Here is a 60,948-nt window from a genome sequence, read left to right on the forward strand (position 1 = left end):
TACTTAGCACACATGCATGCAGGCAGGATGGAACTTGGGTAGCCTGGTGCAGGGCTTGGTGAGCAGAATTGCTCTGAAGTACAGTTTCAGGAATTCTGGGCAGAGATTTCTAGGAAACTGTTAAGAATGGAGTCCCTATCCTAATATGCTTCTGGCTGTCTCTGTTCTCCTCTCTTGCAGCTCTGTTCCGAACCAGGCACCACAGCCATCCAACTGGGTCCAGTTCTGAAGAGTGCTGGCACGACGTTCAGGAGAGATGTGAAGAATAACAATGACTTTGAGGGCACCAATCTGAAATGGGGGGCTCAGAGCCACTTCCCTCCCCAGAACCAAAATCCTGGACAATCGTTCTCATAGCTTCTCCATTGCATTCAGGCTGGTGGTGTCACCCCGCTATGCTGTTCTTGGAGTGCAGCCAAGAAAGTATTTCTTGGCTTCTGTTCCCTGTCAAGGCAGGGAAGCAGTTGGTCTTAATGATGCTTGTGGCTGGCTCTACAGGGCTCAAAAGGCCAGGGTCTCTGAGGGGGGAATAGTCCCTACCATCTCTAAAAATTTCCTCTGTCTTTAAATTCTTATTTCAGAATCATCTCAAGACCCTGGCGTGCCTCTTTGTGAAGCCCTTTCTAGCAATTTCAGGGGAGACAAAAACCTTGGAACTTCTTTTCCATTAGCCGAAGACTCTAAAAATGGACAGACTGACCTCAGTGTTTACAGATTCAGAATTTTGATAGGGGGTAGGTTGAGGAAAGACCTGCGTCCTGGGTCTCTGCTGTGTACCCTCCCCCAGGCTTGTCCTGTTGAGTGAACATCCAGTGTGGGTGCAGCCCCCTGACACTCTAGCGTGTTTACACATCCCTTCCTGTGATAAGAGGGTTGTGTTGGTGGTGCTTCCACTCTTGTGTCTGTTGAGCAGTGCAGCATCTTTGATCAGTGGTTGTCTCTCGGATGAAGGAGGCTCAAGGGGCTGTGTTTTCCTAGTTATATTCTAGAGAAGCAGTCACTTTCTTGCAGCTCCATCTTGCTGCTGCCTCTGAAGCCCGGTGTTACTTTGTAACGGCCCCCTTATTTGACCGAAAGTTTAAAGGGTTTGGGGTTTTTAACCTCATTTGTAGAGTAGAGAGGTTGAATGCACTTAACTCTTGATCAGTACCCACATTGCCTTGCTGCCTGGGTATCTGGCCCCTTTTCATAAACACTTTTTGAATCCACCAGCTCTTCAGCAGAAAGCTGCTATATTACATATATTGTCATTGATGAAGGAAGCTGGAGAGCCATGGCTTTAGCTGTGACAGATTTTGCCCGGAAGAGGGCTGTGATCCTTGTCACCAGGGGTATGTGAGAAGCAAGTAGCTCTCCTGCCACTTACCCTCTGTCCGCCCACCATTCCTTTTATTAACGCTGTGAAGGGGTCCCGCTCTTGGGTGAACGGGCTCCAGCTATCTGATTTGTCAAGGGGCAATTTTGAGAGTGAATGTGAGGATCTCACCTCTTCCCTTAGTACTTATTTGGATATGTACTGGCCTAAGGGAGTCCTTACGTTTAGTTTTTAAATAGATTCTCTCTCTTAGATTTCCTTCTTGACTCTTTTTTTAACTTTGGGTCCATTTTGTTTTCATTGCTTCCCGTTCCAGGCAGCTCTATTCTTACAGAGCCATGGCAGGACATTTAAAAATTCCAATAGAAAACACTAGAAGGAAAGTCTATAGAATCACTAGTGACTAATAACTACTGGGAACCTATTTTCTCAATCTTCCTGTATGTTGTGTTCTTTGTATTCTCAAGATGATAATATATTATGTATTTGAATTGCTGAAAAATTGAAAATGATGTTTAAGATATATGTATATAAAGCATACGTATGCTGTATTGGTGCAATAATGGTAATTAAAAGTACGGAAAAGGCCTCTCTTTTGTCTTTTCATTTGCTTGTTTCCTTTTTTTAAATTTAATTGACCCAATATAGGTGGGCCAATAGGTAATAAAAGGAAACTTTATCAACTCTTTTTTGAGAGATGGAGCCTTTAAGAGGTGAAGGGTCGACCTCTGTCCTCCTGACTCTCAATCCACAGAGGCTCATTGTAGAGACCATTTGTTTTTATTATTTGCTGGTACCGTTAATTTCATTTGCTTCAAGTTATCTTCGTGATCTAGGCCACCTTTCATATTCCAGAACTATGATTGGCAAAAATAAAGGGAATCAATGCTTGAGATAGAACTAAAGTGAGAGTCACAGACTTTGGAAGCCAGGATTCTGGAGTTGTCATTTAGTGGTTGTCACAGGAGGTGAATCAGAATGATACCGGTGCTGCTTTTTTCTCTTTTTTTTTCAATTTAACTCATAATGGGACTTCCCTGGTGGTCCAATGGTTTAAGACTCCATGCTTTCAATGAAAGGGGTGCAGGGAGAAGGAAATGGCAACCCACTTCAGTATTCTTGCCTGGAGAATCCCAGGGACAGAGGAGCCTGGCAGGCTACAGTCCATGGGGTCACAAGAGTCGAACATGACATAGCAACTAAACCACCACCACCATGCAAAGATGTTGGTAACTAGAGTAAATATTAATGGACAGATTTTACCAGTAAAACGATACTGATGCACTAGACCAAAAATCCTGTGAGAGGGGAAAATATTTAAAGACATTCTGTGACTTGAGAGCTGAAACAAGACTTAGAAATTTTACTTTCTCATTTATAGATGAGGACATCAGAGCCCAGAGAGGCAAGTTAGATAACCAAGTTCACACAAGTGCCAAATATTCAGCTAGAACCTGACTCCCAATAGGATACTCTGCTAAACTATAGTTGTTTTTTTTTTTTTTTTTTTAAATAGTATTCATAGACCAAATTCTGAGGAGAAAATCTGTGAGTTTGATGTTGTGATTAAAAGATTTAAAATGCTAGTGACATAGTAAATTTAAGAGAACTGCACTGACTTATTTGAGCAAGATAAATTTGAGCTATCTCTGTTACAATGATGGAGATGTCATTCTGGGGAGCAAGAGTGTGGTCAGGGTTTCCAGGGGAGGTAAAGCTATTTATAGGCTGCCTTTGAAACTGTGGAGATAGTATGGCACAGGATGATGAGAGAGAATGATCAGAAGCCTGTGTAAAACCTTCAAGAGGTGGGCAGAAAAAGGAGCTTGCAAAGATAAAAGAAGAAAATTCACAGACTAAAGAAAAAGGAGAAAAACATGCCCTGAAAGAGTGGATTGGGACCAGACACAGCACAATTGCTTGAAGAATGAATGGAGTTTGAAAATATGAAGCTGACAAAGATTGAAAGCACATACATGAAACAAGTGTTAAATAGCCAAGTGATAATATCAAACATAGACCTAGAGTGAAAAAATATAATGTAAATTCTTCAATCTTCAGCCTGATACCCAGAAAGACGACTAAATTTGTGTGAGAAGAGCTGGACTTTCGTGTAACATGTCATTTTCTACTGCTTTGACTTGGAACCAGTGCCTGACCTCTTTTGGCAGGGGAGGAGTTGAAAGAATTTTATGGTAAACACATGTTCATCACTTACATTGTACAATTAACCTAGATTCTACCATTTTACTTTATCACATGTTGATCCATCTCCCTCTATCCATTCATTTATCCATCTTATTTTCATTAATGTGTTTCATAGTTAGGTGCAGACATCATTATACTTCATTCCTAAACAATTCAACATACGACTGAGTTTTATTCAAAAAACTAGCTCTCAAAGTTCAGATAAGTAAAATTGGTATTACTTATTGTAAGTATTGATAATTACTTAATGATAAATAAAATTATGAACCATAATGACCTCCTACATGTTTTATAACTTCTCATAATTATCTGACCAAGATTCTTGAACAAACATTTACAATTTGGTGGGCAATAAAACAATGAAAGCAAAAAGAAAAAAAAAAGGGGGTGCAGGTTCTCCAGGGGATTTCCCAACCCAGGGATGGAACCCAGGTCTCCCGCGTTGCAGGCACATTCTTTACCAGCTGAGCCACAAGGGAAGCCCAAGAATACTGGAGTGGGTAGCATATCCCTTCTCCAGTGGATCTTCCTGACCCAGGAATTGAACCGGGGTTCAATTCTGTGCCTTCAATGCAGGAGATGTAGTTTTGATCCCTGGGTTGGGAAGATCCTCTGGAGGAGGGCATGGCAACTGACTCCAGTATTCTTGCCTGGAGAATTGCTAAGGACAGAGGAGCGTGGCGGGCTACAGTCCACAAGGGCACAAAGAGTTGGACACGACTGAAGTGAGTTAGCATGCACATCATGGATAGATAAAACATTTATCCTGAACTTCAAGGGGGTTTTGGGGCAGAAAATGTGGACAGTCATTTTTCCAGCTCAACCCCCCTCAGACATTGACATCTGCCTTCAAGGTTGTTGGGTGAGCTTTTCTTACCGCTTACTTCATTCTGATAACCGAAATAGTCTGCTTGCCTCTAGCTGCCTCAGCTCCGTTCAGCTTCCAGGGCTGAAACCAAGCCCTGCTCGTGCCCCTTCCTCCCCTACTCATTGATTGCCTTTAACAATTTTCCTTCACTTCCAGATTAATGTCCAAAGTACCGCTTCATCCTCAACCCTCAGGTTTCCCTGTCTACTTCATCACACTGATTCTTCATATGCTCTCAGCATCATGGGCATTGTATGCTTACAGTTCCCTCTGCCTAGAATTCCTTCCCTTCTCTACCTGCTTGGTGAAACACCCTCCCTGTCCTGGAAGGATGGCCAGGTGCTGCTCATGGAATGTTACTTATCCCCTCAGTCTGAAAGATGACCTTCCTTGTTTTGGGGAGTTGGTATTGAAATTCTCTTCTTAACTAATTTATAAGCTCTTGGGCATAAGGAGCATGTCTTCATTTTTATCTACTCAATACTTTGCATATGCCTTTCTAGGTAGTAGATACTCATTAAATACTTGTTAACGGTGATTTTAGAGAAGCGTGACTAGGAATTGGTAAGTTGGGCTTTTCTTTTTATGACTCATTCTCACTTTGGCTGTTGCTAGCTACATGCCCTTAAGTGTCCCTTGTATGCTTTGTCATAGTTGCAGAAAGTCTCATCTGTATGCTCCAGAGTCAGTTAGGGCCCAAGAAAGTAGTGTTGAAGATGAATATTCCTTTAGTACCTAGACTCCATGGCCTGGGAAAAGGAAATCTGGATATCATGTAGCCCAGGGCTGATGAATTTGCTGGCTTACTGTCTCAGTTATCACAACTGGCTAAGATTACATTGCACTTCAGTTATGTTTATCTATTTCTCTAGCCTTTAAGAAAAATTGTTTCTGTTATTGCTTCTTAACCATACGTAAGGAAAACACATATGGTTTGTGACTAAAACTCATGAGCTCCCCATCAATCACATATTCTCTTGAGAAAGAAAGGAAATATAGAAGACTTCTCTGATGATCCAGTGGTTAAGAATCTGCCAGCCAATGTAGGGGATGTGGGTTAAATCCTTGATCAGGGAAGACCTCCACATGTCACTGGGCCACTAAGCCCATGCACCACAACTACTCAGCCCATGCTCTGCAACAAAGAAGCCACCACAATGAGAAGCCCATTCACCCCAACTACAGAGTATCCCCTACTCAACTGCAACCAGAGAAAGCCTGTGTGCGGGAATGAAGACCCAGTGCGGCCAAAAATAAGTAAATAAATATATATATAAAAGAAATAGGAAGAAAGTTACATTTACTTGCAAGTCCCTTAAGCCTGGGAGAGAGAGTTTTCATAGCAACCATGGTTGAAATCCTGTGGAGTGGCACTTATTTCAGAATGAGAATTGTTATTCCAGTCCCTTTTTGAAAATTACCAAGATATGGGGGTGATGCATTCTTTTTTAAAAAGCTCTAGTATACTAAAGACTACATCTGAGCCAGGATTAAGATAATTGTCCATTGAGACAATATTCTTCCCTAGGACCAGTGTCATCCCATCCTCTCTGTTAAATACAATAGTGCATAAAACCCATTGTGAATGCTTTTGTTTACTCTTTACATTAAATTAAAACATTTAAAGTTTTTATTGAAATATAGTTGATTCACCATGTTGTGTTAGTTTCAGGGGTACGACAAAGAGAATCAGTTATACATATACATATATCTACTCTTATAGATTCTTTCCCCGTGTAGGTCATTACAGAGCATTGAGTCAAGTTCCCTGTGCCCTTTGGCTGTTGGTACTTTGGCTGCAGTAGGTCCTTATTATCTATTTCATATTTAGTAGTGTGTATGTGTCAATCCCAATCTCCCAGTTTATCCCTCCCTCCCTCCCCCCCATTATCATAAGTTTTGTTTGCTTTTGAATTTTTTTTTTCTTACCTGTGTTCTGCCATGGCACCTGTTATACGAAAGTCACTGAAGCGATTTCTGTAAATGCTTTATCTGGCTGCATAGCAACATGGGACCACTAGAGGGCGGGGCTCTTCTAGGAACTACGGCTCAGATTTCTTTTTCTTTTCTTTTTTTTTTTAATATCATTTTATTAGTCGGAGGCCAATCACTTCACATACGGCTCAGATTTCTTAGCCGGCTGCTCCTGCTGCTGCTAAGTCACTTCAGTCGTGTCCGACTCTGTGCGACCCCATAGACGGCAGCCCACCCGGCTCCCCCGTCCCTGGGATTCTCCAGGCAAGAACACTGGAGTGGGTTGCCATTTCCTTCTACACCTAGCCAGAGAGGCACTTAAAAGACATAAATGAAGGCAATCAAGGGACATTTTAGTTAAAGATCTAAACATGTGTCCAATACAAAGATTTTTGGGACTGTAGAAAAATAGCTGTTTGGGTAGGCAGAAAATGAACAGGGCAATACCTTCTTCAAATTTTAATACTTAAATAAACCTTATTTGTGCTTAGTTGCTCAGTTGTGTCCGACTCTTTGCGACCCCAGGGACTGTAACCCACCGGGCTCCTCTGTCCATGGGATTCTCCAGGCAAGAATACTGGAGTAGGTTGCCATTCCCTCCTCCAGGGAATCTTTCCAACCCAGAGGTCAAACCCAGGTCTCCTGCATTGCAGGTGGATTCTGTATCATCTGAGACACCAAGGAAGTTCAAATAAATCTTTGAATGGGGGATATACGTATTAATTTTGATGATACCCCTGCCCCCACCTCCCCGAGACAGAGGAGCCTGGTGGGGGCTACAGTCCATGGGGTTACCAAGAGTCAGACACGACTGAGCAGCTAACACTTTTCTTTTCCCCTTCCTCAGTCCCACCAAAATAGGTGAATAAAACAGTACTGGTAACAAATATGAACTTGAGAGGAGACAGATTGCCTTGGCACAAAATTCTGTCTGCCACTTACTGGCTTTTTGACCTTGGACAAGTTTACTCTTGTTTGCCTCTGTTTTCTCACATGCAAAATGAGGATAATAGTTCCTACTTTTTACAGTTGACAGAATTCTGTTCAGTTCAGTCGCTCATTCGTGTCCGACTCTTTGTGACCCTATGGACTGCAGCACGCCAAGGCTTTCCTGTCCATCACCAACTCACGGAGCTTGCTCAAACTCATGTCCATCAAGTCGGTGATGCCATCCAACCATCTCATCTTCTGTTGTCCCCTTCTTCCCCTGCCTTCAATCTTTCCCAGCTTCAGGGTCTCTTCCGATGAGTTGGCTCTTGGCACCAGGTGGCCAAAGCATTGGAGAATCAGCTTCAGCATTGGTCCTTCTTTAATGCATATTCAGGACTGATTTCCTTTAGGACTGACTGGTTTGATTTCCTTGCAGACCAACCGACTCTCAAGTGTCTTCTCCAACACCACAGTTCAAAAGAGTAAGTTAAAAACCTGAAGTGCTTAGAACAAGGCCTGGTGTATGGTAAACTCTGTTACTGCTTTTGCTACTGCTACTTGACTGGCTCTTCTTTTAATTTATTTTTTATTGGAGTAGAGTTGCTTTATACTGTTGTGTCAGTTTCTGCTGCACAGAATCAGCCATACATATACATATATCCCCTCTCTTTGATTGGCTGGCTATTCTAATCCTGGCTATCAACATGTGCAATAAGATAGTAAGCATAAGGACAAAATGATGAGAATTCCTTTCCTTTAAAAAAATTAATTAAAAATAGAACTGCCATACAACCCAGCAATCCCATTCCTGGGCATACGCACCAAGGAAACCAGAATTGAAAGAGACATGTGTACCTCAATGTTCATTGCAGCATTGTTTACAACAGCTAGGACATGGAAGCAACTTAGATGTCCACTGGTAGATGAATGGATAAGAAAGTCATGGTACATATACACAATGGAATATTACTCAGCTATTAAAAAGATTGCATTTGAGTCAGTTCTAATGAGGTAGATGAAACTGGAGCCTGTTATACAGGGTGAAGTAAGTCAGAAAGAAAAACACCAATACAGTCTATTAACATGTATATATGAAATTTAGAAAGATGGTAGTGACCACCCTGTATGCGAGACAGCAAAAGAGACACAGATGTAAAGAACAGACTTTTGGACTCTGTGGGAGAATGCAAGGGTGGGATGATCTGAGAGAATAGCAATGAAACATGTATATTACCATATGTGAAATAGATGACCAGTCCAAGTTCGATGCATGGAACGGGGCATTCAGAGATGGTGCACTGGGACAACCCAAAGTGATGGGATGGGGAGGGAGGTAGAAGGAGGGTTCGGGATGGGGGACACATATACAACCATGGCTGATTCATGTCAATGTATGGCAAAAACTGCCACAATATCGTAAAGTAGTTAGCCACCAATTAAATAAATTAATTTTTAAAATTAATTTTATTGGCATTTATTTCATATTTAATTAACTATAAATGTTTAGATGTACAAAATGTTGATTTGATACATTTTTTGCACTAGCTAGTGTTAGCTAATACTTCTATCATGTCATGTAGTTGTCATTTCTTTTGTTTTGTGGTGAGAACAATTAAGACCTAATCTGTCAGCAACTGTGACATTTATAATATTGTCTATACAGGCTTACCTCCTTTTATCACACTTGCAGATACTACGTTTTTTATGAATTGAAGGTTTGCAGCGTCCATGCATCAAGGAAGTCTATCAGTGCCATTTTTCAACAGCACTGTGATGATTTGCTCACTTGGTGTCTCTGTGTCATGTTTTGGTAATTTTCACAATATTTCAAACTTTTTCGTCATTATTGTATTTGTTATAGCATCTGTGTGATATTACTACTCTTACTCACTGTAGGCTCAGATGATAGTTAATATTTTTTTTAGCAATGAAGTATGCTAAAATTAAGGTGTGTATATTGTTTTTTAAGGTGTTTTTCACTAGACTACAGTATAGTGTAGACATTGGGTTTCCCCAGTGGCTCAGTGGTAAAGAACCTGTCTACCAATGCAGGAAACATAAGAGACACAGTTAGATCCCTGGGTTGGGAAGATCCCTTGGAAGAGGGCATGGCAACCCACTCCAGTATTCTTGCCTGGAGAATCCCATGGACAGAAGAGCCTGGCGGGCTACAATCCATGGAGTTGCAAAGAGTCAGACACGACTGAAGTGACTGAGCATGCACATATAGTGTACATATAACTTCTATATGTATTGGGAAACCAAGAATTCTTGTAACTTTGTTGTAATATTCATTTATTCTGATTATCTGGAACTGAAACTGGCTTCTGAAACTGGAACTGATTTCTCCAAGATATGCTTTTAATGATTGTGCTGGGCATTAGATTTCCAGAACTGAATTTATCTACTGATAGAAAGTTTACACCTTTAAACTGCACCTCCCCAGTTCCTCCACCCCTTAGCTTCTGGTAACCACCAGTCTATTCTCTGTTTCTACAAGTTTGGCTTTTTTTACATGTATAAGTGGTATCATGAAATACAGTATTAATCTTTCTCAAACTTTTCTCACCTAGCGTAACAATCTCGAGGTCTATCCATGTTGTTACAAATGGCAGAATTTCCTTCTTTCTCATGGCCAAATAGTATTTTTTGGCATACGTATACCACATCTTCTTTATCTATTCACTGCAAATGGAGTCTATGGTTGTTTCCATATCTTGCTACTGTGAATAATGCTGCAATAAACAAGGGAGTGCAAATATCTGTTAAATATCCTGTTTTCATTTCCTTTGGGTATATACCCAGAAGTAGAATTCCTGACTCATATGGTAGTTCTATTTTTAATCTTTTAAGGAACTTCCATACTGTTTTCCATAATGACTATACCAATTTGCATTTCCACCAACAGCGTGCCAGGGGTTCCCCTTGATCCACAACCTCCCCAACATTTGTTATCTTTTATCTTTTGGGTTTTGGCTATTCTAACAGATGTGCAGTGATATCTCCTTGTGGTTTTAATTTGCATTTCCCTGTGATTAGTGATGTTGAGCATCATTTTATGTGAGTATGTCTTAAGCATCACCCTTGCAGTTTGGGCCCCAACCCTAGGTCTCAGAACAGCATGAAATGGAAGTGGTTTCTTTGTGGTCTTGAGTCATACAGAGTTAGTCAGTTGCTTGTGACTCTAAAAAAAGAAAAAAAAAGATCTGTTGGCCATCTGTATGTCTTCTTTAGAAAAATGTCTATTTTGTGCTTCTGCCCATTAAAAAAAATCAAATTGTTTTTAGTTTATTTGTGTGTTGTTTTTGTTATTGAGTTGTATGAATTCTTTAAATATTTTGGATATTGACTTCTTATTAGACATATGGTTTGCAAATATTTTCTCCTCATCTGTAGGTTGTCTTTTCTTTTATAGATTGTGTCATTTGCTGTGCAGAAGCATTTTAATTTGATGTAGTCCCACTTACTGATTTTAACTTCTGTTGCTTGTGCTTTAGGTGTGATATCTAAAAAACTGTGGTCAAAACCAATGTTAAGAAACTTCTTCCCTGTAGTTTCTTCTAGGAGTTTCATGATATCACATCTTATGTTTAAGTATTTAATCTATTTCAAGTTAATTTTGGGGAGTGGTGTCAGTGGTCCAATTTCATTTTCTGCAATTTCCAATTTCAATTTCATTTATTGTTTTTGGTGTTATTGTGAATGGGATTGCCATTTTTATTTCTTTTTTGGTTGTTTTATTGTTATATGGAAAGGAAACTGATTTTTATATGTTTATTTTGTAACCTACAACTTTACTGAAATGATTTATTAGTTCTAACAGTTTTTTGGTGGAGTTCTTAGGATTTCCTATATGTAAGATCATATCATCTGCAGAGAAAATTTTGCTTCTTCTTTTCTGATTTGAATGACCTTTATTTTCTTTTCTTGCTCAATTGTTCTGTCTAGGACTTCTAGTACTCTGTTGAGTAGGAATGATGAGAGTGGGCTCCCTTGTCTTGTTCCTGATCTTAGAGGAAAAGCTTTCAGCCTTTAATCATTGAGTATGATGTTAGCTGTGGTCCTGTCATATATGACTTTTATCATGTTTACGTGTGTTCCTTCATACCCAATTTGTTGAGAGTTTTTATCCTGAAAGGATGTTGTAATTATTCAAATGCTTTTCCTGTATCCATTGAGATGATCCTGTGATTTTCACCTTTTATTTGATTAATGCAGTGTGTCACAGATAATAATTTGTATATGGTGAACCATCTTTTACCCTAGGGATGAATCATACTTGATCATGGTGTACAGTCCTTTAAATGTGTTATTGAATTTGGCTTGCTAGTATTTTGTTGAGAATTTTGTATCCACATACATCAGTGACACTGGCATTTTCTTGTAGCATCCTCATCTTTGGTATCAAAGTAATACTGGCCTTATAAAATGGGTTCTAGAGTGTTTCCTCCTCTTGAATTTTTGGGAAGAGTTTGAGAAGGATTGCTGCTAATTTTTAAAAAAATGTTGGGTGGATATTTGGGAAACCATCTGGTTCGAGCCTTTTCTTTTTCGTAAGTTTATGATTACTGATTCAGTCTACTTATTTGTTATTGGTCTCTTCAGATTTTCTATTACTTCCTGTTTCAGTCATGGTAGGCTGCATGTTTCTAGGAATTTTTCTATTTTTCCAGGTTATCCAGTTTGTTGGTGTGCAGTTGCGTATAGTAGTCTCTCACGATCCTTTGCATTTCTGTGTGATCAGTTGTAATGTCCCAAATTTCATTACTGATTTCATTTATTTGAGTCTTCTCTCTTCTTTTCTTAGTCTTTCTAAAGATATATCAGTTTTGTTTATTTTTTTGAAACACCAGCTCTTAGTTTTGTTGATCTTTTCTATGGTTCCTCTTTTTCACTCTGACTTTAGATATTTCATTTGTTCTAGGGCTTACTTTGTTTTTCTTTTTCCAGTTCCTTGAGTTATAAAGTGAGGTTGTTTATTTGAGATATTTCTTTTTCCTTAATGTTGGCTTTTATCTATCACTATAAGCTTCCATTTTAGAACTGCTTTTGCAGGCTTGCATAGGTTTTGGTATGTTGTATTCCATTTTTTTTTGTTTGTTTGTTTCAAGATACTTTAAAAATTTCCTCTTGATTTCCTTGGGCTATTGGTTGTTCAGGATTGTGTTGTTTAATTTCCATATATTTGTAAACTTTCTAGCTTTCCTTCTGGTCTTAATTTCTAGTTTCATACTACTGTGGTTGGAGAAGATACTTGGTACAAGTTTAGTGTTCTTAAGTTTGTTAAGACTGTGTTTTGATCTAACATTTGACCTATTCTGAAGAATATTCTGTGCTTCAGAAGAACGTGTATTCTGCTTTTTTGGAAGGGATGTTCTGTAGATGTCTGTTTTAGGTCCACTTGGTCTAAAGTATGGTTGAAGTCCAACATATTCTTGTTGATTTTCATCTGGATAATCGATCCATTGTTGAAAGTAAGGTATTGATGTATCCTACTGTTATTTATTGTCTATTTCTCCCTTCTGATCTGTCAATATTTGCTTAATATATTTAGGTGCTCTGATATTGAATGCATACATATTTATGATTGTTATCTTTTTGATCATTATATAAAGACCTTCTTTGTTTCTCACTACTATATTTGGCTTAACATCTTATTTTGCTGACTTATGTATAGTTACCCCTCCTTTCTTTTGGTTTCCACTTGTATGGAGTACCTTTTTCCATCCTTTCACTTTTAACCTATGTGTGTTCTTGAAGCTGAGCTGAGTTTCTTGTAGAATATATATAGTGGAGTCTTGCTTTTTTTTCAACCACTCTGTCTTTTCTTTGGGGAATTCAATCCATTTACATTTAAGGTAATTATTGATAGATAAGGACTTACTATGTCATCTTTCTAATTGGTTTTTGTCTTTTGTTGTTCCCTTGTTCCTTTCTTGCTGTTTTCCTTTGTGAATTGATGATTTGCTGTAGTGGTATATTTTGATTCCCTTCTCTTAATCTTCTGTGACTCTACTGTAGGTTTATGCTTCAGGATTTTTACCCTGAAACTCCCATAAAACATCATATCTTTCTTTTTCCTTCCTTCCTTCCTTCCATCATGGTACTGTGGGCTGATAACAATTTAACTTTGATTGGATGCAAAACTTTTGCCCTTTTATTTGCCCTTTTGTATTCTTTCATGTCACTGTTTACCTCTTTTTTGTATGTACTGAACTGCAGGTACCTGTGAAGTGGCTGGGGTCAGTTGCAGACACACATACATGTAGTGATGGGGACAGTGAACCTTGTGGTCTGAAGCCACAAGGGCAGCTGGTGAACTGCCCCTGAATCCAGAAACCAGCTTAGATGGTTAAGGTCCAGTAGTGCTTATTAGGTCCAGAAGTTATTTGCTGGAGAAATTTATAAAAATTAGCTTTTTTTCTTCCCTTACTGTTTTTTGTACCCCCTTTCCTGTCTTTACTAAACAATTCAGTCCTAAATGAAGCATTAGGTGGGTAGAGCAAGGTGGGTGTTTATTGAATGGTGGGATGGGGGAGGAGCAAGTGGTCTGGTGGAGGCAGTCAGAGCTCACTCAGGGTGAGCAGGGTGACTGTGCAGGGGGCTAGCTTGGCAGTGGTGTTAGAGCCCAAGATGAGTGAAGAGACCATCTCTGTAGGGGTGGGAAAGTGTTCTGACCTCAGAGCCTGTGCAGGCTGAGGAGCGTGTCCATAGGTGACTGTGGCCTGGTGTGGGGTGTCATAAGCAGCCTGGTTTGGGTACCAATGCCTGAGAGGTGAACAAGGCATCTGTGTGGCGGAGTGGCGGTTGGTGCAGGGGGCTCACGCAGTGACCAGGGCATCCCTGTGGGGAGGTGTCTGAGCCCAAGCAGAGGGAGGAAGGCGTCCATGCAGGTGTGGGTTTCAGAGGCTCTCCACATGATGGGGGAGCACAGCATGGAGACTCAGAGCCCAGACAGGGTGAGGAGGGCTTTCACACAGGAGGGTGACCTTGGACAGGGTGTCAGAGCCTGAGTGGGGTGAGGGCGGATTCCACGTGGGGGTCAGGGCACTGGTTTCAGGAATCAGAGTCCAGGCAGGGTAAGGAGGGCTTTGCTGTGGAAGGTGGCAGACCTGGGCAGGGTGAGGAAAAATGGCTGTAGGGGTTGGCTGCCTCAGTGCAGGACTCCCGAGCAGAGCAGAGGTGGCACCAACAGCGGTAAGGCCTGGATGGAGAAAGGAGCCCAGTGGAGGAGAGAAGGGCATCTTAGTTAAGGAGGGAGGGGCAGCCAAGGTAGAAAATGGTTAAATCCAGGAAATTAATGCCTTTGAACTGTGGTGTTGGAGAAAAATCTAGAGACTCCCTTGGATGTCAAGGAGGTCAAACCAGTCAATCCTAATGGAAATCAACCCTGAATATTCATTGGAAGACTGATGCTGAAGCCGAAGCTCCAATCCTTTGGCCACATTATACATAGAGCCAACTCATTGGAGAAAACCCTGATGCTGGGAAAAGATTGAAGGCAGGAGGAGAAGGAAGTGACAGAAAATGAGATAGTTGGATGGCATCACCGAATTAATGGACATGAATTTGAGCAAATTCCAGGAGATGGTAAAGGACAGGGAAGCCTGGCGTGTTGCAGTCCATGGGGTCGCAAAGAGTTGGATACAACTTAGTGACTGAACAACAACATTGATCAAATAAGTAAGTAAGAAGAATGGAAGCAGTTTTCTTACTGTCACAGAAGGAGTTAGAGATGCAGAAAGAGAAGAAAATAGAATGAACTCTTTGTGTAGGATTGGGATTAGAGACGTTAGTGTGAACTCATGGTTTTCAATATATTTAGACATAGAAATAAATACAGAGGTAAATGCTTGTGTGTGTTGTGTGTGTGTGTGTTTGTGTGTGTGTGTGTTATGCAGGGGAGAGAGGAATTAGGTGGGGAGACTAAAAGAAGGTGAATCAGTGGAATTCCTTGGCAGTCCAGTGGTTAGGAATCTGTACTTCACTGCTGGGCCCTGATTGGGGAACTAAGTAAGATCCTATAAGCTGGGTGGTTCACCAAAAACTGGAAAAAAAAAAGGAGACTCATGTGGGGAGAGCTAAATCTTGGGTGTGAGCTGGGAGCATGTCTGCAAAAGATTGTACATGAGGGATTTAATTCTTGGGTTGCTTTCCTCTTGGCTTATATGTAGTACTTAGTTCCTCCTCTAAACTGTGAATCCATTAAGTTATCCTAATTTTTTAAAGGCTTGTGTATATCCATAAGACTTTTGTTGTGGTATCCTGGGGATGGAAGAGAGAAGGACACCCTTCTCCTCTAGCATCCAGTAGAGAGCTGCTCTCAGGAGCTGCTAGGGGCACTTGAGCAGAATGAATGTGGAGGCATGATAGACTTAGCCAAGAACAGGGAAGAGCAGAGAACACAAGAGAGCAACTTCTAAAGGCACATAATCTAAACTCGACTTCCCACTGCACTAGAGGACTCTGACTTTTGGAAGTGGGGAGTCTGACAAGTAAGTTGTTTTGTCAGTTGGGATGTAGTCCCCAAAGTTGCCTGATCAACCCCAGAAGATGAGGAGAATGCAAACGTGAATGAGTATATACTCAGGTTGGTGGGTCTGCAAATGATTATGTTTGCAGGTAGATGCTCACAGATGCTTTAATTTCATCCTTTCTGGTAAGTTCACTGTTCTCAGGGAGAATGCCTCTGCTTGTTCCCCTTTTCCTTTCCTTCCTATTTCTCTCCCCTACCCTTTGACTTCCTACTTCTATTGCTATTTGCTGGCGTAATGTTTAAAGGTATGATTAGCACTGCGCCTGTCTTGGGGCTTGGGCCTCTGAGGTTTTTAATTTTCATGAAATTCCTCTCAAAGTTTTTGTTTATTTGTTTGTCTAGGGTCTCTGTTCTCAGCTTGTTGTGTGATAGGATGTATGAGAAGTTACCACCGTGCTTGCATCTCATTTTAAGTGGTTTTAAGGAAGAGACGGACAGGATTCTTTGACAAGAACAGAAGATCTCAGCATGACTTCAGAGATCACTTATGCTGAAGTGAAGTTTAATAAACCCAAGTCCTCAGGCACCAAATCAGAGCCTCCTGCAGGTAAGACTCGCTTTCCGGTGGTCAGAGTGAATGATGGGATGAAGGGTGAAGAGAGAATACTATAAATAAAGCCCAGGGAATGTTGGTTGTTGTTTCTCTGGCCATGGTTGGGAAACACAGGATTCTCAGATCGAGTTGCCTGAAAATAAGGATTAAGGGATGGTACAAGTGTGCCATGACAAAACTGAGGTGTGAGAAATCCACTATGGTCCTGAGTTAAGGAGAGTGCTAATGAAGCTGAGCAGTTCTTGTGTGCTTTCTGAGGTGAACTAAGACTGCAGTGTAGAGAGTGGGTTCAGGTCTTGAAACCATCAGGGGCTAATGATGAATTGGTGGGTCTTGTTTCTTGATCAGTCATGGGAGAAGAGTCTGAGTGCAGAGTGTTTGAGTATATTGGTTAGTATCAGATAAAAGCCTAGAAAGTCTTATACAGAAAATCTCTTATGTTTTGAGGGCGGTTGCTCTGCAATCAGAAAATCCATTGCACACTGTATCTGAGATGGATTCAGTGAAGTTTGGAAGTAAATAAAAGGTAATTTGGGTAGCATGTATGATATTTCAGATGCAGAACAAAAAAGGAAAAAAAACCATGGAGACTATGAGAAGCCGTGAGAGGGAAGTTATGATTGCTTATGTTTTCCAAAATTCTTCTGTAGAAACATGGAAAATGCTCAGGAAACTGTTTTTCCCCTTAGAAAATTTATAAGGACTTCCCTGTTGGCCCAGTGGTTAAAACTCTGCACTCCCAATGCACAAGTTCAATCACTGGTCAGGGAATTAAGATCCTGCATGCCACCAGGCACAGCCAAAATAAATAAATAAATACTTGATAACCTTTAAAAAATAAATAAAAAATTAAAAAATTTATATAACTTTGTTATTATATGCTGCAATGTTCATTATACAAAAAAAAAAATAAAAACCAGAGGTACACACAAATTTATTTATTTTTAAAATTTTTATTAGTTTAGTTGTTTTACAGTGTTCTATTTCTGCTGTATAGCAAAGTGAATCAGTTACACATGTACATTTATCCACTCTTTTAGATTCTTCTCCCATATAGGTCATTACAGAGTATTGAGTAGAGTTCCCTGTGCTGCACAATATGTTCTCATTAGTTATCTATTTTATACATAGTAGAGTGTGTATGTCAATTCCAATCTCTGACTTCATTCCACTTCCCTTTTGCCCTGGCTTGGTGTCTGTACATGTGTTGTCTACATCAGTGTCTCTATTTCTACTTTGCAGTTAGATTCATCTGTACCGTTTTCTAGATTTCACATATATGCATTAATATACAATACTCGTTTTTCTCTTTCTGATTTATTTCACTCTGTTTGACAGTCTCTAGGTGAACACACAAATTTAAATTATTGTATTTATTCTTATTATCTAGAGATAACTATAATTTACATTTTGTGTACATCCTTCCAATTATAAATATACATCAATGTGCATATGTGTTTTTCGAAAAATGAGATCATAGTATACATTATTGAAGGTTTTACCTCCACTTGGCAATATGTTATAACTTTGAGAAAATAATTCTTTTTTTCAATTAGGAGATGACTGACAAGATTGTATTAGTTTCAGATGTATAAGCACGATGGCTTGATTTTTATGTATATTGCAGAATGATCACCACAATGTCTGATTAACATTTGTCATCATACATAGTTTCTCAGTCTTTTTTCTGGTGATGAAGGCTTTTAAGATGTACTCTTAGCAACCTTCAAATATGCAGTATTTTATATATGTGTATTATAACCATAGGATTGTTAATTATAGTCATTATACTGTACCTTATATCCCAGGACTTATTTATTTTGTAGCTGGAAGTTTGTATCTCTTGACCCCCTTCACCCATTTCACTCACCTCATCACCCCTCACCTCTGGCAACCACCATTCTGTTTTCTGTATCTATGAGTTATTATTATCTTTTAAAGATTACACAGATAAGTGAGATCATACGGTATTTGTCTTTCTCTTTCTTACTTATTTCACTTAGCATAATGCCCTCAAGTTTCATCCTGAAGGCAAGATTTCCTTATTTTTTTATAGGTGAATAATACCCATTCCATACAATTGTCACATTTTCTTTATCCATTCACCCATCAATGGACACTTGATAAAATAATTCTCAACCATGAAATGGTGACAAATAATGTCTGATTTTTTAACACAACATTGTAATTCAACTATACTTCCATAAAAAATAAAGTTAAAAAACAGTCTGGCTGAGTAATATTTCATTGTGTATAGGTACCACAACTTTTTTATCCATTCGTCTGTCGGTGGACATCTGGGTTGCTTCCATGTCCTAGCTATTGTAAATAGTGCTGTGATAAACAATGGGGTGTATATATGGCAGAAGCAAACACAGTATTGTAAAGTAATCATTCTCCAATTAAAAATAAATTAATAAATTTAATAAAACAGTCTGATTTTATTTTAAGGATGTCATGAGGGACAATTATAAAGAGTTATCTGCTATGGCATTATGTAAAGTAGTTAAAGTTAGAAATAATCTGGAAGATTATTTAAATATATAATGAAATATTATGCAACCACAATATAGTGGGTTAAAGAAGAAAATATGGTGATACAGTATACAAAAAAATAGTAGGTCAGAACCCAATATATATGGTATGTCAGTCATATGGCAAAAGTGCATGCATGTATATACACTTAAAAAATTGCTGGAAGAATGTATACCAAAATATTAACAGTTATCCCCATTGGGTTTCCCTGGTGGCTCAGACAGTAAAGAATCTGCCTGTAATGCAGGAGACCCAGGTTTCATCCTGGGTCAGGAAGATCCCTTGGAGAAGGGAATGGCTACCCACTCCAGTATTCTTGCCTGGAGAATTCCATGGACAGAGAAGCCTGGCGGGATACAGCTCATGGAGTTGCAAAGAGTTGGACACAATTGAGCGACTAACACTTTCACTTTCATCCTCAATGGTAGAAGTTTGTGCTTTTATGTATTTTCTAGCGTTTCTACAGTGAATATTACTATTTCCTTTTTAGCTTCATATTTGAAATAATGTCATGTAATAGTAATAGTGTATCATACAAGAAAAGGGAGAGGAGGAAGAGAAGGAGCAAGAGGAAGTCAAGGTCAGAATTTATTATTCATGATAATAATTTGATTAATTTGATTCCTTCTTCAGCTCCCAAAGAGAACAACCTTCACCAAAGTGGCCATAGTTTTCCCAAGCTACTTCTTACCTCATTGCTGATACTTCTGCTATTATTGGCAATCTCATTTTTGATCGCTTTTATTTGTAAGTATTCAGATGGATCTATAAGAAATGTCTGCCTGACGTGAAGAGATGGCATCAAATAAACCGATAAACTATGAGCTTATTCAGATATTTGGGAAAGAAGTCTTCTCTGGGGGAAGACATAGATAGTGGGAATTCATTGTGAGCTTGGTCCTTTATTTGCATTTAGTCACTCTTCTATAGAAATAATGGCATTCACTCTCTTTAGAGAAACTGAAAGGAGTATATGTGTGTACATGTTTCTGTTTTGTAGAATGAAATATATAGGGCACCATTTCTACACTAGACAGTTGTTTAAGTGAGACCAAATCTGTATTTTCTTAGTAGTGTTTATAAGGCTATGCCTGTTGAGGGCATAGACACATATTTGGGGACTAGCAGATGGACAAGAAGGAAAAGGGAAGAAATCTCCCAAGAAAAAATTCTACTGAATTTTCATCTTAATTATTTTTGTCTTTCTCAAGACTGCATGAGCCCTTAAAATCCATTTGACAAATAGGTAGATTTCTGCCTATCAAGAATTCATCAAGTTTTTAAAAATCATAAAACTAGTATCATTTTGGGTAGATGCTTTATTCAATTATTTGATCATTCAATAGTGACCATCTAGTCTATGTCAGGCACTATGCCAGATAGAGACAGCAGAGTTGTAGCCCTTGGTTTTGAGAAGTTTGGAGGATGATGGCAACTGGTTGAATGAACCAGTGTTTAGAACAATGTCTGGTAAATGTTCTGTGAGTAAGAAGCACAGCAAGCTGAGATAGGCTTCCTGGAGGAGGTGACATCTATACATGTGTGGACCAAGAATGACAGATGTGAGAGAGCTTGAAAAAATTTGGAAGAACATGTTAAATGACTGTGACATATGGTGCTAAGTTAACTGTGAGGTTGCAGATGGGAGAAACAAGCAGGGTTCAGATCATGAAGAGTGTCCTGTACAAATCTAAAGAGTGTGGATTTCCCACTGCCCCTGCTGCAGATTTCTTTATCAATTATCTTCTGTTGTTTAGTAAACCAGTCTAAAACTTAGTGGATTAAAACAGCAACTGTTTTTAGCTCATGATTCTGTGGTTCGTCAATTTTAACTGGGCTCAGCTAAGATGTTTCATTGGTCCTGGCTAAAGTCATTCATGCATACATAGTTAAGTACCAGCTGCAGGTAACCCAGTTTCTGAGGAAGAGGATGTAAACTGGAATGATGTGGGCAAATTGGTTCCACTTCTTTATAATTCAGGCGAGCTTGAGCTTGTTCATATGGCAACATGTAGGCTGGCAGAGTGAGAGCAGCTGTGAGTAAAGCCTCTTGAAGCCTTAGCTTGAAACAATCCTAAAGGAAATCAACCCTGAATATTCACTGGAAGGACTCATGCTGAAGTTGAAGCTCCAATACTTTGGCCATGATGCGAAGACACGACTCATTGGAAACGACTCTGATGCTGGGAAAGATTGAAGGCAAAAGGAGAAGCCAGCAGAGGATGAGATTGCTAGATAGCATCACTGACTCAATGGACATGAATTTGAGCAAACTCCAGGAGATAGTGAAGGACAGGGGACCCTGGCGTGCTGCAGTCCATGGGGTCACAAAGCATCAGAAATGACTTAGCAACTAAACGACAACAGTCAGAGTTGCTTCTGTACATTTTGTTGGTTGAAGGAAATCTTAGAGTCAGTCCAGTTTCAAGTGGTGAATAAATAGACCCCACTTGTTGATTGGAAAAACTAAGAAGTTATATTGCAAAGGGGTGTGGGTACAGGGAGAGTTGAAAATTGTGGTCATTTTTGCAATGTGTCACAGTCATGGAGAACCAATACAGAATTTTAAGCAAGGAAGTGATGTAACTAAATTTGATTTATAGGAATATGCTTTTGGTGGAGATGTGTAAAATGGGCTTATGAGGAGAGAGCTGAAAGCAAAGAGAATAATCAGAAAGACAGCAGAATTTTAAGCAAGGAAGTGATGTAACTAAATTTGATTTATAGGAATATGCTTTTGGTGGAGATGTGTAAAATGGGCTTATGAGGAGAGAGCTGAAAGCAAAGAGAATAATCAGAAAGACAGTTCATTGTCCAACCGAGAAATAGTGAGAATCTGATTTAAGGTAGTGAAGAAGGAGAAGGGGAATACCTTTGAATGATAATGAGGAGGTAGAATCAAGGAGGTGAGGGCTTGATGAATATTTAGATCTGTGTGTTGGCCTGCTGAGGAATAAGAACCAATTGGGATGTTACTCTATATTTAAAACGGATAACCAACAGGGACAGTACTGTAGAGGACAGGGACCTCTGCTCAATATTCTGTAATAACCTAAATGAGAAAAGAATTTGAGAAAGAATAGATACGTGTCTGTATAACTGAGTCACTTTGCTGTACATCTGAAACTAACATAGCATTGTTAATCAGCTCTACACCAATATAAAATAAAAATCTAAAAAATTACATCATTATATCATATAATTAATATATTATTGATTATATTATTATATTATTTTATATATTAAAATAAATAGATGATATTAATGTAATAATATAATATAAAATTTTAGTATTATATTATTACATTAATATATAATATTATAGTATTATATTAAAATATAAATGTTTTATCTAGACATCTGCTTTATCTGACATTAATATAGACACTAGCCTTCTTTACTTTTATTCGGTGTTTAAGTTTGAATAATTTCTTATAAGCATAGAATTGAGCACATATTTGAATCTTGTTTCTCTATTCAGACAACTTCTTTCTTTTAATTACAATGTTTATACTATTAGAAAAAAGAGTGAAGCTATAATGCTACCAGGAAAATGAATGATCTTATTCTCTTTTTCAGTTTTTTTTCAAAAATGTTCTTATGTTCATAAAGAAGAAAAGGCTACAAGAGAACTCACTCACACAGAATTGGAATGTGTGAAAGAAAATTCGACCCTAGAAGGTAAAAATTAATGTGCCTATGATTCAGTTATTGACAATACTGTGTCCTAGGTCAATATTTCCAATAAGTGAACTATACTAAGAAGTTGAGTCTTATGAACATTTTAAGTTTTTTTATTTTATTTTCATTTTAAGTTTTAAGTATACAAATATTTAGGGCCTAAAATTTTTATAATATGCATATCTTTAATTCATTTGTGCAAGGAAATAGTCTTAATTATGAAAAAGATTACATTGCTTTTTGGTTTCTTCAGTCTTTGCTTCTTTCTGAACTTGCTGTGCATACTTGCTCTTTTACTCACATACCAGTTAAAACTTATTTGGTCAAGAGAGATTTAATTCATATATGTTTTAAGAAATCATATTGTATGTACATAAAACATTTTTGGGAGAATAGATAAAATACTCTGCTTTAAAATTCTCCATTTTTTTTTTTACCCCAAACCTAAACTCTGTTAGCAGTTCTATGGTTTTGCTTCACTTTTTAATGGTCTATTGTTAGATGCATACAGTTTAAGGATCGTTATGGTTTCTTGGGGGTTTCCCTGTTAGCTCAGTGGTATAGAATTCGCCTGCCAATACAAGAGATTTGGGTTTGATCCCTGGTTCAGAAAGATCCCCTGGAGAAGGAAATGGCAACCCACTCCAGTATTCTCACCTGGAGAACCCCATGGATGGAGGAGCCTGGAGTGCTACAGTCTATGCCGCTGTAAAGAGCCACGACTCAGTGACTGAACAACAACCACAGCAATAACATGGCTTCTTGGAGAACTGAACAAGAAAAAATTCCCTTTATCCTTATTCTATGTCCATCTTAACTCTGAAATCTTTCCTTGCTCTGAAGTATATATACTAATATATACTGATATATGCTGTGTATATATATACTGATATATACTGTATATACACACATATATACTATATATATACATAGTATATATGTATAATGCATATATAGTATATATATATATCTGCTGATATATATATAGCTACTTCCTGCTTCGTGTGGTCTAGTGTTAGTGTGGTACACTTTTGTCTATATTTATAAAGATGAAAAACTAGTATGTTTCATGGTCTTTTTTTTTTTTTTTGAGATATCTTTCCACTTATCAAATTATTTCTAATTGAAAAACTGGTTCTGCTTAGTTGATGGGGAGGGGGTGGATCTGGCTACTTTCCTGATACAACCCAGAGATACAGCCCATCTCAAGTTTGTGTTCATAACAAGCTCCTGGCAGATGGCACTGCTCTCTGAAAATTATGAATGGAAGCAACAAATCATGATAGCATGTGTCTCAACAACAGAAATCACAGTCATTTACAGAGTACGTTGCAGTTGCAGGCATCTTGAAATATTTTTTTCTTTTTTAAACTAATTTTTATTGCATTATAGTTGCTTCAAAATGTGTTAACTTCTACTGCTTAGCAAAATGAATCAGCCATACATGCATAAATACTCCACCCTCTTGGGTTTCTCTCATTTACAACACCAGAGTGCATTAAGTAGAGTTCCCTGTGCTGTACAGTAGGTTCTTATTGGTTATCTATTTTATACATAGTATCAATAGTGTTGGGGCTTCCCTGGTGGCTCAGTGGTAAAGAATCCATCTGCCAGTGCAGGAGACTGTACAACAGTAGTTCAATCAATGACAACAACAACCTTGTGGAACTCCAGCATGTAAAACTCAAGGAAGTGTTGGTGCCTCTACATTGCCTGGGCCACCCTGGACTTTTGATCTCTTAGAGTTGTCCACACTGTACTTCCAGCACTTCCACAATTACAGTTCTGATTTCTCTACCCTGGGACTGGCTCCCAAAGAGGTTTCTGCTCTAATATATTGTGATTCTCCATATTTGCCTTTGTGTCTCTTCAGATCTGAGGGTGGTGGTTTGCTATATGTATGAAGAGTTGCTGGTTTTCAGTTCATTCAGCTTTTCACTTGTTATTATTACTTGCTCAGTTGAGTAATTTCTATTATTCTATCTGTTAATTCATTGATTTCTCTGTCTTTATTCTGCTGTTGAGCCCATCCACTGTGCTTTTAATTTGGTTATTATGTTTTCCAACTATTCCACTTGATTCCCTTTTATATCTTTAATTTGTTTGCTGAATTATCAATTTCTTTGCTGAGGCTTCCTATTTTTTCACATGGTTCAAACATTTGTACTTACTTGTTGAAGCATTTTTCCATGGCTTTTTAAAAATTTTTGCCAGATAACTTCAGTATTTCTCTTATCTTGGTGTTGGCATATATATGTATGTATTTTTTTAAGCTAATTTTTGAGAACTTTGTGGTTCTTGGTATGATAAGTAATTTTCCACTGAAACTTGGGTATTTCTGTATTATGTTCTGAGGATCTTCTTTAAACTTCTGTTTAATCTGATTTTTCCTGATACCACTCAGGCAAAGGAAAGGGGGTCCTACCTTGTCACTGTCTGATGTAGGCAGACTTGATCTCCTTGACACCTGACAAGAGTCCTGTTTTTCATGTATTCTCCTCTGATCCTTAATTTTTTTTTTTTTTTTATAATTTATGCACTTTAAAAATTACTTTTCTTATATTGCACTGATATAGCCTTCTTCTCAATACAGGGAAAGACTGGAGCTGCTGCCCAAAGAATTGGGAGGCATTTAGTTCTAACTGCTACTTTATTTCTAATGGATTTAATATTTGGAATGATAGTGAGAAGAAATGTTTGAGAATGAATGCTCACCTGCTGGTGATCAACACCAAAGCTGAGCAGGTATTATTACTTTCTAATTGATAATGGAGTCAAGAGTGTTGCCTGGTTTTTAAACATCTTAGTTAAGAAGGAGATTTTTATTGTCTTAGAATATTGGTGCTGTGGCAGAAGGCTTAAGAAAATAAATAGAAAAGGTTACCTAAGATTTTACATTCCATGCCTTTTTTCTTCTTCTATAAAACTAACCTCTGTCCCAAATAAATTGTGGAATTGAAAATATACTACATAGGAGTTAAGTGGAAGGCTGAAAATATTTCAGCCTGAAATATGATTTCATTTATTTCAAATAATAAATATTAGTTATTATCATTGTTGAAATATAAAACACATAAATGTTTCATAAATTATTAACTATATAGCAGGGAACAGGAATTAACTCCAACTGGGAAATGAAGTTCAATCATGAAGAGTCACAATCAGTGATCAGAAATGACCACTAACAATCTGACGTTGTTAAAAGGAAAATTGTTTAATTTGCAAAATTTTTCTTATGTACAACTGTGAAGAATACCCTCTCTTAAGGAAGAAACGAAGGGAAGTGAGTTTGAGATGAGAATTCATTATGATCGTGAATAGAAATTCCCTCCATATGTATTGAACATGGCTATGTTCTGAATGTTTGTGTCCTGTTGCCCCAATCCATATGTTGAAATTCTAACCTCCAAAGATGATTGTATTAGGAAGTACGGGTTTGGGGAGCTGCATAGGTCATGAGGGTGAAGCCTCTGTGGATGGGATTAATGTTTTTAATAAAAAGATTCTGCAGAGCAACTTCTCCTCCTACATGTGTGAATGCACACAATGAGAAAACACCATCTAGGAACCACCACCTTACCACATGGTACCCTAGCCTGGGATTTCTAGCCTTCAGAACTGTGAGAAACAAATTTCTGTCACTTATAAGCAATCCAGCCTAAACAGACTAAGACCAACTTCAGGCTCACAAGTGGTATCTTTGATTCTATTCTGCTCTGCCAGAAAAAACTGAAGACTCCTCTGCAGGGCCCCATATGGTTCATTCTGAATTTTCTCTTTTTCTTCTCTTCTCTGTAAAGCCATATGTAACTCAATTCTACCTGACTGTTCTAAAGGCTATAACTCCTTCTTTTTATTCCTTTAGGATTTCATCACCCAGAAACTGAGAATTAATTTTGCTTATTATGTGGGCCTGTCAGACCGGACATCGGCAATGGGAAAAAGACACTGGCAATGGGTTGATCAGACACTATACAATGAAAGTGCCACGTGAGTACAGAATTAAATAAAGAAACCCGGGTTCTCCATTCTACAGGGATTTTAGGGTGTTCCATTGATCAGATATTAAAACAAAATAGCTCATGCTGTAAACTTGAAACTAACACAACATTGTAAATCAACTATACTTGAATAAAAGAAAATACTCACATTCTTTTAATTCTTGGGTACTAGGTTAAATAATTTTCCTTATTATCTCAATCATCAAATAATGCTACGAGGCACACATTATTATTATCCTCACTATAGAGATGAAGAAACTGAGTTTAAAGAGTTTAGATAACTCAGTGGTTATCCAGCAGCAGTTACAATGGTCCTCAAACCCAGGTCTGTTTGACATCCAAACTTGTGCTTTTAACCGCTACTATTTGTACCTCTAAATATAACAGAAATGTATGTCAATTAAGATCGTGACCAATTATCAAGAATTTAATATCTCTCATACACAAAATATGTTAAATTCTGATAGTCTTATATTTATATAGTTCTTGAAACTCTTAAGTATTTTATTACATTTTAGTACTTTACCACCTTTGGTCCTATCACTGTGTGAAACATACAGAGATATTAATCTAGTCCCTATGAATCTGTGAAATTAAATTCCTTGTCCAAGGTAACAGGGATGGTAGCAGATTCAGAGATTTTAGCTAGCTCATCAGACTCCAAAAGCAGTGCATAAAAAAATGAAACACAGTACATTGATACCTGAGACCAGTAGGAAGTCTTTTACATCTTTTAAGAGAGTCTGTGGACTAACAATTTCCTGGGAACAGGACTTAAGATAGACAAACAGAAGGCAGCCTCTGGAATGCCTGCTGGGAGAGTGCTTAATGAAATAAGATGACACAGTGCTGAGTGATGTAAGAACAATTTTCAAGGGAAATCTCAGAGATACAGAGGAGGAAAAACTTCATGAGAAGTGGGAAAGAATGATTTGGGCATATCTGACTTTGACTTCCATGCCTAGCCATTTCCCTTACTGTCTTTTTTCAAAGCACTTTTTTTTTTTTCTCAAAGCACTTCTTAAAGAAACGTTCTTATCCTTCTCCCCCCCCCCCCACCCGTTTCTGGCGATCAGATTCTGGCATCAAGGTGAACCCAACAATCCTAATGAGCGTTGTGTTATGCTAAATGCTATTTCAAGAAAATGGGGCTGGAATGATAGTCCTTGTAATGAGGTTCACAAGTTTATTTGCAAGATGATGAAGATCTACTTATAAAATGGAACATTCTCCATGACCATGAGGTTGAATCGGTATCCTACATCATAGAAATAGCTAATATGTTTTTGTTATTCATATGTCTTGTTTTAAGGATCTTAATAGAATTTTCCAGAAGGTTGTGCACATATTCATTCATTTATTCATTCACAAAATTTAAGGGGAGCAAAATTTGCCACTCCCAAATGTCTTTTTGGCATGTGCATTATTTCAAGCTGAAAATATTAGTCAGTGCTAGAACTTTACTTTCCATCTTTTTGTAAATGTCATTCATAGCCTATTTTCTCTCATCTTCCTTTGAGCACCAGTAATTATTTGTGTGTTATAGATTTTATGTAAGATTTGTGTCTAAAGAGTGAGATTATGAAGAAGTATTCAGCTGTGTACCAATTAACAGACAGAATTGTGAAAATAATAAGACAGCTGTTTTAAACCACTAAGTTTTGGAGTGGCTTATTCTTCAGCAATATGTAACTTAAACACTTTCAAAACAGTTTTGAGCTAAGATTTGCAAAATAATGTAACATATCATATCACACTGTTTTCTCTAAAAATAATAGTAATAATTGAAAAGTGAGAGTAGATTAATTTTACCATTAGTGAGTAAAATGCAAAATTAAAATGTCTATTTTTTATATAATTTTAAATTCTTATTCTTATATAGTAGGCATATTGTATGATATTATAGGTATGTAACTCATATAAAAAACTGTTCAATATGAAGTGTTTATAGACTAAATTTTGTTAAGAATGTGTAATAAAAATTGTTCTGAGATCACTATTCTAGAAAATCAATCTTAAAGTTCTTTTTAAAAGAAGTTATTTATTTATCTTTGGCTGCACTGAGTCTTTGTTGCTGTGAGTGGGCTTTCTCTAGTTGATACCAGCAGGGGCTTCTCTGTGTTGTGGTGCACAGGCTTCTCATTGTGGTGGTTTCTCTTGTTGCAAAGCATGAGTTCTAGGGTGGGCAGGCTTCAGTAGTTGCAGCATGTGGGCTCAGAAGTTGTGGCACATGGGATTATTTGCCCTGTGACATGTGGGATCTTCCCAGACCAGGGAACAAACCTGTGTCCCCTGCATTGGCAGGTGGGTTCTTATCCACTGCACCACCAGGGACGTTCTTAAAATTCTTGATTAAAATTTCGGTAAATATTCTCTGAGGTTAAAAAAAGATAGGTTACACCACATTAACAAATTGAAAGATAAAAACCATATGATTATCACCAATAGATGCAGAGAAAACCTTTGACAAAATTAAACATCCATTTATGATAAAAACCCTCCAGAAAGCAGGCATAGGAGGAACATACCTCATCATAATAAAAGCCATATATGAAAACCCACAGCAAACATTATCCACAATGGTGAAAAATTTAAAGCATTTCCCCTAAAGTCAGGAACAAGACAAGGGTGCCCGCTCTCACCACTACTACTCAACGTAGTTTTGGAAGTTTTAGCCACAATAATCAGAGAAGAAAAAGAAATAAAAGGAATCCAGACTGGGAAAGAAGAAGTAAAACTCTCATTGTTGGCAGATGACATGATCCTCTACATTGAAAACCCTAAAGACACCACCAGAAAATTACTGAAGCTAATCAATGAATATAGTAAAGTTGCAGGATATAAAATTAACACACAGAAATCCCTTGCATTCCTATACACTAGCAATGAGAAAACAGAAAGATAAATTAAGGAAACAATACCATTCACCATTGTGATGTAAAGAATAAAATACTTAGGAGTAAATCTACCTAAAGAAACAAAAGACCTATATATAGAAAACTATAAAACACAGATGAAAGAAATCAAAGATGACACAAATAGATAGAGAAATATACCATGTTCATGGATCAGAAGAATCAATATAATGAAAATGAGTATACTATCCAAAGCAATACATAGATTCAATGCAATCCTTATCAAACTACCAACGGTATTTTTCAGAGAACTAGAACAAATAATTTCACAATTTGTATGGAAATACAAAAAACCTCAAATAGCCAGAGCAATCTTGAGAAAGAAGAATGGAACTGGAGGAATCAACCTGCATGACTTCAGACTATATTACAAAGCTACAATCATCAAGACAGTATGGTACTGGCACAAAGACAGAAATATAGATCACTGGAACAAAATGGAAAGTCCAGAGATAAATCTATGCACCTATGGACACTTTATCTTTGACAAAGGAGGCAAGAATATATAATGGAGAAAAGACAATCTCTTTAACAAGTGTTGCTGGGGAAACTGGTCAACCACTTGTAAAAGAATGAAACTAGAACACTTTCTAACACCATACACAAAAATAAGCTCAAAATGGATTAAAAATATAAATGTAAGGCCAGAAACTTTAAAACTCCTAGAGGAAAACCTAGGCAAAACACTCGCTGACATAAATCACAACAGGATCCTCTATGATCCACCTCCCAGAGTAATGGAAATAAAAGCAAAAACAAACAAAGGGGGACCTAATTAAGTTTAAAAGCTTTTACACAATGAAGGAAACTACAAGCAAGGTGAAAAGACAGCCTTCAGAATGGGAGAAAATAATAGCAAATGGAGCAACTGACAAAGAATTAATCTCAAAAATATACAAGCAACTCCTGAAGCTCAATTCCAGAAAAATAAATGACCCAATCAAAAAATGGGCCAAAGAACTAAACAGACATTTCTCCAAAGAAAACATACAGATGGCTAACAAACACATGAAAAGATGCTCAGCATCACTCATTATCAGAGAAATGCAAATCAAGACCACAATGAAGTACCATCTCACACCAGTCAGAATGGCTACTATCCAAAAGTCTACAAACAACAAATGCTGGAGAGGATTTGGAGAAAAGGGAACCCTTTTACACTGTTGGTGGGAATGCAAACTAGTACAGCCACTATGGAAAACAGTGTGGAGATTTCTTAAAAAAACTGAAAGTAGAACTGCCATATGACCCAGCAATCCCACTGCTGGGCATACACACCGAGGAAACCAGAATTGAAAGAGACACATGTACCCCAATGTTCATCACAGCACTGCTTATGATAGCTAGGGCATGGAAGCATCCTAGATGTCCATTGGCAGATGAATGGATAAGAAAGCTGTGGTAAGCATGAATATTATCTATGGTGAAACTGATCACCAGCCCAGGTGGGATGCATGAGACAAGTGCTCGGGCCTGGTGCACTGGGATGACCCAGAGGGATGGGGTGGAGAGGGAGGTGGGAGGGGGGATCGGGATGGGGAACACATGTAAATCCATGGCTGATTCATATTAATATATGACAAAAACCACTACAGTATTGTAAAGTAATTAGCCTCCAACTAATTAAAAAAAAAAAAAGAAAGCTGTGGTACATATATACAATGGAATTTTACTCAGCTATTAAAAAGACTGCATTTGAATCAGTCCTAATGAGGTGGATGAAATTGGAGCTTATTATACAGAGTGAAGTATGTCAGAAAGAAAAAACCAATACAGTTTATTAATGCATATATATGGAATTTAGAAAGATGGTAACGATGACCCTATATGCAAGACAGCAAAATAGACACAGATGTAAAGAACAGACTTTTGTACTCCGTGGGAGAAGGCGAAGGTGCGATGATTTGAGAGAATAGCATTGAAACTTGTATATTACCATATGTGAAATAGATCGTCAGCCCAGGTTCAATTCATGAGACAGGGTGCTCAGGGCCGGTGCACTGGGATGACCCTGAGGGATAGGATGGGGAGGGAGGTGAGAGGAGGCTTCAGGATGGGGAACACATGTACACCCATGGTTGATTTATGTGAATGTATGGCAAAAACTACTACAATATTGTAAAGTAATTAGCCTCCAATAAAAATAAATAAATTAATTAAAAAGAAAGGTTACAAATGAACTTATTTATGAAAGAGAAATAAAGTCACAGATGTAGAACACAAAAGTATGAACACTTAGAGGGAAAAGGAGGGTGGGATGAATTGGGAGATTGGGATTGACATATGCATGCTACTAAATATAAAATAGATAATAAGGACCTAGCATATAGTACAAGGAACTCTACTCAATACCCTGTGATGACTTATATGGGAAAATAATCTAAAAAAAGCATAGATATGTGTATATGTATAACTGATTCACTTTGTTATATAGCAGAAGTTAAAACAGAATGTTTTAAATCAGCTACTCCAATAAAAACTAATTTAAAAAAGAGATAAACTACACCTAGAACTATTTGAACACTGCATCTATGTCTTGGTTTATCTGGCAGATATATTTAAGCTTGTAAGTGAAATATATCTTAGAATTTTAGTCTCTATATCCATCTTTCTAGTTGCTTTAAAAACACATAAACAAACAAACAAAAAGTCTACCAACACTTTAAACTTTTTTGTCACATAGTAAATGGAAGAGTATGCAGAAACTCTGGAATGCCCAGTACTGGGAAAAATATTTTTGTCCTTTGGAATTAAAATGATCAACCTGGATGTCTTCTCTGAAGGTGGAAATCTGCTGACACCTGATGACCTTTTATGGTCTGTTAAATGTTAATTTTGCTTAGATGATCTTAATAGTGCAACATCAATTAATCGATCTGTCTTTACCAATATAGAAAACATCAATGTTTAATTTATATATATAGTAAAAAGCTAACATTTTCAGAGTACAGTAGAATAATTTTTACAAATGCATGCAAACCTGTAGCCATCATGTCAACCAATATAAAGAACATTTCCATCATTGTGGATTATTTCCTTGTGCCTCTATGCCAGAAAAACAGTGATCTTATTTCTATCAACGGTGGATTAGATGGTAAAGAATTTGTCTGTGATGTGAGAGATCCAGGCTCCTCTGTCCATGGAACTCTCCAGGCAAGAATACAGGAGTGGGTAGCCATTCCCTTCTCCAGGGGATCTTCCTGACTCAGGGATCGAACCTGGGCGTCTGGCATCACAGACATGAAGTCACAAAGAGTCAGACACGATTGAGTGACTAACAATTTCGTTTTCACACATATTGTTTTGCCAGCTCTAAAACTTCATAAAGGAGCAACAATAAAGTATGCCATTTTGTTTCTATCTCCATTTGCTCAACGTTTGTGATATTCATCCATGTTTTGTATTTTCTCAGTTCTACATTCAATTTTACTGTTGAGTCTTATTCCATTGTATATAATATATCATAATATTATCCTTTCTTTTTTTAGTGACAATTGAGTCCTTTCTAGGTTTTAGGTATAATGAATAAAGCTGCTATAAACATTCATTTATATGACTTTTTGTGGTCAAGTGTTTTTATTTTTCTTGGATATGTAACTAGGAAGGTAATGTATTAACCATTACAGGATCATAAAGAGTAGTTGCAAGGCCCTAAGGATCCCCTGTGCCCCACCTATTCATTCCTTTTCCACTTTTGCATGACCCTTGGCCACCACTGACCTTTTTATGTTTCTACAGTTTTGCCTTATTCAGATTGTCATATAGTTGGAATCATACATTATGTAGCATTTTAGACTGGCTTATTTCACTTAGCAATATGTATTTAGATTCTTTCACATCTTTTTGTGGCTTGATAGCTCCTTTCTTTTTATCATGGAAGATTTTCATCATATGGCTGTACCACAGTTTATCTCAGTTCAGTTGCTTAGTCGTGTCCGGCTCTTTGCGACCCCCTGGAGAGCAGCATGCCAAGCTTACCTGTTCATCACCAACTCCCGAAGCTTACTCAAACTCATGTCCATTGTGTCAGTGATGCCATCCAACCATCTCATCCTCTGTCATCCCCTTCTCTTCCTGCCTTCAATCTTTCCCAGCATCAGGGTCTTTTCAAATGAGTCAGCTCTTAGCATCAGGTGGCCAAAGTATTGGGAGTTTCAGTTTCAGCATCAGTCCTTCCAATGAATATTCAGGACTGATTTCCTTTAGGATGGACTGGTTGGATCTCCTTGCAGTCCAAGGGACTCTCAAGAGTCCTCTCCAACACCACAGTTCAAAACCATCAATTCTTCACCACTCAGCTTTCTTTATAGTACAACTCTCACATCCATCATGACTACTGGAAAAACCATAGCTTTGACTAGATGGACCTTTGTTGGCAAAGTAACATCTCTGCTTTTTCATATGCTGTCTAAGTTGGTCATAACTTTTCTTCCAAGGAGCAAGTGTCTTTTAATTTCATGGCTGCAGTCACCAACTGCAGTAGTTTTGGAGCCCCCCAAAATGAAGTCTGTCACTGTTTCCATTGTTTCCCCATCTATTTGCCATGAAGTGATGGGACTGGATGCCATGATCTTAGTGTTTTGAATGTTGAGTTTTAAGCCAGCTTTTTCACTCTCCTCTTTCACTTTCATCAAGAGTCTCTTTAGTTCCTTTTTGCTTTCTGCCATAAGGGTGGTGTCATCTGCATACCTGAGGTTACTGATATTTCTCCTGACAATACTGATTTCAGCTTGTGATTCATCCAGCCTGGCATTTCGCATGATGTACTCAGCATATAAGCTAAATAAGCAGGGTGAAAATATACAGTCTTGACATACTCCTTTCCCAATTTGGAACCAGTCTGTTGTTCCATGTCCACTTCTAACTGTTGCTTCTTGACCTGCATACATATTTCTCAGGTGCAGGTAAGGTGGTCTGGTATTCTCATCTCTTGAAGAATTTTCCACAGTTTGTTGTGATCCACACAGTCAAAGGCTTTGGCATAGTTAATAAAGCAGAAGTAGGTGTTTTTCTGGACCTCTCTTGCTTTTTTGATGATCCAACGGAAGTTTGGATCCAGCAATTTATCTACTTAGCTATCAAAGAGCATCTTGGTTGTTTCCAGTTTTTGACAACTGTGAATAAAGCTGCTGTAAACATTCACACAGACTTGGATTTGATCCCTGGGTTGGGAATATCCTCTGGCAAAGAAAATGGCAACCCACTCCAGTATTCTTACCTGGGAAATTTCATGGACAGAGGAACCTGGAGGTCTACAGTACGTGGGATCCCAAAAGAGTCGGATATGACTCAGGAACTAAAAAACAATAACAAAACATTTACGTGCAGATTTTTGTGTGAACGCACTTTCAACTCATTTAGGTAAATACCTAAGAGCACAGTTGCTGGATTTTATATTAAAATTATGCATGGCTTTGTAAGAAACTGCCAAACTGTCTTCCAAAGAGACTATCTCATTTTGCAGATGGTAAAGAATCTGCCTACATTGAAGACAGATCGATCCGGGTTGGATCCCTGGGTCAGGAAGATCCCCTGTAGAAGGGAATGGCAACTTGCTCCAATATTCTTGCCTGGAGAATTTCATGGAGAGAGGAACCTGGTGGGCTACAGTCCATGAGATCTCAAAAGAGTCAGACATGACTTAGTGACAAAACAACAACAACAAAAATGCAATTTGTAAGTTGCATCCAGACCACTGTTATACCAGTGAATAGGCATCACTCTCCTGAAATACATGCAAGGGAGTGTTAAAGTGCACATCTAACAAAGATGTTTATAAGAATGCTAATGGAACAGAATATATAAAAAGAATTAAAAGAAATGAAGACAGCCTAAGAGACCTCTGGGATAGCATCAAACACACCAACATTCGCATTATAGGGGCCAGAGAGAGAAGACAGAGAGAAAGGAGCTGAGAAAATATTTGAAGATATAATAGCTGAAAACTTTCTGAGCATGGGAAAGGAAATAGTCAACAAAGTCCAGGAAGCACAGAGTGTCCCAGAAAGGATAAATCCAAGGAGTAACACACCAAGACACATAGTAATCAAACTGACAAAAATTAAAGACAGAGATAAAATATTAAAAACAACACAGGAAAAATGACAAATAATATATAAGGGAAATCCCATCAGGCTACCAGATGATTTCTCAACAGAAACTCTACAAGCCAGAAGGCAATGGCATCATATATTTAAAGTTATGGATGGGAAGAACCTACAACCAAGAATACTGTACCCAACAAGACTTTCCTTCAGTTTTGATGGAGAAATCAAAAACTTTCCACACAAACAAAGGTTAAGAGAATTCAGCAGCACAAAACCAGCCCTACAACAAATGCTAAAGGAACTTCTCTAGGCAGGGAACACAAGAGAAGGAAAAGACCTACAGAAAATAAACCCAAAGCAATTAAGAAAATGGTAATAGGATCATAGATATTGATAATTACCTTAAATGTAAATGGATTAAATGCACCAACCAAGACATAGACTGGCTGCATGGACGAAAACATGTTGCATGTATGCATTTCTACTTACCGCATCGCTCTGCTTGGCCCCCCCCCCCAATTCTATGTAATTGTTTTATATTGTTAAATTAATCATGTTCCCAGTATGGCTTGCAATTGTAATTATCTTTTATTTTTTTGTCTGGCTGTTGATTGTGAAAGCTGATAAACATCTTTCACTACTGTGATTACTCACTTTATATCATTGTATATGACTGATCGTCAGAAAAGTAATAGAACTCTATATCATCAAAACTAGGATTTAACAGAAAAACCTGTAATCACTTTTTAAAATCCAGATGCATATGAGATTTATCTTGAAATTTTTTGAAAAATACAAGTGTTCAGGTATTGTTTTCTCCAGAGCTCCAGATATGTTTCTAATGAGCAGTCATTTTTTAAAACAACTGGACTGTATGATGATCTTTTACTTTTATCTAGTTTTTTCACTTTTTGTATTTCATATTCAGTGCTCCCATTTCATTTAGTTTATGTTCCCTAATTTCTCCCTCTCTTTTTTTTTTTTTTTTGATGTTCTGTCTTCAGCCTTTATCAAGTGTAGTAGAAAAGCTTTTGTATACATATATATACAAATGCATAGTATATACATCTTGGAAAACATGAATTTTTGCCCAACTAAAAAAATTATAACATTTTTATTCCACTTGTTGGACTTACTATAAATAGAATGATAGATTTCTGATTGAAAAATAGATATGCAACAAGCAACAAAGGTTTACCATATAGCATAGGGAACTATAGCCAGTATTTTATAATAACCTATGATGGAATATAATTTCAAAAATAACATATGTGTATTTATATAATTGAATCACCTTGCTGTGCACCTGAAATATTGTAAGTCAACAATACTTCAGTAAAATACATCTATTTTAAAAAAAATACTTCAATAAAATACATCTTTAAACAAAAAGAATGCTAATTGTAAGCTGCTTTGAGAACAGTGTTATAACAATGAATAGAAGTGATCCGCATTCTGTAATGCATGTAGTTATGTGGGCTTTTTCTGTAATATTCCTTAGTTATTCTTTTAATGTCTGTGTGGGTCACTCAAGATAACTTCTTCTATAACTTCTTTTTCACTTCTAATTTTGGTAATTTATGTCTTATTCTTTTCTTCATTAACTTGGCTAGGGGACTGTCAATTTTGTTGATCTTTTAAAATAATTGTTGATAATTTTAAAGAACAAACTTTTGGTTTCATTGTCTTTATTGTTTTTCAGTTCTCAATTTCATTGATTTCTACTCTCACTTTTATTATTTATTTTTCTTCTACTTGCTTTGGATTTAATTTTCTCTGTTTTTATAGTTGTCTAACGTGGAAGCTTAAGTTACTGATTTTAGTTAGGCTTTTTGTCTTTTTGAAGTGGCTTCCCTGGTAGCTCAGACGGTACAGCATCTGCCTGCAATGCAGGAGACCTGGGTTCGATCCTTGGGCCGGGAAGATCCCCTGGAGAAGGAAATGGCAACTCATTCCAGTAACCTTGCCTGGAAAACCCATGGACGGAGGAGCCTGTGTAGGCTACAGTCCATGTGGTCGCAGAGTCGGACACAACTGAGCGACTTCTCTTTTCTTTTGTCTTTTCTGATATAGGGCTTCAGTGGTATAAAATTTTCCTATAATCACTTCCTTTGCTGTAGCCCATAAATTTTGATACATTTCATTTCATTTAATTAAAAATTTAAAAATTGGGGAGAATTTCCTGGTGATTCAGTGGTTAGGACTCAGCTCTTTCACTGCTGTAGGCCCAGTTTGATCCTTGGTAGGGGAATTAAAACCTTGCAAGCCCTGTGGCATGGCTAGAAAAAAAAAATTCTTCTTTGACTCTGTGTCTTTTAGAGGTGTGTTGTTTAATCTGCAAGTACTTTGGGATTTTCCAGCTGTTCTTCTATTACTGACTTTTAGTTTAATACCACTGTGGGCTGAGAGCAGACATTGTATAATTCCTATTCTTTTAAATTTGTTCAGGTGTATTTTATGGGCCAGAATGTGGCCTATCTTGGTAGTATTCTATGTGAGTTGGGGACAAATGTGTGTTTTGTCATTTTGGATAGAGTATTCTATGAATGTCAATCAGATCTCATATTGACTGACAGTGCATTTTTTAGAGTTTTTATTTTTGCTGGATATATACCCAGGAGTGGAATTACTGGATCATATGGTTCTATTCTTAGTTTTTTAGAGAATCTCCATACTGTTTTCCACAGTGGCTATACCAATTTACATTTCCACCAACTGTGTACAGAGTTCCCTTTTCTCCACGTTTGAGGAGAATATTCTTTTTCTGGACCATGAAGTGACTTCATCCTTGGGTTTATGTTTCTTCATCTCTGAGGGGAACTGGAAACAGATGGTGATGTTTTATAATCACTTCTTCTTCTCCTATTATGACTTGTTATATCCCAAACCAATATGGGGGGAGACTTTTGTGGGTTTTTAATCCTAGTCTCAATGTCTATTTTCATTATTATTGATAACTATCCCAGGGATGGGCAGGGGGGTGGGGGTGGCTGGTGGGCTGCCATTTATGGGGTCGCACAGAGTAAGACATGACTGAAGTGACTTAGCAGCAGTAGCAGTAGCAGCATCCTATCACTTAAAAAGTCCTGCTGTGTTGGGACTTCTCTGGTGGTCCAGTGGTTAAAACTCTGAGCTTTGACTCCTGGTCGGGGAGTAAAGATCCCACATGCTGCATGGCACAACCAGAAAAACAAACAAGTCCTGCTGAGTTCAATATTCATACATCCATGGTAGTTTTGATTTTTGTTTCTAGTATTTGTGGTTGCTCAACTGAGATTGTGGAGATGTATGTTATATTAGCAGAAAAGTCTACATTCTGGAAACTTTATCTAAGGAAGGATCCCTAAGCCCTTGAGTAATAACAAGAAATTAATAAAGCTCACCCTTGATGTTATACCACTTCAAGTTCCTCCTTACTTAATCAAGGAGATTGTAATATATTAATAAATGTTCTTCAGTCTTGGTCTTGATGTAATAAGAATGTTTTATCACTTTTACAGATAGATTCCAGTCTCTTCCACTTTGCAATTATATTCCTAAACAATGTCCATGGTTCTTTATATAATTTATTATATATTAAACCTTATTATCTAAGTCATATCTATTCAATCAGACTTTTGCTCACTTCCTAGGACACTATTAAACACATGGGTTAAGTCTTACATAAAACTCAATGTAAAAATTGGCTTGTTGTTTAGTTGCTAAATGACGTCAGACTCTTTTGTGACCCCATGAACTATAGCCTACCAGGTTCCTCTGCCCATGTTCCCAGGCAAGAATACTGGAGTGGGTTGCCATTTCCTTTTCAAGGAATCTGCCTTACCCAGGGATTATACCTAAGTCTTCTGCATTAGCAGGCAGATTCTTTAGCACTTGGCCACCAGGAAAGCCTCCCCCCGCCCCAATTGGCTAAGGACCACTGAATTAATTACATCTTACAAATATATATATATATATATATATTTTTTTTTTTTTTTTTTTTTTAAAGATTCCTACTCTGTTCTGGGTGGGAATCAGAGAGAGAGACTTTCTGTCAGAAAGTGAACAAATGATGTGAGTATTCTTGTTGAAGTTCTCATGAACAGTTTAGGCTAGGTTTCTCAGTTTCTCTTTCATTTTACCCACTATTTAAAAATCACTGGAATCTATAGTCCAAACCGCAACTTCTTCTTTCAAGGTGCCCTTTATATTGGATGTCTCTTAGTCACATCAGAGTATTCAGCAGTTCATCTCTGAGCTCTGACTTCTTTGAATGAAGCCAGAGCTCTGGGTAACATCTTCAGATAGAGAGAGAGAAAGAGGCTCTTGGACCTCCTGAACACAGGGAGTCCACAGAATGGTGCGGGAAGGTAAGTATTCTTTTTCTCCATTCAAGAAAGGAAGGTATAAGTGTGTGATGAAATGATGAGTCATCTGGAGAGAAGAGGTAGACAACAGACAAATGGATGGGAAAGAGATTGGAACACATTGTGGAGTCATGGGAGACGGAAAGAGAGAATAATTCCTCAGAGACCAGACTCACCTGAAAGTGTAAGAAACAATACACCACAGAGGTTTATGAGAAGTAAGAGACAGAAGTGATATTTTTAGAAAGATGGGGAAATCAACAGATGATTATAATATTAAGAAGAAAGAAGAAGGAAATGGAAATTACCTTTGGCTGAGAATGAGTTTTGCCTGGATTGTTTAAGGCCTGAGAGCTGCTGCTAAGTCACTTCAGTCATGCCCAACTCTTTGTGACCCCATGGACTGTAGCCACCAGACTCCTCTGTCCATGGAGTTTTCCAGGCAAGAATACTCAAGTGGGTTGCCATTTCCTTCTCCAGGGGATCTTTATGACCCAAGGATTGAACCCATATCTCCTATATCTCCTGAGTTGGCAGGCGAGTTCTTTACCACTAGCTTCACTTTCGAGAGCCACTACCTGGTTATTTAATCTTGAGGGCGTTTCTAAGCTCTCTCTCTATTTTTAAAAAGATACTTATTTACTTTTTTGGCTGTGTTAGGTCTTGGTTGAGGCATGTGGGTTCAGTTGCCCCACAGCATGTGGGATCTTATCTCTGCGACCAGGGATGGAAACTGTGTCTCCTGCATTGCAAGGCAGATTCTTAACCACTGAATCGCCAGGGAAATCCCCTAAGTTCTCTTCTAATTTAAGTCTTAATTACTCTGGGATTCTTCATCTGGTGTCTTCATTGCTCTAAGCTTCTTAGGGTCTCTTGCTTCCTGGAACCCCTGGTAACTACATCTGTCTTGCTGACTTGACAGGGAAAGCAGAATCCTGCTTCCATGTGAGGCTCTGGTGTATCGTGGTACTTTGCTTAGTCCTCCTCAGTGCATGTTTCATTGTGAGCTGTGTGGGTAAGTTCATCACTGAGGGGCTATGTCCCTTGATCCCTTCCCCATCAAGTTCTATGTAGACCCTCTAGGCAGTGATCCTCAACCTTTCTGGCACCAGGCACCCACTTTGTGGAAGACAACTTCCCCATAAACTAGGGGTTAGGGTGGGGAATGGCTTCAGGATGATTCAAGCACAGTACACTTACTGTGCACCTTCTTTCTGTTATTATTATTATTACATCAGCTCCACCTCAGATCATCAGGCATTAGATCCCAGAGGTTGGGGACCCCTTCCCTAGAATATGTTCTCTTTTACCCATTAATATGTTAGCTCTTACTTGGAATGCCATCCATTTTTTCATTTCCCTCTCCCCTCCTCCTCCCTTTTCTCTGCTTCCTCCATATTTTGATAACTGGTTCTTTTTCCAGATTTATTTTGCCTGGTTTTACTAGCATTTACCCAATCATGACCTCACCTAGATTGTATGTTTTTTGTTGCCATCCTCGAGGACCCCATCTTCACTCCTGGGTTCATGGTGATCACATGTCATAAAGCCCTTTAGTGAGAGGACGGCCATAACTGCCTTTATGATCGTAATACTTTAGATTAGAGTATTTGGTTTTCATGTGGGAGTCTTTCCCACTAGGAAAGGAAAAGGTTTTCAAGTGGAATATTGGAACTAGAAGAGAATAAAGTATTTCTTTCCTGTTCCCTTTGCCTCCAGTTAAATAGGTGAGGTTCATTTTGTGAGAAGTCTCAAAGGCCTTTTTGCTCTCTAACCCACAATTTAGTTCTCTATTCACTGACAAGGTGGTTAAAAATAGTTATTGAATAATCTGAGGGGGTGAAACTGACTTCCTATGTCAAATGGGCCATATTTGAAGCTCCTTCTGACTTGAAAATCAATCTTATAGTCTTCATTAAAGCACAAAGAATTATCACCAGGATTAGAATTTGCTTTACTTTACAGAGTCAAGTGGAAGAGAGAAAGGGGTTTAAGGGTAGCTATTTCAGTAATCAAAAGGAAGCAGGTATTCAGAACTCCGAGACAGGCTAAGAGACATGTAATAATGTTTGACAGTCCAGGGTTTCAATAACAGAAGGACGAGAAGGATATGAGTGAAGAATCAAGTCAGGACCTGAGCGAGAACAGGTCTTACTCAATGTGCACACCCTGAACATAAAAGTTTATATTCATTTGAGACATTTAAAATGTTTCTAAAAGTTTAAAGGCTCCCCTTGGTTGTTATTCATCCTCTATGTTTAAGTGTAGCTACCAGCTGTCAGAAATTTTTAAAAATACTGGAATAAACTGCAAACTCACTTCAGGATTATTAACATTAAGGAGAGCTACCATAAGGCCCTGCAACCCCACTCCTGGGCATATACCTGGAGCAAAACATGATTCAAAGGATATATGTACCCAAATGTTCATTGCAGCATTGTTTACAATAGCTAAGACATGGAACAACCTAGATGTCCATCAACAGGTGAAAGGATAAAAAAGATGTGGTACGTATATACAATGGAAAATTACTCAGCCATTAAAAAATGAAATAATGCCACTTTCAGGAACATGGATAGACCTAGATATTGTCATACTGAGTGAAGTAAATCAGACAGAAAAGGAGAAATATCATATGACATCCCTTATATGTGGGATCTTAAAAAAAATTGATACAAATGAACATACTTGCAAAACAGAAAAAGATTCACAGACTTAGAGAATGAATTTATAGTTGCTGGGTCAAGGGGTGGGGAAAGTATGGAGGAAAGAGATAGTTAGGGAGTTATGGATGGACGTGTTCATACTGCTATATTTAGAATGAATAACCAATAAGGAACCTACTGTATTGCTCAATGTTATGTGGCAACCTTGATGGGAGGGGAGTTTGGGGGAGAATGGATACATGTATATGTATGGCTGAGTCCCTTTACTGTCCACATGAAACTATCACAACATTGTTAATTGGCTATGCACCAATGCAAAATAAAAAGTTAAAAAAATTTAAAGAGAAGCAGATAGCCAGTGAATGAACAGTGTCTATTGATTATTATGATCGTCACAGCTCTAGGTGATTAACTGGTATAGAAAACAGAATCTCAACTAATGAGAACATACTGTATAATAGCACAGGGAACCCTGTTTAATGCTCGGGGTGACTTGAATGGGAAGTAAGTCCAAAAGGGAGAGGATATGTGTAGATGTATGGCTCGTTCACTTTGCTGGGCAGTAGAAACTAATACAATATTGTAAAGCAACCACACTCTTATAAAAATTAATGAAAAAAAAGAAAGAAAACAGAATCTCTGCCCTAGAACATAGAGCTTAAATTTTAATGGGGGAAAGAGTCAAAAATAAATGTGTCGGCATAAACACAAACATGAAAATGCATACAAGCAAGCAGTAGACAATTAAAAAAAAATTGGAGTATAAATGGCAACCCACTCCAGTATTCTTGTCTGGAGAATTCCATGGACAGAGGAGCCTGGTGGGGTACAGTCCCTGGGGTCGCAGAGTCAGACACGACTGAGTGACTAACACACAACACATAATTGCATTAGTTTCTGATGTGCAACAGTGTGAATCAGCCATGCATCTGCATATATCCTCTCCCTCTTGTGCTTCTCTTCCACGCGCCCATCCCATCCCTCTAGGTCATCACAGAGCTAGGTCATCACCCAGCTGAGCTCCCTGTGCTCCACGGCAGCTTCTCACTAGCTATCCATTTTACACAAGGTAGTGTAGCTAAGTCAATGCTACTCTCTCAATTCGTCCCACCCTCCCCTTCTCACCCTGTGTCCACAAGTCGTTCTCTATGTCCAGGTCTCTATTCCTGCTCTGCAAATAGGTTCATCAGTACATTTCCCCTAGATTCCATACACAATCAGCATAGTCTTTATTGCGCTGGCTTAGAAAGAAGAGAGTGGTGGCAGTTGCAGGTACGCCAGCGAGGCACAGATTTAGAGCATAAGGCTCAATAGTGAAAGAATGGAAGGATACTAATCCTTCTTCTCCTTTTACAGTGACTTATTATTTTACATATGGCAACACTGGCAAAAAGCTGTCTGAACTGCACACACACCATTCAAGTCTAACCTGCTTCAGTGAAGGGACAAGGGTGACAGGTAAGGTGTTGCAATGTTTAACTAGACTTCCCCTTTTCTCAGAGACAGGTAAGGGTTGAATTCAATATTGGTTTATTCTAATTAAAAAAAGGTAAATTTGCTGCGGGCTTCCCTGGTTGCTCAGATGGTAAAGAATCTGGTGAAATGTGGGAGACCTGGGTTCGATCCCTGGGTTGGGAAAGATCCCCTGGAAGAGAGCATGGCAACCCACTCCAGTATTCTTGCCTGGAGAATCCCCATGGACAGAGGCTTCTGGTGGGCTACAGTCCATGGGGTTGCAAAGAGTTGGCCATGACTGAGCGACTAGGCACAGTACAGCATACAAAGTTGCTGCATGAATATATTTAATGTATCTCTAAACTTCATTGTTCATATCAGGTTCTAGACTTGCCTTCAAAAAATGCCTCCTCCAGCCTGGTTGACCTCAATACGTGCTACCAACATACCCTCGTAATTTGCTGAAGCCCACTCTAGAAATTATTCCTAACGGTTCTTGTTTCACATTACCGTCACCCTCTACCAAATGGATAAAATCTTTTTGATATCTAAAATGCCCAATTAATAATGCCCATATTGAGGTTCCCCTGCTGGCTCAGTGGTAAAAAGTCCACCTGCCAAGCAGTACATGTGGGTTTGATTCCTGATCTGGGAAGATCTCACATGCTGTGAAGCAACTAAGCTCCTGCACTACAACTATTGAGCCTGTGCTCTAGAGCCTAGGAGTGGCAACTACTGAGCCCATGTGCCACAACTACTGAAGCTTGTGTGCCCTAGAGCCTGTGCTTGACAACAAGAGACGCCACCGCAATGAGAAGCATATGCACTGCAACTGGAGAGTAGCCTCCTCTCGTTACAACTAGAGAGAAGCCCACACACAGCAAAAAAGACCCAGCACAGCCAAAAATAGATAAATAAAAATAATGCCCGTATCCATTCCAAGAATCAGTTTTATTACAGTCAACTTGGAGCTCAGAACATGGCTCAGGATGGCGTTACCACATTCTTTCCAGATCCTTGGACAGTGATACCGTAGAAATGAATATTGATTCCACAAGAGTCTTAGGCAGGCAAAGCTTTTTGTTAAAGTAGACAGCTTGTACACAAGAGAGAAGGCAGGGAGAAAAATGCCAGCTCTCCAAGTAGTAGGGGGTGAGTTGTTTTTATAACAATAAGGAGGGTTTGTCCCATGATCACTGATAATTTCCAACAGTTGTCAAACATTAAAAAAATATTTTAGCATTTTGGCTGTGCCGAGTATTCATTGAGGCACACAGGCTCTAAGCAGAACAGGCTCTGTGATTTCGGCAGCACATAGTTACCAAGAATCTGCCTGTAATGCAGGAGACACTGGAAACACGGATTCGATCCCTGAGTGGGAAAGATCCCCTGGAGGAGGAAATGGCAACCCACTCGAATATTCTTGCCTGAAAAATCCCAAGGACAGAGGAGTGTGGGGTCTACAGTCCACGGGGTCGCAAGAGTTAGACACGACTGAGTGGCTAAGCACAGCACAAGTGGGATCTTAGTTTCCTAATGAGGGGTTAAACCCAAGTCCCCTGCATTGGAAGGAGAATTCTTAACCACTGGCCCACCAGGAAAGTCCATCAGGCTTTTAAAATCAGTGGCAGATGGGTCCATGGTGGCTGTCAGGAACAGAGAGAGCTTGTGTGAGGGAAAGGGAATACAGGAAGATTTTCTGCAAGAAAGGACAGAAACAGATAAGGTTAAAATACTTAGTTGAGCTTCTTGTGGCAACTAGGTATACTCGTTAGTGTAGCAGAGATAAAGTCAATCGTTTATTCCTGCAAGTGTGTTTTTGTTTTGCTGCTTTTTTTCACCCGTGTCTCTGGGACTCAAGCTCCTATTTAGCTTCCAAAGGCTGGTTTGTGCAAGGCTGTTCCCCAGTCCTTTCAAAATGGCTGTATTGCTGTCTTTCTGTCTCAATGAGATTGCCCCTACTCTAAACAATAACCCTCATAACTTAGCATATGGAGAATCCAAAGTAAAGTGAAAGTGTTAATTGCTCAGTTGTGTACTGTAGCCCACCAGGCTTCTCTGTCCATGGGATTCTCCAGGCAAGAATACTGGAGTGGGTAGCCATTCCTTTCTCCAGGGGATCCCCAACCCAGGGATCAAACCCAGGTCTCCCAATCACATTGCAGGCGGATTCTTTACCAGCTGAAAATCTTTACCATCTGAGCCACAGAGAGAATTGGTTGAGTTCAGTTCAGAATCAACACTGGTCTGACTCACAAAAGCCCAAGAAAGGCAAAGTGCATGTTTGCAGTGGTCATTATGACTTGACTCCTTCCAAGTAATGAAACCCAAATAGACATTAGACTCCTGCTATTTCAGGAACTAAATATTTCCTCCTCTGCTTTTATGAAGAAACTTATGAATGGTAACGAGAGGGCAGAGGTTTGTTTGTATTTCTATGAGATGTTGAAAATTCCCCCATTTTTTTGGTATTTGCCAAGAATGTAGTGCATGGGGTATTGAGGAGTAATTTTCCTTACTCTCCCTGACCTATGGTTTTGTTGTCACATTGGAGTTTTTTTTTTTTTTTTTTTTTTTTTTTTTTTGTCAAACAGCTGTAGAGCTGGCCCTTCTGGGGAGGAAAACATAAGTCTATCAGGATTGTCTTTCTCCTGACTTCGGGAGACACTTCAACAATAACTACTGAAAATTTAAAGAATACTTTTCTGGAAGCCTTTGCCTTCAGAATACTCTGAATTGAACAAAACAGATGGATATTAATTAAATTAACTCCACATTCATCTGACATAAGAGACTGCAAATTCACTCTCTAAATCTATCCAACTTAATGTTATGGCCACTCAGGGTGTTCAACACAACCGATTTAAGTTACAGATAAGCTTATAGGATGAAATTATATTGCGTAATACCATATCATCAAATAAAAATGCCCAATTTTTAAACAACAACTTTTCAAATTATTATGACAATGAAAAGGAAAAATGAAAGTTCAAACACAAAATTCCCATTTGATTGAAGTTAAAGCCTAATTGAAACCCACATTGTATCTTTCCCATTTTTTCCCCCCACCCAGTCCTGGTGTTGAGATATTCAGAGGCATGGGTAAAGTCAGAGTTTTTTCAGTGGACCTGTGCTCTGCCTAGGCCTATCCTCTTTCTCCTTTTCTTTTTTTAAAAAGATTTATTTATTTTATTATTCGACTGTGGTGGGTCTTCGTTGCTGCATGCGGGCTTTCTCTAGTTGCAGTGCATGGGTTCCTCACTGCTGTGGCTTCTTTTGCTGTTCAGAGCAGTCTCTTGGTGTGCAGGCTTCAGCATTAATAGTTGCAGCACACAGGGTCAGTAGTTGTGGCACATAGACTTAGTGGCTCCTCAGCATGTGCAATCTTCCTGGACAAGGGATCAGACTGGTGTCCTTTGCATTGCAAGGCAGTCCTAATGACTCGACCACCAGGGAAACCTGACTTGTCACATTTAAACTGTTCTGCTTGCCAAGCCCCTAAAAGGATTTTGAAAAGCAGTTATTATATCTAGAGGGGTAGAAAGGGTCTTGTGATTAAGATGGGGCACATATACGCCATCTGGGGTAGCTGGTAAAATTCCATATCTTGACCTAAGTGGGAGTTATAAGGATGTTCAACTTTCAATAATCTGTTAATGTATATATCAGTTTTATACAGTTTTCTGTCTGTAATATGTTGAGCAAAAAGGTTTTTTAAAATAAAAAATAAATTTGTAAATGTTAAAAAAAGAGATTATGTTCTCCATTACATAACTTAATTTGATGTCTATATTTTTGCATAATGTTATAGAAGCAAAAAATGGTGACCCACTCCAGTATTCTCGCCTGGATAATCCCATGGACAGAGGAGCCTGGTGGGCTACAGTCCTTGGTGTCGCAAAGTCGAACACAATTTAGCAACTGAGCACACATAGAAGCAAAGGCTTCAATTTCTGGAGCATTGTTAGTATTAACGTTTAAAAAACCTGCTACGTCTTTTAAAAATGTATCTACTAGCATCTTACTGGCATTACAAAGTGTTACCTCAACTCTCATCATGCATTGAAAAAAAGAGAGTAACCAAGACTTCCCTGGTGGTCCAGTGGTTAAGACCCCATCTTCCAATGCAGGTGGTGCAGGTCTGATTGGGAGTCAAAACACAAAACAGAAGCAAAAAACATAAAACAAGAGCAATATTGCAAAAAAATCAGTAAAAACTTTTAAAAAGGTCCACATTAAGGAAAAAAATAACATATATTATTTAACGGTTAGATGTTTTACATGATTCTTTTTCCCCCTTGGACTAATATTTACATCACACTTCCCCTATTTGCCAAAATACATAGATAAGTATACATTAATATTTTTATTTTTTCTTTTGTTCAGAAGTTTATTCAACATTACTATTATTATTTTTTGATTTAATAAAGTTTTATTTTTCAAAATGTACAGCTGGTGGGACCTGTTTATGCATCTTCACCAGCAGCTGGGGCATCTCCACCCTTGGTGTTTCTGGTGTAAATTACTTGAGCTCTGTGCTTTGAAACCAGTTTAATAAGTCCTTTACTAAGGAGTTCCTGAAGGGCTGCTCTGGTCAGGGAACCATGAATCTTCAGCCTCGACAGCTGGAGCTATAAGCTTATAGTTGGAAACTTCTTTACAGAGTTTGTCATATGTTGCTTTGTTAAACAAGACTAGGTTATTGAGCTTGTCCCGAACTTTGCCTTTGGACCACTTCTTCTTTTTGGCCTTGTCCCCAGATTTGTTCACTGGATCTTTGTCTTTCTTGGCTGACTTTCCGGTATCTTTCTTCTTGTCGTCCTTGGGCGCCATAGGGAAGGCCGGAGAGCAACTGCGACCACTGCTGCCTCGCTAAGATGTCGGACAAAAAAAAGCTCAACATTATTATTTTAGAATATCACATCACCAATGGCAATTGTTTGTGGTATCAGTCTGCATATTTAGTTGTCATATTCATGGTGATCCATGTATAGGTCCAAACATTTTGACTGCTTCTAGCAGTTATGCTTCAGTTTTATTAATATATTTATATTCTGTGGAACACTGGGCTTTAAGTGTAATGAATTTCTTGTGTTCAAAACATCACAAATGTACTTTAAATATTGATAAGTTACTACTAATAAAGCAAAATCCTATTGGAAGTCCATCTCTTCGTTAGATGAATGGGACTTGAAAAATGCAATCAGACTGTATCTACTTGGTTAACATTATTACTAGAATGAGAGAGAATTCAAGGTCAGTTCTATTCCTGTTTTTCACTTTAGCAACACAAACTTTAGATAAGCCTTACTTACCTACATAAGTAGATAGGCATAGAATGTGCTTTGTTAGGATGTCAGTCAATTTTTTGAAAATTTTCAGAGTTATTTTCTAGAATTCATACAGTGTTCTAGTTCCAAAAATTATTTGTGATGGTCTGCTGAGAATTTGATTAGGTTATTTTTCAATGCTGTTGGATATTAAGAATAAATGGAATAATTTGCAAAGTCTTGCTATTTTTCAGCCAGTAGTCATTTGCTTTCTCAATTTCTGGAAAGTACACCAAAAATGTTTAAGAAGTCTTAGCAAATGACTATTAATTACATCTGTTTTTCAATACTTGCAAATCATTTTAATGAGTCCATTATTCTCAGAACAGTTAGGAAAATGAAATATATTAAAATCAATATGCCTTTTTGACAAATTTTTCTGCTCATCATATTTTTCAGTATTTTTGTCAACCTTGGAACTGGAGATTTGTATTTAACATGTGAAAAATGTTTACAATGTATAATTAATTGGCAAGGCCAATCCCTACTATCAAAACAGTCAGTCAAATTAGAGTTTTAAAATTAAAATAATCTGTTAAGGCACATTTTGAGAAGTCTTATGAAAAGCCAATTTTTAATAGTGATCAGACTATATAATTAAGATAGAGTTCTAAAGGGGGCCAATATTAAAATGATACTCCTTAGTCTATTTTACTCATTTTATAATATTATAAAATGAATAATAAGCCTTTAAATGTTTTCTCATTACTTAATATGTGATAATTTGACCATAATTAAAAAAACACAAATAGAATAGAACTACATATAACAATATGAATGAATTTTAGCATTATGCAATGAGAAATTAAGCCCAAGAAGACTACATATAATACCTTTATGAAAGTTCAAAACCCAACAGTTATATTATTTATATATACATATACATGTGCTAAAATTATATATATATACACACACACATATATATACACACATATAAAAGACATCAGTGGATATTTTTACAGTTAGTTGCAGATATTTTAATCTAAGGAGAGTGACAAACTGGTGCTTTGAAGGAGAAAGGGGACAACTATTTGTTAATACTCTTAAGTGTTTGATACTGTGTAAAAATTAGTACTAGGTAATATTTATGAGCAATTTTTACATCTTAAGCATTCTTTAAAGTGCTTTGTATATATTACAAGATTAACTCTCACCTTGAGTTTGGTATTGTTATTTCCATTTTAAGGATTAAAAAATGAGGTGCAAAAAAAAATGAGGTGCAAGGAGGTTATGGAATTTGCTCAAGGACATATATAATAAATGGTAGAGACAGAATTCTAATGATAAATAGTTATAATTCCCACAATCATCCTGAGAATAATTATCATTATTAAAATGTTTAAAAATTTGAGGCTCTGTGGCTTGCCCAAGATTGTTAAGCAGAACTGGAATTCCAGACTCACTTATGTTGATCATTTGAAACTCCGAAAGAATTTGGTGCTTCTAATGTATAAAGAATATGAAGAATAGGAAAAAAATATTGATAGTGACTTTTTTTGGCAAAAAAAAGTCCAGAAAAATTTTACAGGCGAACCTTAGTAAATATTGAGGGCTTAATGTTGAAGAATGTTTATTTATAAGCAATTCTATGGTGTCAAATTATATAATAAAGGGAACTGAAAGAAAATACATGAATTAAGAAACCTATCTTTGAAAAATGATTATAGATCCTCAGAATTTTATATGTATAGAACGTGCCCCTTTAAGCTTATTAGTCTCATCTTAAACTCACCCTTTCCTTTCATGCAATGCAGAAAAGATTTGGGGATGTTGCCCAGGTACATGGAAGCCGTTCGGTTCCAGCTGCTACTTTATTTCTTCTAAAGAGGATTTCTGGGCTAAGAGTGAGCAGAACTGCATTGGGATGGGAGCTCACTTGGTGGTGATCAACACAGAAGCAGAGCAGGTACTTTGGTTTTCTTTATTTTTCATTAAAATAAAAAAAATGAGGAAGGAGAATAACAAAACTTACCACCTTAACTCTTTTTCAGTGTACAGTTTAGTAGTGCTAACTATATTCACATTATTGTATTTGTAATGTCTTATTGTTGTTTAGTGGCTCAGTCATGTCTCACTTTTTGTGACCCCATGGACTACAGCATGCCAGGCTTCCCTGTCTTTCACCATCTCCTGGAGTTTGCTCAAGCTCATGTCCATTGAGCCAGTGATGCCTTCCAACCATCTCATCCTCTGTCATTCCCTTCTCCAGCCTTCAATCTTTTCCAGCATCAGAGTCCTTTCTTAGAAGAGTCAGCTCTTCCAATCAGGTGGCCAAAGTATTGGAGCTAATGTCTTATGGAAAAACCCAAATGAACTTTTTGACTAATTCAATAACAAGATCTAACAACTTTTTCATCTTGCCAAACTGAACTCTATACCCAATGGAGAGTGACAACCCATTTTGCCCTCCCTCCAGTCCCTGAAAACCACCCTTTTAATTTCTGTATTTATGAGTTTGACTATTAATACTTATAGATATCTCATACAAGTGGCATCATATAGTATTTTGTATTTTTGTGACTGCCTTATTTCACTTAGTATAATATCTTCAAAATTTATCCATTTTGTAGCTTGTGATAGGATTTTCCTCCTTTGTAAGTCTGAATAATATTCCACTCTATGTATAAAACATATATCACTTATCCATTTGCATGTTTGTGGACGTTTGGGATGCTCCATCACCTGGCTCTCCTGAACAATGCTGCAAATAACCACAGATGATCTTTGAAATTTTGCTTTCAATTATTCTGCATATACATTCAGACGTGGGATTGATGGATCATATAGTAATCCTAATTTGAATTTTTAGAGGAACCACTATATTGTTTTACACAGTGGCTACACTATTTTATAGTCCCACAAAGAGTACATAAAGGTTCCAATTTCTCCATTTTATTGACAACACATTATTTTCTTTGTTTTTATTCCAGTAGTGGCCATCCTAATGGCTGTGAAATTATATTTTATTGTGACTTGATTTCCTTTTCTTTAATGATTAGCAGTAGCAAACATCTTTTCATATATTTGTTGATCATTTGCATGCCTTCTTTGGAGAAATATGTATTCAAGTACTCTCCCTATTCTAAAAATCGAGATATTTGTGTGTTTTTTTGTTGAGCTATAGGAGTTTTATATATTCTAGATGTCAATTCCTTATCAGATATATGATTTTCAAATATTTTCTCCCATTTCACAGGTTGCCTTTGCACTCTGTTGATTATTTCCTTTGATGCTCAGAAGTTTTAGAGTTTGATGTAGTTAAGTTAGCTTATTTTTTCTTTGTTGCCTATGGTTTTGGTGTCATAGCTAAAAAATTGCCAAATCCAGTGTCATAGAACATTTCCCTTGTGTTTTCTTTCACAATTTTTATAGTTATGGGTCTTATATTTAGGTCTTTCTTCCATTTTGAATTTTTTTTTAATGAAGTGTAAGGTAAGGGTCCAAATTCATTTTTTGCTATCCCTACTCTGTTTTGGCTTCATTTGTGTGGAATATCTTTTTCCATTTGCTCACTTTCAGTCTGTGTGTGTCCTTTAAGACTAAAGTGAGTCTCACTGGAGTTTGTTTTTTTATCCAGTTAGCTACTCTATGGTCTATTGTTTCTTGTAGATAATCTCTGTAATTTTAATTATCATCTCCTCTGTGGGTTACCTATCTGGGTATGTGGATCTTGACTCCTCTGTGTCTCTGACCCATCTACCAGTCACTTTGTGGTTAAGTTGTAGATCTTTCAACTAGCCTGCAGGTCATTCTCATTACCAATTGCTCTATAAATAGTTGTAATCCTGGTGTGCTGTGAAAGGAGGGAACTCGGGGTCTTTCTACTCTCCATCTTGGCTCCTCTTGGTCAAAACTAATAATAGTTTCAGAAATTAATCACATACTGCAGTTAAAATTTAGTTAGAACTCCTTTATGTTTAACTTTTGCAAGTATTGAAACCTACTTCTTAGAGAAGTACTGCTTAGGAAAGTAGACAAAACGAATTTGAATTTTGATGACCCAAATGTAATTTTACTGATAAACAATGATAAACAAGATGATACATAGACATTTGTAAAATTTATTAAACATTTAAAAGCACAGAAACTGATCTGCACATTGAAAAAGAATTGTCTCTTGGTGAAGAAAAGAATAAATTGTCTGAGATGGGAATTCATAGAACAGAGCTTTCTTCCCTCTGGGATAATGTTAATGTTTTTAGCCATCACTCTTGTCCAGTGTGCTGTTATGACACTGTTCCTCATACCTGCATTTTCTTTTCTCCAGAGTTAAAGATAACCCTTACTTGATCCAACCTGGAAATTTCAGTCTGTGACTCTTTTTCTTCTCATAGGATTTCATTATCCAGCAACTGAATAAAACATTTTCTTATTTTCTGGGACTCTCAGACCCACAAGGGAATGGCGACTGGCAATGGATTGATCAGACACCTTACAAAGAAAATGTCAGGTGAGTGCAGACTCAGATTAATGAACCCTAGTGCCTTGTTTATGCAAAAAAATTAGAGAAATTTTGTTAGCAGCAACTATTAGTGCTAATACTAATGGCTATAATTATGAAATCAAGAGTCTAGCAATCATTAAGTTCTTACTAAGTGCATGCATTATCTTACCTAAATTTCATAAAAACTTCTTTTTCAGAACTCATTTTACTGATAAGAAATAGAATAAATCGCCCAACTTCAATAAATTAGTAAGATGAGAAAGTAGTCTCAACTCTATGTTTTTTTAAGTCCAAAGATAATGCTCTTAACTGTTACTTTTGCTGCTCCTAAACAATTCAATTAAGTATTTCTCCAATTAATAAGATTTAAATGTCTGAAGCAGTATTATGTTGAAATTCTAATAGGATAATTATATAATAATACTATTTGTGGCTTTAAAAAACCCTGAATTTAATTATACATTATTACATTTGATTATTACAGAACATTATGAGCTATTTGGGGAACTTACGGTGATTCCTATCTTTGTAGATGAAGAATTTAATTAATTCCTTAAAGTCAAATGAGTCAGCAGCAGTACCAGGTCTTTTAATTTCAAAAATAATGTCCTGTCCCTTCCATCCCACCCTAACACAGATTGTATCCCACACTCAAGCATTCTGATACTCACTTTGTGTAGCTCCATGAGAGCAGAGAGATTTAGGAATGTGATAAGAGTGCATAAGTGAGAGAGGTCAGGATAAGTGCTCTGTATAGGAGAGGAAGTGAAGATCAGATATTAAAACATTAAATCTTGCCTTGTTTCATAAAAGCTTATTTTCCAGAAGAATTTTAGATTAGCAAGAGTGATAGTATGTGTCTGCACATGTGGTTTTAAGACTTTTTTTTCGATGTGGACCATTTTTAAAGTCTTTATTGAATTTGTTACAATACTGCTTATGCTTTGGATTTTTGGTCTCAAGGCATATGGGATCTTAGCTCCCTGATCAGGGATAGAACCTGTGCCCTCTACATTGGGAGGCAAAATTTTAACCCCTGAATCATCAGGGAAGTCACCTGCATATGATGTTTTTGAGGATGGCTATATGAAAAAAAGGAGTCATCATTGGGGTGTTTTTTCATCCTGAACCCCATTTTTTTCAACCCTGACCCTACGTACTTTCTAATCAACTACTCAGCATTCACTGAAGTGTTTTTACCCTTTGTTTCTCCTTAGATTTTGGCACCAAAATGAACCCAACTTTTCTGCAGAGGAATGTGCTTCAGTTGTTTTCTGGGATGAGAGAGGATGGGGCTGGAACGATGTTTTCTGTGATTCTAAAAGGAAATCAATATGTGAGATGAAGAAGATTTACCTATGAGTGGAACTTTATTCACTAACATCTTTAAAATTTAGACCCATTGTAAAAATGTAATTTCCTTTTGTAATTTACGATAATCCTTGTCCTATCAGGTCATGGGGATATTCGATGCCTTTCTCTCTTCAGTTCGTCCTCTTCTATTAACCTCTTTTCCACTAATCTTAGATGAGCTTTCCTTTATTATTATTATTATTATTTTTGGTTTAGTTTGTTATTCATTCTTTTCTTCTCTTTTTTTCATACCTCTTTTCAACATTCCTTGTTCCAGATATTGTACTATTTTGTCTATTAAAAGGTTTTGTTGTTTAGTTGCTAAATTGTGTCTGGCTCTTTTGCGACCCTGTGGACTGTAACCTGCCAGGCTCTTTTATCCATGGGATTTCCCAGGCAAGAATACAGGAGGGGGTTGCCATTTCCTTCTCCAGGGGATCATCCAGATCTAGGATTGAACCCATATCTTTTGCACTGGCAGGCAGATTCTTTTTTTTTTTTGGGCAGGCGGATTCTTTATGAACTTGTGCTTATCAAAACACTTTATAGTGTTTTTGAGCACAGTATTAATACCAAGAACCTATAAACAACTGTCATGAAATAATTAGAAAGACAATAATTGGGAAAAATAATTGAAAAGCACTTCATGGAAGAGGAAGTACATAACCTAATAAGCTGTATTTTTAGAGATGCTCAGCTTCACTCATAACTTGAGAACTGCAAGTCAAGATCATAGTAATATAATATTTCATACCCATTTTAATGGCAAAGACTAATAAACAGGTAACATCAAGTGTTGGAGATGTAGAGAAATGAGATCTCTTACACTTTACTGCTTTGAATTTATATTGGTACAACCACATTGGGAAGTGTATATATATATATCTATATATATCTATATATATCTACATTTTTCATTTATAAACATCATCCTACAAATTCTGTATTAAGAGAAATCTAGGGTCTATGAAATGTGGATATTAAAATGAAGAGTTGTTTTGTGGGGATAGCTTTAATCAGTGTGTGCCTGCTTAGTCACAAATTCGTGTCTGACGTGTGACTCCATGGATTGCTCGCCAGGTTCCTCTGTCCAGGGGATTTTCCAGGCAAGAATACTGGATTGAGTTGCCATTGCCTTCTCTAGGGGATCTTCTTACCCAGGGATCAAACCCACGTCTCTTACATTGGCAGACAAGTTCTTTACCTCTGAGCTGCCAACTTTAATCAGTATGCTTGCATTGTTTAGGCACACATATGGTAAAAGTGAAAACAAATCAGGGTTTGATCATCAAAGCTCAATATAATGGTGACATTTGTATAGTAGGCAGGAGGCAGGATTGGCAGGAGCACATAGACATGTTATAAAGTTCTAGCTTTTATATTGGCTAATGATATTCATATAATAAACATCAAACACAACAAAAGGAAACAAGAATGTCAAGAGGCTAGTGTACTAGGAATCTCAAATTATAATTAATTTTTTTTGTGCACCCAAAGTTTAAATATGAAAAATGATTAGAGACTAAATTGATGAGAGTTGGAGATTCTTTCTTTCTTTCTTTTTTAGTAAATACAGCGTGATATATTTATAAATGAGAATAACAACAATAAAAAACCATGAACAGTATTTCAGAAGTTGGAAACAGTGATACTAGCAGCACTCAATACACAGCATTTTACTTTTCTTCACATTTGGAGCATTTTGTTTTTTAATTATATAAAGGTGAGATTATAGTATATAGTATATTATTACTAGTATATAGTATATTAATACTTTAAATAATATTGTATCAATTAGTATTTTATTAATTAATAGTATGTCATTTAATTAGTATTTTAATTAATATAAAGTGTGTTAATACTTTAATAAATGACAAAAAAGATGAGACAAACATGTGCATTTAGAGAACTGCATGTCAGTCCTGCCAGATCCCTGCAGAGGGAATTCCCAGCACAACCTCATTCAAATGCAAGGACACAGAACAGTCCTTGTTTATATGCACATGTTCATCTAGCTTGTCCAGCATGGTCAGCATTCTGTTTCTTGCTGGTTTTCTTCTACCATGAAAGTGCATGTCCAGTTGTCTGCTTCTTAATGCAGACACGCACCTTCCTCGTCCACTGGCCACTGAAGGAGGATTAGAGCCAAGCAGGTGGCTAAGTGACAAATTCAACCCATTCTTCTGGGGACAGGGGGTAGTTTCCTGGTGGCCCTCTCCCTTCATCATATCTGGAATTGGATGAGCTTCCGTAACCTCATCTTTTTTTCATATCTTGCTGAAGCAGAGTTCTGAAAAACAAAACCACAAATTCAGCTATTCCACAGAAGAAACCTGTGATAAAAGATAATGTACATGGGGATTGACTCTTGTTGTCCAACACTTGCTCATTTGAGATGTCCATTGCCTCTCCAGAGCAATGGTGGGGCCTGGCCCCTTTTAGCTTCTATATCTCTCTGAGTTGGTGATTCTTGAATGATGCCCTTGAGGTCAAGGTCATACTGCAGTAACAGTGATCCCAGGGTCTGCAACATCCAGAGAGTTTCGCCTTCATGCCACCATCATCATGATTTTCTCTTCTTTTTAAAGTCTTTATTGAATTTGTAATAATATTGTTTGTTTTATGTTTTGACTTTTTGGCCATGGGAACTTTGCATCCTGAACAGGGACCAAAGCTGCACCTCCTGCATTGGAAGGCAAAGTCTAAACCACTGGACCACCAGGGAAGTCCCATCACGATTTTCTTTTCACCCATAAGGGTCTGGGGCTGGACACAGGAATACTCAGTCTAGCCAAATTGTATCCGGAAATTCACAATTATGACCTTTATTATCAATAGAAAGTTAGCTCCTGCTTCATTTTTACTCCCAAGTCTCACACACTATTGAATTTAATTGGTGTTTACAAATTTGCATCAAGAAAATAAAAAGGGAGTCTGGAAAATGTCATTCATAACTTTCCATTCTCCGAAGCAATGGTAGGTACGATGAAGGAGGTAGGAGTAGATGCTGAGGGCTGAGAGACTAGGTCTAACATAGTTGGAATACAGCATTCTTTAAATACATTGTAAAGTTTGCTCTAAGCATTTGTGTCTGTAAGTGGGAAGACCCACAGTTTTTATGTGTGTGCACTCTGCAAGTTTGAAATCAGTTTGTGTCTACTTTGTAGAATGAGTCAGAATGCTCTTCTTCCTTTTCTATTTTCTGAACCATTTGATTAAATTTACCTGTATTATAGTGTCTTTGCATGTTTGGAATGCTGTAACAAAACATTGGACACTGGGTAGCTTATAAACAACAGAAAATGTATTTCTCAAAGTTCTGGAGCTGGGAAGTTCAAATCAAGACATCAGCATGATCATGTGTTGGTGACAACCCTCATCCTGTCTCTTCCCAGGATGGAAGGGAAAGTCTAGGGGTTTTCTTGAACTTATTTTATAAGGCACAAGTCCCATTCTTTTTTTTTTTTTTTTATGAGTCCCATTCTTGATGGCCCTGTCCTCATGACCTAAGCACTCCCCAAAGGCCCCACCACCTAATTCCACCATCTTTGGGCATTAGGATTTCAACACGTAAATTTTTGAGGGACACAAACATTCAGACCGTAGCATATAGATATATATATACTTCTTAGAAATTTGGTTAAATTTGCCCATGAAGTTCTCAGAACTCCTGTCTATTTAAGAGGATTTTTTTTTTTTTTTTACCACATTTTCCCTTTTCTCTGATTTTGAGGCTTAGGATTTCTGATTCTTCTTGGTCATTTCCAATAATTTTTATCTTTTAAAAAACCATCTATTTTGTATTAATGTTTAATTTGTCGGTTTGTTTAATTTGCTAGCACAGCTCACAGAACTCAGGAAAGCAGTTTACTTACTAGTGTGTGCATGCGTGGTTAGTTACTTAGTGGTATTTGACTCTGCGACCCCATGGAATGTAGCCCACCAGACTTCTCTGCTCATGAGATTCTCTAGACAAGAATACTGGAGTGGGTTGTCATTTCTTCCTCCAGAGGGCCTTCCTGGAATGCAACTCAAGTCTCCTGTGTCTCCTGGATTGGCAGGCGGATTCTTTACCACTGAGCTACCTGGGAAGCCTCTTACTTTCGAGATTCCTAGCTTATTACAAAGGCTATTAAAGCAGAGGAATTAGCAGCCAGATGAAGACATACATAGAATGAGGCCTGAAAGTTTCATGAGCACAGGAACTTCTGTCGCCATGAAGTTTGGGATGATGCCCTACTGTCCTGGCACATGGAAGTATTCTTCTTCACCGACCTAGAAGCTCTCTGAACCCCGTCCTTTTGGGGTTTTCTGGGGCTTCATCATGTATTAATAGAATGACTGATTATTAGTCATTGGTGATTAATTCAACCTCGAATCATTTTCCCTTCCCTGGAGGATGGGGAGTGGGGCTCTAAGTTTCAGCACTCTAAATATATGGTTGGTCCCCTTGTTAATCAGCCTCTATCCATAGGTTATATAGGGACATTCCAAAAGTTATCTCATTAGCATAAACTCAGGTGTGGTTGAAAAGGTTTTAAAATTTTCTTTTCAATTTTCTTTTGTAAACTTTTTATTTTGTATTGGGGTATGGCTGATTAACAATGATGTGATAGTTTCAGGTGAATTGTTAAGGGACTCAATGACACATATACATTAAAAAAATTAATAAAAGATACCCTTTTTACGTTTTTTGCTCTGAGCTTTATTAGAAACCAAGGACAAAAAACAAGTGTAACAAAAGATGTTTCTATTGCTCTAATCACTCAGGAAATTATAAGCACTTTGGGTGTGTGAGTCATGAATGAAGGTTGAAGACCAAATATATCAATATATCTTATTATGCACATCTTTTTATAAATTACTATGTCATATCCCACAAAGAAGTTTTGCATGTATATAAAGTTCTTTAAAAAATTATCTAATTATTTAATACTGTGTTAAACTTTTTAATGGGTACATTCATACACAAATGTTGCAGAATAGGAATTATGTTATTTTTCTTCATTATGATGAAAATGCTGTAATGTGAGAAAAAGCAGCCTGTCTAAATTGAGCCTGGATTGACTTGGACTCAAGGTCTCTGGCAAAAGGAGGCAAGAGCCTACAGAGGACTGAACAACCAGGAAAGGACTGGGAAGTTAGAGCATACATTTCATCTGGATTTTAAAGAAATTTGAATAACTTAAAAAATACTTCTTTATCTGGCTGTGCTGAGTCTTAGTTGTGGCATGTGGGATCTTTGATCTTTGTTACATCGTGTGGCTCTTTAGTTGCAGCATGCAGCCTCATATTCTCTGACCAGGGATTGAATCTAGGCCCTCTACACTGGGAGCTCAGAGTCTGAGCCAATGGACCACAAAGGAAGTCCTAAATTTGAGTAATTTTTGTTATGACACATGCAGATTCTAGAAATTTTTTCTCCCCTTGAATAAAGATTAGCTTTTAACAATACTACTTCCTTTGAGATTAATTTCACATCTAAAGTTTCCTAGTCTTTCAGAGTAAAATGACTAAGGTCTAGCTTCTCTGAATAAATCCAGATTTCCTGGGTAAAAGCTTCAGGGAAACAGACTTAAGAGATTCCACATGCCTCACTACAAGGGTGCATACTAGTGTTTCTAGAAGAATAACTTCAAAGAGGGAGTGAGGTTGTATTTTCTTTTTATAATAGTTCCAGATAGGAGAGTTGAAGTAAAACCGAGAATGGGGATTTAGGAATTGATGTTGATTTCAAGAGTAATGTTCTATAAAGTAAGTGCCCAAGAAAGTGAAAGAATTGTGAAGCTAG

At 37.7% G+C, this 60,948-nt stretch overlaps 3 protein-coding genes and 1 pseudogene across 7 annotated transcripts in view; 3 read left to right on the forward strand and 1 right to left on the reverse strand.

Moving 5' to 3' along the window:
- The window catches only part of NECAP1 (NECAP endocytosis associated 1), a 12,131-nt gene extending 10,233 nt beyond the window's left edge, over positions 1-1,898 (forward strand). The window contains exon 8 of the mRNA XM_065941893.1: positions 181-1,898. Coding sequence (XP_065797965.1) covers positions 181-229 — 49 coding nt within the window. The 3' untranslated portion in view covers positions 230-1,898. The remainder of the gene's footprint in view (positions 1-180) is intronic.
- Positions 1,899-14,879: 12,981 nt separating this feature from the next.
- CLEC4A (C-type lectin domain family 4 member A) lies at positions 14,880-28,594 on the forward strand. Of its 3 annotated transcripts, none has more exons than XM_065922980.1 (7): positions 14,880-14,978; positions 16,174-16,378; positions 19,553-19,666; positions 22,499-22,600; positions 25,194-25,345; positions 26,466-26,590; positions 27,678-28,594. In XM_065922980.1, the coding sequence occupies exons 2-7, from the start codon at positions 16,300-16,302 to the stop codon at positions 27,817-27,819; spliced, it is 714 nt and encodes a 237-aa protein (XP_065779052.1). In that variant the 5' UTR covers positions 14,880-14,978; positions 16,174-16,299; the 3' UTR covers positions 27,820-28,594. The 3 variants fall into 3 exon arrangements, with proteins under 3 accessions (XP_065779052.1, XP_065779062.1, XP_065779042.1); XM_065922990.1 differs by lacking the exon at positions 14,880-14,978 and adding an exon at positions 15,864-15,885; XM_065922970.1 differs by lacking the exon at positions 14,880-14,978 and having other exon boundaries at positions 16,087-16,378.
- An 11,193-nt stretch (positions 28,595-39,787) lies between these two features.
- Positions 39,788-55,469, forward strand: CLEC6A (C-type lectin domain containing 6A). 3 transcript variants are annotated; one of them, XM_065923018.1, is made up of 6 exons: positions 39,788-39,912; positions 40,832-40,924; positions 43,932-44,033; positions 51,115-51,266; positions 53,695-53,810; positions 55,022-55,469. In XM_065923018.1, the coding sequence occupies exons 1-6, from the start codon at positions 39,900-39,902 to the stop codon at positions 55,164-55,166; spliced, it is 621 nt and encodes a 206-aa protein (XP_065779090.1). In that variant the 5' UTR covers positions 39,788-39,899; the 3' UTR covers positions 55,167-55,469. The 3 variants fall into 3 exon arrangements, with proteins under 3 accessions (XP_065779090.1, XP_065779110.1, XP_065779100.1); XM_065923038.1 differs by lacking the exon at positions 43,932-44,033; XM_065923028.1 differs by lacking the exon at positions 40,832-40,924 and having other exon boundaries at positions 39,790-39,912.
- Positions 48,463-48,882, reverse strand: LOC136160013 (small ribosomal subunit protein eS25 pseudogene; annotated as a pseudogene).
- Positions 55,470-60,948: the final 5,479 nt, after the last annotated feature.

Source organism: Muntiacus reevesi, chromosome 1, assembly GCF_963930625.1.
Source record: "Muntiacus reevesi chromosome 1, mMunRee1.1, whole genome shotgun sequence".
Classification (NCBI taxonomy): domain Eukaryota; kingdom Metazoa; phylum Chordata; class Mammalia; order Artiodactyla; family Cervidae; genus Muntiacus; species Muntiacus reevesi.

What these genes read in the sequence shown, in the direction of transcription:
- CLEC6A (XM_065923018.1), top strand. An exon ending in TTTCATTGTGAGCTGTGTGG is followed by an intron (nt 40,925 to 43,931) that starts GTAAGTTCATCA and finishes CTCCTTTTACAG; the next exon opens with TGACTTATTATTTTACATAT. An exon ending in CCTTACAAAGAAAATGTCAG is followed by an intron (nt 53,811 to 55,021) that starts GTGAGTGCAGAC and finishes GTTTCTCCTTAG; the next exon opens with ATTTTGGCACCAAAATGAAC.
- CLEC4A (XM_065922980.1), top strand. Translation starts at nt 16,300, where the DNA reads ATGACTTCAGAGATCACTTATGCTGAAGTGAAGTTTAATAAACCCAAG. An exon ending in ATTTTTGATCGCTTTTATTT is followed by an intron (nt 19,667 to 22,498) that starts GTAAGTATTCAG and finishes TCTCTTTTTCAG; the next exon opens with TTTTTTTTCAAAAATGTTCT. An exon ending in AGAAAATTCGACCCTAGAAG is followed by an intron (nt 22,601 to 25,193) that starts GTAAAAATTAAT and finishes TTCTCAATACAG; the next exon opens with GGAAAGACTGGAGCTGCTGC.